This window comes from Ptychodera flava, chromosome 4 (assembly GCF_041260155.1).
Source record: "Ptychodera flava strain L36383 chromosome 4, AS_Pfla_20210202, whole genome shotgun sequence".
Taxonomy (NCBI): domain Eukaryota; kingdom Metazoa; phylum Hemichordata; class Enteropneusta; family Ptychoderidae; genus Ptychodera; species Ptychodera flava.
Window position 1 is genome coordinate 14,073,942 of NC_091931.1, and position 72,089 is coordinate 14,146,030.

A 72,089-nucleotide genomic window follows, 5' to 3' on the forward strand; every position below is an offset into this window, starting at 1 on the left:
GATTAGTGTGGACGGTAATGTTTTGTTTGTGTGAGGAAAGCTTATGGCGAGGCGAAACAAACATTTTTATTAACACAAACAATCGGATAAGAATGTAGGAACACAATTTAGAAACGAATAAAACACAAACTCGACACAAAAACATTTTGGATAGTTCGGTGGGGAGCCTCTTTCACATTCTTTACAGCAGTATGACGTCGTTCGTTTCAGCCATCTTGTTATGCAGTATGCTTGGCCATACACACCTTTTGAACTCGAGAGGGCGCATTAAGACGTCTTAAATATCAAAACAATGGCTTAATTTTGTGAGTATGGACACGAGCGGACCCAAACTATTAATCCCCTGTGTTTACAAATCACAAATAAAGTCGCTGAAACGTTTCAATTTTTGCCTGTATGAACGAAGTATTTGTATTTATGTTTGTACATACACAAACATACACATACACATACACACACACACACACACACATTCACAAATACATACATACATACATACATACATATACATACATACATACACACACATTCACAAATACATACATACATACATACATACATACATACATACATACATACATACATACATACATATATGAACTACGTAAAATATGTAAAATACATGAAATTCATGAAATGCCTATCTCTTAACCATTTCAGCATAGGTGCCCTCAAGGTAGTTTTGAAACAGAATACGCGCACAAAAGTGAACAAAAAATTGATATACCTCGACCTTATGTACTTTAATCCTTGAGCAAATACGCTTGACAAAAACATATATTTACGATACCTAAATCAGCACGCTGACTAAAGCAACCATCTTTCACAAAATGAAGAATTACAGAACGTAGAAAAAAGCCTTTGGATGAAGCGCATCTTTTTTCAATGGACTCCTTTTTCTGTCTACATCCTGTAATCTCTCGGCTTGAAGTATCAGAGATTATTTGCATTATCGATTGTACAAGGACAGTAAATCGGTATTTGCTTTATCGAGCAAGAACATCAACCCGACAAGACTATTCTCGCACAATATAAAGTCGTGACAACGGCGGAATAATCAGCAATCACTCCATTCAATGCCAAACATCTGTTTTGCTAAGAGGCCCATCAAGTAGTTATATAACATCCATCTTGTCGGTGTATTAAATCTTTACTTATCATGCCGCCCCTGTCTTCGCTTGTTACGCATGTAGAACAGTTGTATATGCATGTCATGTAGATAATAGGCGGAAAATCCAATCCGCGGGTGTGATTATGCGGCAACACTTTCCATGAAAATTGGCCGACAGTGACACGTATCGTCTCGGAATGATTAGCCGTGGTGACAACAAAAGAAGGAAAGAGAGAAAGAAAGAAAGAAAGCAAGACGTCCCAAATTCACTCCAGCAAATCGCTGTTCGAGGTCTTTTCGCTTGCTCTTCCGACCCCGATAACTTTGGCGCATAATATCCGAATGCAGTTGAGAGGTATTGTATATTTATCGCAAACACGTCGACCTTCTTACGCACGGTGTAACGAGCAGTATCTGTCTGAACATTCCCATATAAAAAATTTGCAAATTTAAACATCAACTTTTCAAAATATTTAATAGATTATATGATGTAAAGTACCAGCTGCATTTACTATCTGCAAAGGAGCACTAACTCACACAAATAGCACATCTTCTTGAGTAATATTCAGTCGTTCAGTTTATATATTACAGTAAAAAATAAGTCTAATTGATTCGTCTGACGTACAGATATTTGATTTTCCCAGTGCGTTTCTTTTTCAAAGCAGTCAAGAAAATACAACAAGTATGCAATATAAATACGCGCCCTATTGCTTTTATTCAGACGTTTATTTCTATTGTTCAAAATCACAACGATTACTTTTTGAAAGCACGTTCGTCCTCAGGCCAGGTGTGACACTTTCGAGGACGATATCTCGCAATCTGATTAAAATCAGATGTAGAGATGGCGACGTTTCCACATTTGGTTCTTCTTTGCTGTTCTCGCTGACTGATAGTTGTAGTGAGGCGACTATCAAACAATGTGAACGGCAACGAACAAGCAAAGGTGGGAACGTCGCCATATATACACTTGTTTCTGCCAATTGAGTGAGTCTGAATAGAGTGTTAGGCCAGTATACAAACCTGTGATGTTGTGTCATAGATTTATTCAAACTCACTCACTCACCCACTCACTCACTTCAACAGCTTCCGAGACAAACGTTTCTAACGGTTCTGTCCGGTACTTGCCAGTAATGAACTGAAAATGTCGTCACACCTGAACTTACCGTCTTTCGATCGTTGTTAAAATGAGAGGAAAATATTACTACAGGCTGATTGCACCTGCAAGGTATAACAGAAGGCTGTCATAGCTTGGTGGTGCGTTCATTGTTAACTTTATTAAAGTTAATCTGGTGATAATCTGGTGACAGCGTCCACAGATTAGTAATTTACCCTTGCTTACTCTGGCCACGGTCCCTCCACAAGAGGGACCGTGCGCTGGCGTATTAGGCAATCAAACGCATCAGATAATAGACGCAACACAGTGACAAAACTTCGCGTAAGATTGTCAAACACGTGACACGGCGAAGGAGAAAAAGAAATTGTTACAAAACCAGCGCTAACATAAGACCAAGACTCTAAAAATTGGCAGCAAATGATTTCCCGGGTCATAATTTCATGGTAGAAAATGTGAAAATTTTGGCTCGGGAGCCAGATTGGTTCAAGAGAGGTATTAAGGAAGCGATATACATAAGAACACATAAACCAACGCTGAATCGGGATGGCGGACGGTATCAACTTCCTCGAATCTGGGATAATATTTTAAGATCACGTATGCGCAGTGGTGCTAATCAACACCATTGATAAAGACGGCTGGATAGTTGTCGAAAGCTCTGGATAGAGAAATAATTTTCCCGTGCTGTACAAAGTAGTTAGCTACGAGAGTATAGTCAAAACGAATTAAAATTAACCATAGCAAGGCAAAACCCATGCTGAATCCAAGACACCCCTACCCTCGCCCCTAACCTTTGGGACGGACATTTCTGCAACCCCCTATGATGATGGCTGCAGTCAGGACTCGGGTAACATTTACATTTACAATATCGAAAGTCTGCAAACGTGTACAATAATGCAGCTCGTGCCAGCGAGCTGGTGTAAGGTTTAAAAATATTGATCAACTGACCACAGGACAGTGGTTCCTCCATAATTAATAACTTCCCAACTATTTATTAGCGAATGTGTTGACGGATAGTGTCAACACTAGTACTCGCTGAAATGATGTACACTTCATGTTTTTCTATTCAACATATTGTGTAATGAGAAACACCTTTGTAAGCCGGACATATTTCTCGGCTTATCGTGTCCAATCTGTGCGATTGATTAATCCAAAGAGCGTTTCTGGTACTATCCGCTCTCAGTGGAACAAACACAAGCGGATAAGAGTTAAATATTTGTTAGACTAATAGGATTGTAACTTACGTCCCCAGGGTATCTCTGTACCATACTTTTTGTACACTCATTGTGTATTTATACAAAGATTTCGACCCGTCTGCATGCAGAATACATGCCATACGACAGAAAAACAAGTTTTGATATCATGGCTGGTGGTCGCAAGAAAACAGTTGAGTGATATCAAATCAAAATATTTGCCAACTGACCTTGGTGAAAAGGACCGTGTCCTCGGAATACGGGAACGGTCTGCTATAGTTGAAGCCCGTGATAACGTGCACACATTGCAATCAACAAATGAAATGTTTAATCTTGTATTTTTAATGTGTGTAAAATAAATGATTTAGAAATCAATTCAAACGTTAAACAGGCTAGACAATAATATGATCGCCCTTAAGGTCGAAATCAATGATTTTAACATCAATACATATTTGATCGCATGAATTTGGGGATAGAGTCAGGACATGCTTTATTTTGAAGTTGAGATGTTGCTTATTGCTTCATGAAAACAGAATGTAGACGAAAATCGAATATCAAGCATTGGTCTGCTAACTCTTCCCTTCGTACGGTGGATCATTGCCTTCCCTACAAACTGTTCAAGATCGAGAGAAAAGTCTTTGGTATTCCGAGTCAGATCTTACCTGATAACATGTTGCAGTCGTACGCGAGGAGCTTTATTTAATGCTGAGAGGGGCTGTACAGGCTACTGGCCCATAGAACCATGCTTCTGGTTAAGATTACGACACTTATATTTTGTTTATCTCTGAACGGTCTCATCACTACTTCCTTTTAATGATTTCTTTTATGGTACGTGTGATAAATATAAGAACTCACACATTTGTTTTAGTTCTAGCCGAGTGACCTTTTATTTCAGTTCTCAAGACTCCTGCGAATCAAGCCTATTTCTCGTGTCCTGCTGAAATGACAACAACAGCCTGCAGCACACATATGATGATATCGGTGTCATCATCATCATCATCATCATTATCATCATCATCATCATCATCATCATCATCATCATCATCATCGTTCTCCAATTACCAGAAGTTACAGCATAGAGACATTTGAAACCTTTCAAGAACTTCATCGCCACAGCTTTCCATAGCAACCGTTTTCACCATCGACTGACCTACTTCACTGAAAAACTGTAAGTTGCATGCAACCATTTTAATAAAAGGGAAAATTACAGATTGATTTTCATGGCAAGCGCAGTAGACATATCATTAGCCTATGCTCATATTCTGCAATCATAACTATTTTAAGTTTTGTTCTGTACGGAGGTAACCCATTCCTCAAAGATATTTTACATTTTTTTACATTTACAAAAAGGGCTAACAAACCTTATATATCGGTCGCTAACTTCTTGTCGAATTTATATTGACGGAATGCTGGATGTCAAATTTGAAATTAAAACAACATAGGTTAATTATAACTTATTTTGGATATAAGGTTGACGAAAGCAGCATATGTTTGTATTATATTAAGAACATGCTATAGAGAACAAAAGTGACATGCTAATTTGCATAATACCACACTGACGCGGCATTTACAGAGTCGTTTTACAAGAACACCATATGCACGTCTAGATTGCCTGTATCAACGACGGAAGTCAACGTTAGAACTGTGTAATTTGTGATGTAAATTACAAGAACCCATTTGTTGCCAAAGACGGGTATTTTAAATGTATAATGTAGAGCAATGATTACGTAAAGAGAGTAACAGTAGAGTTGTAATTTAGAAAGGGCTTTCTAAATTCTCTCTTGTTCATACAGAGACTCGCAAAGTCAAGGGAGAAGCCGTATCTTTGGGCGCTGTCACCTCTAAGCTTGTCTGTCTATGAATAAATACTAGAAACTGACTGAACGTCTTGGGTGAAGTTCATAGTTTGAAAGACGATCCCGAGTACCTGTCAGCAAGCCAAAAGAGAAAGTCCAAAGGACAAGAAAACCTCAATAGCAAAAGGAGAGGTCCCCCTTTTCCACCAATCCTAAGTGTAACAAGTGGTGGAGAATTTTGATGAAGATTGGCCTCCGGGAACACCTTGGCACTAATCTAAATGTAACTTCCTACCAAGTAATAATCCAATGAGCATATTTTTGAAACTTTGGAAGCGTGCGTCTGAATTCCTTTTTTTCAGCCTAGCAGTCGATTTTGACGAAATTATCATATCAATGACGCACACATCTACACTATGGTGGTTATTCAATCATGCAAGCCAAAGCTATATTCACTTTACAGCGAACGTTTCGATTAAAATTACTCTGATAATGATATACCACCTCTTCTCGGATGCTATCGGATCAGAAAGACGCGGCCGCAAATGCTGAATTGTAGCCTAAAAGTCTAGGGGATCGTACCATCCTGGCAACAATTATTACAATGTCGTTCATGAATCCCAGTAACAAATCGTTTTAACTCAGTATAGTGTATGAGTTAAAACGATTTGTCATGAAATCAGATTGAATTACGTGGAAGCGACTCAAACACAGTACTTCAAATCAATTGATAAATTATCCATATATAGCCATGACAAGATAAAAAACATGAAGCTGCACACAAACTCACTGGCGATTGTCCTATTATATAAAATGTGCAACCGTATATTACATTGCAGGACTGTAGCCTAATATAGCCTAGAATACAACACAGAGATACAGGTACATGTAAGTTCAAGGAAAAGTAACATCAGCTGTCTTTTATGGAAGCTATACAAACATAAGAACAACGTTATGGAAGTAGTCACAATAGATTTTGAACACCGTAGAGTTTGAGTTTGATAAGGCACGATGTGTTCCCCGCTGATAAACATATACGTATACGCTGCATGGATGGACGGATGGACTCATGGATGGATTGGTGGATGGATTGGTGGAGTAATGAAAGTACATCTTATATATGTTACAGGTATATGTACGTAAAACAGTTCATCGTCCTGTAATAGGCTAGTATTTTGTATGTATTTTATTTATTAACGTGTCCTACGTGGGCTTAAAGTTTACATCTGCTCACATGTGTAGTATATATCTGTTAAAACTTGCCACATCCAGCCCCTTGGGCTTATAAGACACAGAAAACCAATTTCAACAAAAAATAAATAAATAGAAAAAGTAACAGTATTCTGAGTGAGAGGAGTTTATCTTTCTAAATTATACATTGTATCCTTTCTCATATTATAAGCCTCAAAGATATAGTTTGCCAACAAGTCGGGTGTTTTAAGCATCAGTAGTTCAACCTTATCAGTAATATGAAGAATATCAAATTCTGGATATAAAGCACACACTTTTCAAAATAATGCATCCCTTAGGGAATCATACAGACAGCAATCAAAACGAAAGTGTTTCTCTTCTTCAATTTCAGTCCCTGGACAAAAATTGCAGATTCTATCCTCCACTGGTAATTGCTGAACTCTGCCCGTTTCTACTTTTAAAGGTAAAATACCAGTTCTGAATTGTGCAAGAATTGAGCGATTCGGTCTTGACAATGGTTGCAGTAAATAATTTTCTCTTTCATATTTTTTCTTAAAAGTTACATATGTTCTTAACTTGGGTTTTCTACACACATCTGTACCACTTTCTTTCAAAAATATCTTTTAACTTACAAGAGGCATAGTTCAAATTAAAGTTTCAAGATTTAAAAACTTATTATGTAAATTAATATCTCTAAATACATTAGCTATATCATTAGACCAATTCTTGATTCTATCTCTTAGATTGTAATCCCATAGAAAAACAACTTTTGTGATTCTGTCATGTGACATATTAACAACTCTGTTCCAAAACCTTAGGATATTCAGTTTATGTCTCACATTCGGTGGAGTCCAACCCATATCACCATTTATAGCAAGTTTTGGTGCAAATTTATGGACCCCAAGAAAGTATCTTATTGCTCTATTTTGTAAAGAATCACATTTCATATTATCAACATAACCCCATATCCCAGAACAGTAATCCGCAATTGGTGTAACACAAGAATTAAATAAAGTGGTGAAAGTACCAAACCTAAAATCTATGTATTTGTGTATTCGTGAGATTACAGCCCCTAATGCCCTACTATCTGCATCGCTTAGTGTACCTACTGTGACATCGAAATTTAAAAATTCATCCAGTACAACCCCAAGGTATTTGTATCTAGGAACAATATCTAATGTTTTCTGCTGCTAGTTTTCTGCTATGTTATAAACATGCGTGAGTCAGTGCGCAATGATTTCTTAGTTTCGATCAGTGTGATCTGTATCGTATCTTCATTAGAGTGGCAATGTCTCTGTTGTCATAGACAAAATGCCGCAATCGCTCAAAAAAGCCTCAGGCCATAGTGACCAATAAACGAAGTCATTAGAGACATGCCGCTTCGATGGCGCCAAGACCTACTGCTATTTGTCAGTTTGTCTGAGAGATGCATGCCGTTAGCAAAATCATGCCTATAGTGTGACCTCAACAGCGAACGACCTTTCAAACGCAATGCGACACAGATACTGGTGTGTGACGACTTCAATTTGGTGACGTGGTCAGTACGAGAAAGTGACGCCTTTCTGTAAGCCTCAATTAGTCGACACGAGAGAGCCGAGTTAAAGAAATGTGACAAACAAGTTTCAATCCTACATTGACGTAAGTGAAATGTTACGCTAGCGAATTATCAGCTCCACATGCAGAGCACTGTGAAAGATAGTGAAGAAGCCAAAAGAGAAGATAGTAGTAGTAGTAGTTGTTGTTGTTGTTCGACCTCAGTTTTAGACACGATACATGAAACCATAGCGAAAATGAATTAATGGTCATGACCATTAATTCATATTCGCTATGGTTTCATTTAATTTGTCTAAAATCGGGGTCGAATATATGCATGGTCACCTATTCATTCAATTCTTTCAACATGTCAAACAATATAAGTAGTATCTCGTATCAAACAAAATTCATGAAAAAATGGGCGACTTTGTCCCTTTAAGCATTGCAAAATATGCTCTCAGGGTCTTGAAATGAGTTACAACCGTGCGTGTGGTCGGAGCCCTCCTTTATCGGATATGGGTAAGGCTGGCGAAGATTACGTCTCTCGCTAAAGGATTTATATATTCTTATCGTGTTTCTAAACCCTTGGTATGTCGACGTCCTGCTGCTTTTTCCTTTATACAAAACGTATATTGTCCTGAAAATAAATGGATACACGATTTACTGATGATTTCAGTGTCCAAAACTAGTTTTCTTTCTCTTCTTTAGTAACCATGATTTATGCCCTCGGTCAAATTTGTATTTCTTCCAGTTCATTAGAGAATAACTGTGTTTTCACGGCAAGCAATAGCATTGAACGGAATTCATTCAAGGAGAATAGTATATGGCTATTACGAAGATAATTAGATGCTGTTAATGCTCAAATTCCAATCGACAATTTCGATAAACAGCACTCACTGGTCAAATAACCCATCTATCAACTTTTTTACGTTTCATGGCTCAGTCAGTCGATAGAAGTAATTTACATTTAGACGCGAAGTTAAAGGAAAACTGTATGACGCGTTTTGCCACGGATTCATTGCCATACAAGACACGTCTTTACAGGAGTACAAATGACCATGTTTCAATCATAAGGAACAACGGTTGTTAAGCTGGAACGCCCAACTTAATACAATTGCTGATGGAATATTCCATAGATAATGCATAATGGACGAGGGGTGAATGAATATTCTATGCTTACACGCTTGCTAAAATCTACGAACGACCGACCGACCAGGTAATTATACGGCCAATAAACAGAAAATGTAGATTTTGTAAACACTGATATGACGTGAGGTTCTTGTATACTCTTTGAACTTTTTTGTCGTTTACTATGACGTCTTTGTGTAATTTGAAATTTACACAGTGCTTTCTGATTTTAAGGTAGAACGCGCCTTGGGGAAAGATATTTGGACTGTCAAACTTTTACAATTCTTTTCTGCTATACCATTTGTGGGGGTTCATTTTAAAGCTCTTGGTGTAAGATAACTTTTCACCGGCTTAGTTTTTCGAAATTCGAAAATTTTATTTTCTCCAGAGAGTAAACTCTGGGATGGCGGCCATTTTGAATTTTAGATATCGGTAAATCTTGGGTTATTTGTTTCTCTGGTTCCCAAAATTTGCACGGTGACCCCCGCTTTTTATTCTTGATTTTGAAAGAGAATGGTTAAAAGATTCCTTATGGAAAGTTTGAGCAAAAGTTCAAGTCTTTCATATTCGAGGCGCACACTACCTTAATTTAAGACAGACAGTCCCGTTTATTATAGCGCGAATAGAATGATATAATTGTGGATTTTTCACTATTCATTTCAACCCCAGGACGACGACAATTCTACGCCTCTTTTATATTACTTCCTTCCCATCCCAACCTACCTTAAAGAGATGGTTGTAGAATCCTTTGTCATTTCAGACAGTTTCTCTGACTCTGCATAATGTGTTGTGTGTGTTTTAGCAAAAGTGAATAACGAATTGAAGTTATGGCAGACCAAAATATTTGTCAGACATACTGTCGAGTATATTCTTGTATACAAATCATGCCTGTTCATTTTATCTTCTTCAAGTAGTACTGCAGGTCACGCATGAAAATTCAGTATAATTTATCTGATTGCTATTTACTATTCCAAACTAGGACTGTTTAAGTGAATACTTCTAAAGAATCAACACCCGTTTGCATATTACTATAGCAAAAGTTATCTATTTGAAAAGAACTACTGACGCATTTTTATCAAAATCTTCAGTCTGTCTGAGTAGTACACCTCATAAAGTAGCTCTTTCGATGCAGCAGCGAACTGTTGATTGATGGAAAGCGAATTTCATAATTCAACGTCTCCGTTCATATATTACAAAGAAACGAACTATTTCTCCCTCATTGAAAATATTACGAATCAGGACAGGATCAACACAACATTTTTTCCCCGCCATTTCTTAAAGCTGCCTATCGATAACACGATTGGAACTAATTTGGGATAATTGAATCTTCATATTTTTCAAATTTCTCAAAAGTGTTAGGTGCCCTATAGCTTAATGTTGCAATATTATAAATTATTAATAAAATCAACTGTATAACATAAAAAGAAAAGCAGATGAGCTTACATTTGCAGATTAAACCGACATTACTTCACTATCCAATTATCCCAAATTAGTTCCAATCGTGTTCGATGTGTTAGGCTAGTGCTGTAGAAAATGTAAGGACCTTTTATCATTTTTTTCTCTCATCCATTTTCAGAGATACCTGCATGCAAAATTTGTCATTAATTCCCTCAATGGATAATAACAGCTGCAATAATAGCCGAAAATTGATTTTTTCCCCCTTCGGCATGTAGTTGCATACGGTGTGAGGTCGTGGTTTGAAATAATATCAATGATATGGAAAATATCGTAAGAAGTGTTGATGGTATCCCACTTAATTCGAAGACCTAGATTTCGGATGCCGCGTATATTTTACTGTTGATTTCCTTCTTTCCAACAAACTTGCAAATTTGTGATTTTCCTCATACCGGGATACACAGTTATTGTGTTTTCAAATAATCAAAGAAACTAATGAGCTGATACCTGACTTTTCTACTGCATTCAATATGTATGATTTCACATTGCTTTATTGAAACTGCTTCGTAAACCTCCCTTGCTGTAAAAACCAGCAAGCTAGCGGTATGCCAAAGCCTCACCAATCCAACTCATTGCGGTCATTGGACACTTCGAGATGCCAATGGTTACTAACGTGCGTGTGGTGATTCATAAGTTTTGTGATTTGTCTTTTCTGTACACAAATATTTGTGCGTAGTTCGGCATGATACAATACTATTGTATCACTGCTTATTTTTTTCTAATGGAATCCTGCGTTTGACTCAAGCCGATATCAGCATCGATAAACATGCACTGAACTTATGAATTACAAAATATTATATTACTTACTAAGAAATATAATATTTTGTAAACTGGAAAGATAGAACGTGCTTTCCAGACTACTTACGTTCTTTAAATATAAGGCCGGTAATGAAAGTCGTGGCGTGATCTCTCGTCTAATCAGCACGACGAATAACCGACGCACTAACATCAAATATAGATTTTCGATCGGATTCGAACTGACATTGTACGGCACCCAGTCACCTAGCGGAGACATCACCGTAAAAGTAACCTGGAATCGTTGCCGTCGGCTCACTGAGGTACCATAAGGCCAAAAAAGCTCATACACATAACATATATCTCAGATAGATCTGAGATGCAGCGTGGTGTTGGGTTACCCACAAGAATTGTGTCTAGATAAGAATCCGATGGTGACTTCTTTGTCTTTCACGAAACGTACACATTAAGTGACAGTTTAAAGCCGACAGAAGAGTTAGCCGGCGACTGTCGCTCATTAACCGTTCGCTCTCTTAGACAGAGAAGTAGCTACTGTTTAGTGCGAGTTCACAGATCTAAGTCAATAAAGGCTTAGTAGAAAGGTTATCATCAGATATGACATTTGGCTAAACACCATCAAGAACAGTTACAGCCGCGGCAAAGACAGTGACACCAAACTGTGACGGCAGTAATGTCCCAATTTGCTTTATTTTGTGATTTTTAGACAATTGTCATTTTGGGTTCATTGACTTGTTAGGGGTGCTGTAAGGGTCATACTTGTAATTGAGATACTTGGTACCACAATATTTTCCACATCACCTAATGTTTACCGAGTTAGTGTCTATTGGATGATCTCTTCATTTAGAACTTACTATCTTCATTTTTATACAATCGTTGGGTAATTCTGACGGTTTTGGTCGTTATTCGGTCATTATCCAGTTATAATTAAAGTATTCAGACATTATTATATCGTTTTTCAGTTTTGATGACTTTATGTAGAAATTTAGTCATCACAATTTTGAAGTTATTGGCCGTGGTAGGTCTGCTAACATGTCGTTATTTGGTAATTGTTTTGCAGATAGTTGGTTATTTGCTCGTCATTATCTCTTTACCCGGTTATAATCCTGATATAAATTCGCTGTGGATGTCCTTATTTGAAACTTACGTCATCATTATTATATCCTTACTTGGTTGTGTAGTCATTATTTTGAAGTTATTTTGTCATTATTCGGTTATTTACGGTGATTCGTTGCTTTTATCTTATTATACAGTATCAGTGGCTTGGTTTGGGACGCATTTCATCATAATTATGCCATTATTTGGTAATTCAGCCATTTTTATGTGATTATATGGACCTTACTATGTGATTATTTGCTGACCTACTTATTTGGTCGACTTAATTCAAACCAATAAATCATTGTAAAAAATGGCAACCTAGCTAGCTGAAGCGATTCAACAGTAACTATTAAGTCTCTACGGCTGCGTTCAAAAAAGATGGTGAGGGGGCTGGAGGAATCGCGATTGAAATCTTATTTTTTTCAGATCCCCCCCCTCAATACCCTCAAAAATTTCAAGTCCCCCTCAATACCCTCAAAAATTTTCAAGTCCCCCCCCAAAAAAAAATTACCATATAGCCGCATATTTATCAGGAATGCACTCAGAGTAAAAGTAAACATGTAATGTGTCGTTCTGCATGCAGATGTTCAACACTACCTCTTATCAGCAGGTTGTAGAGCCATATACCTAGGGCAAGTTCTTAAATTGATTCATTTTAAATGCATCAGTGGACTTTTTGGATTTCTCAGTCTAAGCCGACTTGAGTTTATCCAACTCTGGCCAGGTTAATGGCACCAGCTGAAAAGCACACAAAATGACAATCATGAGAGAGTATGAAAATTGTGTATTCCTGGCTACGTTTAACCAAATTGTGAAAAAAATGAGCACAGTGACCTACCGAATTTTGTTTTCAAAAGTACAAGACATATACAACTTAGATGCCACTTATAAATGTTTTACAAAATTGACAATACTGGAAGGTTAAAATATTCCATGAAATTAATGTTTTAATCTCAGAAATTTTGGGTGTAATAATGGCAAATTTGATAAAAAATAAATGATTCCATTTAGTCACACATTATTCCATTTAAATTAGAGTCTTTACTGTTCAAAGTTTTACTTTTGTGTTATTGGTACAATGAGATGTGAAAATTTCATTCACTGCATGAACTTGAAATGAATGGTTTTATATATTGATTTTAAGTGAATTTAGAAAAACTGACTTTTCATCGTACATTTGTATAAGATCAAGTATGGTGACCCCATCTTTTTTCTCTAATATTTGATTGTTCTCATTTGCCAGAATTCAAAAATCCATGGTAACTGTTAGTCCCCTAGTCTTCTATGTGTTGCTCTCTGGCTGGATCTTGTGTAAAAGTAGATGTATGTTTCACTTCACTGTCAATTGAGTGTTCTATGACCGAAACTTTTGTTAAACTACATCAGAGTCAGAGCTACATGTATCACCGTCACTGCCAGTATGTAGTAGCAGGGCAGTAGTTGTATTAACTTTTTATTTTGACAATATTTTTGTTCAGTTTATACAATTGCGTTCTTGTTCTACTCCCTACAGCATGTTGAGCTGTCCAATATTCAGCTTGCAAACACAGTCTACGTGTACCGTGCATTTGTATCATTCAATTATCACCAATATTTAGACAAGCGGGTTTTGTTGACAAACTGAATATTGCGTTTTTCAGCAGCATGCTGTAGAGAGACACCAAGAAACTGTGTTTGATACATCGCATAGAAATATTGAAAAAATTATCAACAGTTGCAGCTCCTGCCCCATTACAAGGCCAACTTGTTTTACGAAAATTTAATGGCATTCATACATTTTTAGATTTTTTCGAGATTAAAGACATAAAATGTGACAAAACGGTTCTAGATTTTGTTTAATTATTACTAACATTAGAACCATTGGACGACATCAAAATGTTGGGAGTCAAAATATTTTCAGGTCCCCCCTATAGGCAGAGCAAAACTTTCAAGTCCCCCCTCGACTACCCCAAAAATTTTCGAATCCCTCCCCTGAATTCCTCCAGCCCCCCCCCCTTCACCATTATTTTTGAGCGCGGCCTAAGTGGTAGACTATCTACCCTCCAACCGTCGCCTAAACAACTTCTACGACAAAGACCGACTCTCCACTCTGTGAGTCTGCTCTGCACGTGCACGGCATGGTCGTTCCCCGGTATATGCTTAGACACTCACAAGTTAGGAGTGTTTTGAACATCTAAACGGTAACATAGGAGCGGCCATATCTTGTACTCGAAGAGCAGACTGAACCCACAAGAGGAATTCGAAGTGACTGTATCACGATGTGGTATATCTACTGCGGCTTCACTTTAGGAAAATGAGGCACAGAGTGATCTCTGCCTATTGGTGATAATCTATCGGAACTAAGATGTGCAGCCTTTTCATTTACTTGTACTTTTCCTGTCGATGATTTACTGCAAAAAAAGTTTTAGGAAACAGGCAACACTTGTGTGATTTCCATTGACAATTATTTTCGCCATCCTATATTATTACTTACATTTTGTGTTAGATAGTTCCATTTTGCGTTACAGTAACACTCTACATTCGGATTCCTGTAATCGCGAGGAACCAGCTAAAACAAATCGAGGGTCAGGTGGAAAGCAACCTGGAAATGGCACAACAAATGCATCAAACGTGAAAACCGTAAACACATTTATCGCAGTAACAACTGCCTTCACAAGTGTCATTGACTGGAGTGTGAATATTCTATTACGAGGCTACAGGTACAAGATCTACATCATACTTTGTTGCATCAAACAGTTTCAGGAACTTTGTCATCTGCAGTGAAATGACGTCCTCGTTTAGGAGAGCCACTTAGTTCTGGTCTAGAATTTTTTTGTCGTTCACATTCGAATCGGTCACAATGCAAGTCCTATACCATACAGTGTAAGTCCTATAACTCCCAAGAAGAAAAGAAATATAATGAGAGCATTTTTCGAGATCTGGTTATGTAACGTAGCCCATCGTCTCCGTTTTCTAGATTTCGCTTATACAAGTTAAAATGGAAAGTGTTGACAAAGAGTTATCGTATCACCGGTAAAATATACAACCCATCGGCTCTCTTTCGCCTAATAACTTCTCGTGATGGGAACTCGGGCGTGGTGTCCGATTGTCGACAAAATCCACAACTTTCAGGCTTGATGTTTAATGTGAATAAAGAAATTTGTCATTGTTCTTCGAATGACGTTACATTTTGTGCCTTCTAATTCGCTTTTCTGTAGATTATTTGGTTAAATAATCTTTATTTACCCAATTCAACGAGGTGTAGGAGCCTGTAAGTTTTCCACTTGATCGCCAGGTTCGACGACTGCATTTCGCCGTACGACGTATCACTGTACTCAGCTGAACAGACGATGAATTGCATTGTATACTGCACCAATGCTTGTGCATAATCGGGATAGATTAAGTCGAGCCTCTGCACCCTGTAAGGTTATCAGGAATAGCTAACGCTTGTACAACTCGAAACTTCTTGGGATATACCTTCAATTGCTAATGTTTATCTCATCTTTGTCATCGTCATTTTCTGCGGAAACGACGTACATAAATACAGTGAGAACACTCAGTCAAGTGTGCACGGTCTCAATCGCCATAGATTGGACTGTCTGTGTTTGACAATGTTAATGATGTTGCAGAAGAGGGGTAATACGGATTTTCCTCCACTGGCAGTCTCTTCTAAGTCACACTGGTAGCAATGCGACCTAGCTCGTGTGCAGAGAGAGAGAGAGAGAGAGAGAGAGAGAGAGAGAGAGAGAGAGAGAGAGAGATTATACCAACACACACATGCGCCCGTTTTTATAACTGTGGAGTAAAGACTTTGAGTGATCAGAGCAGAGAGCGCTATAACAATCAGATCGCATTATTTGCCTGTGCCGATGTTAGTACAAAACCTCTGAAGATCGATGGTACGTTTCTTCGCAGCGCCAGGGATCGTAAATTAATCCTTTCTAATTAAAGTCAGACGACAAGGTTCAGGAATGGAGCATAGCGAGTTTTATTGAGGATCACAAATCCAGAGCACGGTCGGTACATATCTGACTCACATATCATGGATTGGTTGTGTTTGAGATCAGATGGTGTAATCTCAAAATTCGCCAGTCGAAGTGAACGGAGCATTTGTCTTCTCTGTTTCTCTGCTAAACTGAAAAAAATATTATGTGAATACTCTATGAGTGCAAGCACGCATCATCATCACGTCCTATCTTGTGCCTGAGAGTGCAATACTCCTCCACACTGCAAGATCGACATCACTATCATTTTTGCCACTTTTATGCACTCAAGGGCCGATCGCCAACATCAGTTTTCAGAGAAGGTGAAGGACAACGGGGTGAATGACATCTCGGCCTTAACTTGTGCAAAGTCCAAAACTTTCAAAAATGGCAAAGTCCTTTTTAAAGTTTCAACGAAAGCTGAGAAAGTTAACAAAATGCTATTTCTTACAAAAAATGAGTGACAAACGTGGCCCTTCATTTGAAATATGCTCCACGACCTTGCAAAGCATTTACGCATCTATGTGTGACACTCTTCCAGCAAAATGTAAATCTTTGATCCAGTCTTTACAGTGTGGATTGTTGTCATCGAGCTGTATTTACACACTGAATCTTTATGCACTTTACAGGTAGATAGGTAGAGAGACAGACAGAGAGACATGACAGAGAGACAGACAGAGATACATGCATACATACATACATACATACATACATACATACATACATACATACATATATACATACATACATACATACATACATACATACATACATACATACATACATACATACATACATACAACGTTATACACACACATATATATATATATATAGTTGGTGCGTCTTGACCTGCTTTGTTCTATATATATATATATATATATATATATATATATATATATATATACACACACGCTGTCTTCATGATGTTTTGAATTAGATATTGCACAATGTTAATGGTTAAATATCCCGTATGTTTAGAAAAGAAGCGAATTACATAAACCACGTGAATGTTCCCTTGGAAGGTCTTCTACAGAGAGGTTTAAACGTCCAAGACTAGAGGGAAGAAGTAACACACAAAACTGGTACATCTTCTATGACTTTGAAGTAACTGCCCTTTGAGGCATCTTTAAGCACAAATGCAAAATATACATCACACTTTCCCTCAGAGAAGATCGGTTTGCAGGTGTAGCTTGTCCATTGGGAGGAGTAAACCGTTTCAACCTACACGCCAGCGATGGTCTATATGCAAAGACAAATTGCTTTGAGATGCGTGTACTCACAAAGTGCGATCGTCACCACAGGCCATCACTGGGGATGTTTAGAGTCTCAAGGGCCTTTCTGGACACAAATGTAACATTCTGGAGCTGGCTTAAGTGAGAATTCATCGGACACAAACCTTCAGAACTAAAGTGTTTTTTTTTTATATTTCTGGGGGACCATTAGCTACATACTATATCTTTAACCCTATCGAACCCCCCCCCCCCCCAGGCTAGAATGCTTAATGTAAAAGGTCGCCTGGACACATCAAGCGTGTCATTCAGTTACAAGTTGGCAGGTGTATAGCTCTTGAAACTGTTTTTATAGTGGTTTTATATTGCTATCATTTATTATAAGTATATTTAGAAAAAAAAAAGGACGGTATACGTTCGATTTTATTGAAATTTTCTCGATTCGGAAGCTGCTGAATTTCTGGAATGTATCTTCAAAACATGTATTTATGTTCAATCCATGTAATTGTTTGTCATTAAAAACTATGGGTAGGCGTCGAACAGTGAACACAATCAAAACATTGCAAACTGCAAACATTTAGCAAGATGTACTCACTGAAGGAAGAGAACATCGCGATTGTTTGCACTCTCGCGATTTTTCCTCAAGACATGTCCATTCTCCTTAGAAGCCTGGAGAAAGTTGACTTATCTACCAAGACATTTCTTACAGAAGTCACCGTCTTCTGGTGTGAGGTAAAATAAATTTACAATCCCTGAGAGCCTGGCGGCGTGACAGATAATCTGCAAGCGGTTGTCGTAATTCTACGTTGACCCCCGAACGACGGAGCTTGTTTTTCACTCAACGATAGGGGCATTGTCCGGTGATGCTGTACTTTAATACAAAGAGTGGATGTACGCTATGACGAACAATGCACTTACGTTAGTATGTTCCTCGAAAGTGAAGGACTTTGCCGAAACTTTCCGCAATAAAACTTTCAACCATTCTCTGTCAAGATGAAGAATCAGGGATCGCCTAGCAAATATTGGTACCAGAGAAACATATTACCTTAAATGAATTAATCCAGACTTGAAATTTCAGAACGGCCGCCGCCGCCCCTGTGTTAACTCTATGGCAAAATAAGCCGACAGAAATTTGAGTTCCTCCATGAGCTTCAAAATGAGCTCCACAAGTGGTAGACCAAAGAAGTATCGTAAAAGTTTGAGAGTCCGAATATTTGTCTCCGAGGCGCATTCTGCTTTAATCCTTTGGTTCCAATAAGTTTTGATTTCTGAAATTTGTTTCTACGGCGATTGTGATACAGCGAATAGCGTGTCGTGATTGCCGATGAAATTTACGAAATCCGCTCAACTTCACAAATTCACGTGATCAAATTCTACACGACGCCTCTATAGACGATCAAATTAAAACGTAAGCTCGCGTAATCGTGTATACATACAGCCTATAAGGAATTGCGTTACATGTCACAACATGAAAACACTTGTGCGCTTCTGCGCCGTACTTTGTACCAACAAATTATAAAAAAGCTCCATTAGCATTGGTTCTTAGCAAGGTTTCAATTACCTTTGATCTGTCTGTTAAATATTGTTCCTTATTCTACTCCTTGAAACATGTCGAAAGAATACCTTGTTGTTCATGTCGTCACAACAGCTTGTAATTGTGTAATTATAATAAATTCTATTGTTGGCTACTGAATTTCAGACCTATTAAAAGTCGACTTGGTCAGCATTGATATCGCATCTTGTACACGCTTCGTGTGTTGGCTTGACTAATACTTTGTGTCTCAAAGTTCTCCAGGGAGAGAGCAGGAAAATGAAATAGTATCATAGAATAAAAATTATATAAATATTATATGTTGAATATCATGTTTCACCCTGGCGATGAACATTAAACAAAAAATAATAATGATGATGATGGGAAATACGAAGAGGGTGATGAAGATGTACAGTGATGATAACACCAACATAATCAAATAACATAATTCTATGAGAATGCGGTAATTGCAATTAAATTTGTTAAATTAAATGTTGTCTTCCTTCCGGCGTTGGTAAGAAGGAAGTAACTGTACAAATTTGAGTTTAAGACTGTCTGAAGTCGCTCGTGCCTTCTTTGCCTGAAACACATACGTATCCGCAGTGGCAAGTGGCGTGGAATGTGCACGAATGCCTTTCCCGATAACCGAGATCCGAAGGCTCTAGGGTCGGTTCGAAACGTGCGAGCTTCACGGACTAGCAAAGGCCTCAACGTCACCAGCGGCTGTCAACTATGTATTAAACTGTCGACAGCCGTTTGTGCCGTTACAGAGCAAAATATCACTTTAAGTTTCATCGCTGTTACATACGCAAAAGAACAATTTACGTCATCCTTTTGTTTTCAGTTTGCACGCTACTATACCTAAACGTTACCGATACCGACTGTCAGCGGGCTTTGCAAACCTTTCCGCTGCACCCTTTTAGCAGAGTAAATTTTAGCATGGAGGTAATAGTCCGTCTATTACCTCAATGATTGTAGGAAACAAATAGGATACGTAATCCGGGTATGCCAGGAGATATCTAACTATCTTTCACCGGGTATATTTCCCCAGTTCGATTATTCCGAATGAGAAGCACGATCAAACAGGTGTTTTTTCTCTATAATCTGATTGACTTTCCCTTGAAATACCCTCTCCTCGAAGCAAACTTGCAAGTGCACCAAGTTTATGATTTACAGTTTGCGTGACAACAAGTCCACGCAACATCGGAATGAGGAATGGATAAACCTATATGTTCCAAAAACCAAAAGGAGGTACAATCCATTTTGTCTTTGATAATTTCACATTTCCACAACTCATAAGCATGTTTTCATCGACAAACTTTCACAGTAAAAAAATCGCAGTGTTCGCCCATGATGCACCTTAATTTCAAAGACCGAGTTGATACATGCAGTGACCAGTGTTTAAAAGAGTTGGCATTGGATGGACATACATATATACATGTGTACAAAACATACAGACATACAGACAGCACCGACTCACCATATAAGCTCTCGTTGGTATTTCTACACATACCAAATATGAGCTAAAATGACTGCTGGTCTAAACTGCATAAGTATATGGGCTGAACGATTCCTGGACCAGTAAACTAAAAACATTCCTTCAAGTGTGGAAGAGATTTGGGTACTTTTACGATGACAAGACAGCAGATATCGAAGGTAGAAATTGATATATGGCAGATGTGATAGGTGACCATTAACTACAGATCAAACTGCCGTCGTATAGGCAATGCACATGTGGTCAGAACTGTAAAATTCGAGAACTGCAGCTATTGTTTCCACACTCTGACTCCAAAGTAGTATTCTTTGGGACATTGTGTGTATTTAAACATAGAGAGTAGAGTACTAGTAGCTCTCTACTGTCTATGATTTAAATAACATGTTGTTGGATTGTATGCAAATACATCTGTAGAATTTCAATTATGGTGATTCATTTTATCGGTTGATGGAGATCTTAACAAACAAATCAGAAGTACATTTACATCCACTACCAGGTAAAAATGAAAGCAGATTTCAGACAGATTATTTCTCACAAAAACGACTTTATTTCAGTCAGATTATCATTTGTTGTACTCAAATTGCCAATAAACAACAGTTTTATTTGATAAAGAACATCAAGTTGTACCATTTCATCGAAGTTCCATCAAGCAGTATCCTATGAAAATCACTGGCTGTTTGGCTGCATCAAGCTAGATGGCTTTGATGAACACATGAGCCAATCAGTGGCACATGTTACAAAAGATTGCACCACAACATCTTGATCATCAACACACACCATGCAAATTTAATTTGCATATAAAATAAATTTGAGTCCAAAAAAAATTGCTCACGCTAAAACAAGTCAAGCATCTGATTTTTAGATGATTGCATTATCTCTTTCAGTCAACACTCCAAAAAGCCTCATACACTCAATCTATGATCCGGGAAAAAAATACAAATACGAGTACATACTTTTCAAGATAGTATATACTAATTCATTATAGTGATTGGGAAGAAAAGGAAGACGATTTTGAAACTGAAATGGTGTGTCAGGCCGCAAACCAATACGCAAGTTTATACAAGGTAAAATAAGTGACATTTAATTCCAAAATAATCGTTCTTGTTTCAGCAATGGTAAAATTACAGAGTTGGCTCTGGGCAAACCTTTCTTCCCAATGATTGATATTTAAAATACATAATTTGCCAAGAACTAAAGTGAATGTTTTGATAGCTGGACTGACATTGAAATGGGGTTTCTGGGTATAAACTCACAGCAAATATAATGGTTTAAATTTACAACCTAAATTGAAAAGAAGTTCTTGGGACTGAATACCATGTGTTTGCCACTAAACATTGATGAATGTTATTGATGTATTACACTGAAAACATAAAGTGTGAACTCCTCATTCAGAGAAACAAAAACACCCAACCAATGCTATTTGTCTATAACACACATACATACTGATCTCTTTTTGGTAACAGAATTATTTAATCATTTCAGTTTAATAGACCTGCCTCTGGTTATTGTGTGAGATCCTCAAAGTTGAAAGGGGAAAGCTATGACACTACCTCAGGCAGGGTGATAATACTCAGTCACTGAACTTAGTTGAATTTCCGCAATGCTTTTTACATATCAGTGACTGAGAAGCTTGACTGAATTAGTTTGAAGGCATCCAGCACTTTGATAGCCGGTAAAGATTACAAGCCCTACAAAGCTTATTGTGTGATGTTACGATTTCTCTTTACATTACCATTGAAATTCACAATGTTTATCCATAAACAAAATGATGAAGAAAAAGAAAAAGATATTTGCATCATAGCAGAGAGAAAAGTACAGTAGTTATTTTGCATATTAGGTTATGTGTTACTTAGTGCTTCTTATTCCCTTTAATTATTATAGTACAAACCTATTGTTAACAGTGTCTAGCAGACATGGAAAGCAAAGAGATGTAGGGGATGGCAATCTAACTCCTGAGACTTAAAGTAGAATGATTATAGAATAAAACAGGCAATTACTGGTCAGCAATGTCAACACTGAAACGACTATGATGGACTGTTCATTCCTTCCTCCTGAGCACTTTCACCATCTGCTGTCTTCTGGGCAGGACTGAAAATATTCTCGCAACTTTGATCCGATCACAAAATGGCAAAAAAGGTTTTGGAGTTTGGTATCTGGGGTATATCTCTCTTCCAGTCACCAGAGAAATCAGCTTTCATGAATATTGAATAACTTGGCGACTTCATTCAGGTCTTCATGCTCTTTGCCCTCTTTCAGTATCTGCATCATCGAAACAACAAAAAGAGTAGTGTCAGTAGAGATAATCATTCATGGAAAAAAGTTAGACATGTAAGTGGAAAGGTTGTATCTATACCAGACAAAAAGGCATTTGATGTCTTTGTTGCTAATTAAAACATTACACCTTTCATAGATCTTTGAAATGTACATCACATCTTTTATACATTGCATGTTTGCACCATTTTTGAATGTGTAAACGCATAAACAGGGAACATTGCTATCAAATATTCCTTGAGTTTGTCATCACTCATTGAGATTAAAGAGGATATAAGGGAGATCTAAAATGAATTTCAACATTTGACCACAGAATTTTTCCAAAACTACAAATCCATTAGCTTTTCCCTGACAGATGAACAATATAAGGGCTGTCTCCTTTACCATAAGTGACATTTTAGGAACCAGAATAAATTGAAAATCAAGGTATCATGAACTGTGATAACAAAATCACAATGCATGCACAAGCCAGTGAAAGGCAAGGCAAAAACCGGTATTTAGATTATTCAAAGTTACTGTCACGTGATCCCTGCACAACAATATTTACAAAATGCAAATTAAAGGAGTGGCAAATATCTAGCCTTCAGAAAACACACTGTGCTGTGGTTGTGAGCACATTTGTAAGCAGCAAATTCATTGTTTGGAAGGGCCTAATAACTATCCTGGATAATGCCCTGTGAAAGTGATGCTGCAAACTGTTAATAAGACTCAGATAGTCAGATACAATTACTACCACCCTTGATGACAGCAGATGTTTAGAGGCACAAATTCCCTGTGCACATGAATTTCTAAGGGATGGAGTTTCTCATTCCTCGATTCATGACATTTAAACAGCTGGCAAAGAGGACCTTTGAGATCACTAATGATTCCTTTAATCCATGGAAAGCTGTGAAGATTTTGTGATGATTACGATGTGTGAATGTCATGTTTTAGTTGCCATTTTCTGAGAGTTGTATATTTCTTTTCATATTCACTCGAAGAAACTTCTAACTATACTTTTACAATGAAGAACAAACACTGTGGCCTTGTTTCAAATTTTGCAGACGGAGTTGATTCCTCTTTTACTGCCTAGCTGATAATTGCACCTGACAGTGTAATATGATACAGTCTTTCCTCATAAAATGTTATTGAAAAATTGTTGGACACATCGACTTTAGTGTTGTACCACATTGATTTTACTGTTGTTCTTATCAGTCTTTCGATACACCAAATGCAATTGGTTGTAATCATTACACAACATTGTTAGAGGTACATGTACACCAGTGAAGATGGAAAAAAATCATCAGTATAAACATGTTTTGTTCAACATTTGATGTGGATAAATGTGGACTATGTTTTTCAAAGGGGAATGATAGAAATGAAGAAAGTCATTGATGGCAATGGTGTTTTCTGCAATAAAAAGCTAATTACTGTGATTTACGCCAGTACTAAGAGGACATCAGAAAAAACATACGGACAAAGTCCCTGAAGCTACTATAGACATGGATACAAAATTAAGTATTTCCTGACTGTATGAAATTATCTTACTAAGGTCATCCTAGGGACCTGTAAACCAAATATTAAAGCTGTCTGACCAGCGGTTTTGAAAAACAAGCGACCCAACAGTTGACAGAGCTCTGCTGTGTTATGTAGAGAATAACTTTTTGTGACACATGTATTGATGAAGAAGGTGGATATCTTTGATAGCTCATTTCAGGATGGCCTGACCAAAAATGGCAAAATTAGCTGCAAAAATACAAAATTGATGATTTCATCATAATTTCAATATATTACATTAAGATAAAGCCTAGGAACCTGTATAACAAATATCAAAGCTATCAGATGAGTAACTTTTGAGAAACAAATATTTTGACCAAAAATGGCAAAAATTGACCAAAAAATACAAAAATTGAAGATTTCATCAAATTTCAATATATCACACTAAGACAACCCCTAGGGACCTGTATACCAAATATCAAAGGTATCAGACAAGTAGTTTTTGAGAAACACATTTTTTGACCAAAAATGGCAAAAATTGCACCAAAAATACAAAATTGTAGATTTCGTCATATATTCAATATATCATATGTAGGAACCTGTATACCAAATATCAAAGCTGTCAGACGAGCGGTTTTGATGAAATAAAGTTTTGACCAAAAATGACAAAAAAATTCCTTAAAAATACAGATTTGCATATTTCATCACAATTTGAACAAATCTAAGTTGGGTTATCCCTAGGGACCTGTATACCAAATAACAAAGCTTTCTGACCAGCGGTTATGAAGAAGATTTTTTACCAAAAACGCCTTTTTTGGCGCTAATTTGCATATTTTCAACAATATCAAAAAATAAAAAAAGGAGTTTCTCATAATCATATTTTTCATCTACACAACAAATATCAAATCAGTAAGTACTGTGGTTCTAAAGATATTTGAGTGGACGGACACCTCACAAACGGACATACATACATACATACATACATACATACATACATACATACATACATACATACATACATACATACATACAGACTGACGACAGACGCCGGACAGATACCCATCCCATTAGCTTCTATAGACTACATAGTAGCTAATAATAACAAACACATAACGTCTAAGATGGTAGTTCTGAAACTCATGGGGGAGTTTCTGTCTTACATGAGAAGTATACAGATATTTCCAAACTGACTTGAGACATTCCTTCTTAGCCAATCGGGGTGTGGGATTCTATTGTTCTTCACAGGTATCAATTATGTTTAAATGTGTTACTGACCAGCCAATAATTGCAAAATTTCAAAAGTCTGAAAAATCTGTCCCCGTAGTGCATTCTGCCTTTTAGCATGAAATCAATCACCTGCCTTTTAGCATGAAATCAATCACCTGTCTTATCATCTTCAATCATTGATTTGCACATTTGGAGGGATTACGGGGGAGGACAAGTGCACTATCATAACTCTGCAGTGCTACAGATGTTCTTGAAGTAAACATGGCTGACACACTTCTTTCATCATAGACACATACATGTACGTGTACATATGTAAATTTGACCTAGTGACTCTAATTGCAAAATTCTTCATACATACCTGTCTTGCAATTGGCATCTTGTTGAAGACGTTCCACAGTACCATTCCCACTATCACTTTGTCCTTCATGTAAAAGATGACACCCTTGCCAAAGTCTTCCCCTACCTCCGGTGCCTTTGGCACTGGCGGTGTCTCCTCACTTGGTTCTGGTGCAGGTGTCGCCTCTGCCACTGCCTCTGTCACAGGCTCTGCAACAGCATCTGACACTGCCTCTGCAGCGGGTGCTTCTGTTGTTTCTGGGATTGATTCTGCAGGGGAGGCTTCTGGAACGGGTTCAGTGGTGGCTGCTTCGTGAACTGGTTCAGCAGGCACTGTTTCTGGAGGTGATTGCACAGCCACTTCCTGAGCGGTTTCCGGGGCTGCTTCTGCCACAGATTCTGGAGTTGATGCAGTCTGGTCCACAACAGCCTACAGAAGCAATATAGATTTGTCTCTATTTAAAACCATTATATCACACAATTGAAATGCATGCTTTCTCTCTCTCTCTCTCTCTCTCTCTCTCTCTCTCTCTCTCTCTCTCTCTCTCACACACACACACACACACACACACACACACACATACACACAATTTAAATGGTCTCTCTCTCTATGTGATGGCTACAACCCACTTACTAAAAAGTGAACAATTGAAAATTAAATAACTGCATTGCAAATTGGTCCCATTCACATCTTTTTCTACATGTACATATCCAACTAGCCAGTTGCACACTGTGAGGTTTCACCAAATCTTGATGGCAAGGGGGTTTAGGAAAACACACTGGCTCTTTCTGGTGGATTTTTCACATTGGAGAAAATAATACACCTTTATTAACATGAATCATTAACTCAAATGGTGTTTATGCATAATGTGATTATGAAAGATAAGTGTATGGTCAGAGTGCGCAGTTTAGTTAGGAAGCCATTAGCAATGGACTGTTCTATCTTAGAGGGAGGGTGTCCAAAAGGCAAAAAAATTGCAGAGCAAAAATAACTGACAAAAGAGTTTTTTAGCCATAATGATTTTTGAAGGTCAGCCTAAATAAGAGTGTAAATTCGGTGAAAAACAACACACGTTTCTGCAAAACATCTCCACAAAAGTAATTTGCCAAATTTTGATTTTAAAGACATTTTAATGTAAACCACCAGAGAGGCCCTTACAAAGATCTAATTGCAACTGCCTATCATACATGTTTATATGGATCCATAAAATGTATAAGTGCTCTCTTTCTCTCTTCTACCTGTGGGCATAATTGGATATGTGTTTTTTCCAAATGCTATCCCAGCCATGATTCAAAATCCAAAATTAGGACTCACTCATCAATGTAGAACAAAAACTGACAAAGTCATACTCAAGGAGAGTGAAGTGGCCCCTAACAGCTGATACGCCATGGGGAACACTTAGACACTAAAATTTTCACAATACTTTTTTGGTCTTCTGCTTCTTTGGACTCAGTGAGTTAATCAAATTTACACTCGCTTGTTTTTCCATTAACCCTGTGAGTGCTGTAATTTTTCCCGCCAAAATTTTACTGCGACATTTTACCAATTTTTATAAATCTGTCTACATTTGTCTTGATAATTTTGGACCAAATGGACATCACATTTCATTGTCTGCAATTTTTTGTCAAAATTTTGGAAAAAATCTCAAAAAATTGACAAAGCTTTATTTTATAAAGGTGACAAAAATTTGACTTTAGCGCTCAAGGGTTTAAGAGAAAATTTAATTTTTCCATGCGGAGTTAATACAGGGTGTAGGGCCATTGTAAATTTGAAATATTGGTAACCTGTTTCTATTATTCCAAACTTTGCACTGTGATCTCTGATTTTTATTCTTGATCGTACAAGACAATTTAAAGTGTTCTCTAAGTTTGAGCCGGGATTTCGACAACTTTTGGTTTTTAAGGCCCATACTGAAAACTAGGTCGTTTGTGCAGCCTACATACATGAACAGGTTGACAGGAGTCACGTTTTGCGAGAATTTAAACAGGTATGTTGGATGAGTGTCTGCAGTTTCTTGCTGCAAGAAAGATACCTGTATAGGGCTGCTAGAATTTAATCACACAAACAAAGATACCGTAGAAGAGTGGCTATGATATCGCATTTGCATGCAATCACCGTCAAAATGAGTTGGCAATTTTCCCCATGGAAAAATTTAAAGCTGTTCTTCAAGGTTATCTTGAGATGCTTACAGAGAAAGATTTCCATTTGCAAAGATGACATGTATGTCACAGCGGCACAGAGATGGAAAATCATTGTACAATGCGCATGACGTACACTATTTTTGATATGAGACACGCTCCTATTTTCTCAATGACTCTAGCCCGATGGCACTATACTGAATAATTTGTTTTGTAAGAAATCACCATCATGGTGACCATTTTCCTAATCAAAAAATTCAAGCTCATCTTCAGTGAGATGTTTTTTTCTGAAAAACGAAAAATGTCGCTAGCCAGAGGACTTACACTCTCTGTTTCTGATCTGAGACTCTCTCCCGTTTCCTCGACGACGGCTTTCGGTGTGTCCTTTGCAGTTGCCTTGGCAAATACACCGGTGGTTGGCAGACTAGAGTCGATGATGCCGATGGCTTCGTAACCCACTTCTGGTCCAAGATCACTCCTGTAAGTAGAAAAAAGAGAAGCACACACATAATCAGGTGTCCATTGCTGAACATAACAAGTGGAACATTAACTGGTAATTTGTATTATCAACTCAACAAAATCCTCACAGCACAATGTGCAACAGGGACAGACATTAAAGCTCTCAAAGTTTGTCGATACTTTTCAGGTCTACTACTTTTAGGGGCTAATTTTAAAGCTTTTTTGTGTGTGAAAACGGAAATTTTCACAGTCTTAGTTTTTCAAAAAATCAAAACTTTATTTTTTCCTGTTGAGTTAACACAGGATGGCAGTCATTTTGAATTTCAAATCTTAGTGAATGTTGGTTTATTTGTTTCTCTAGTACCAAACTTTGCGTTGTGACCCCTGATTTTTATTCTTGATTCGGCATGAGAATGGTCGAAACTTTCATTAAAGAAAGTTTGAGCAAAAGTATAAGTCTTTCACTTTCAAGGGGCATACTAGTTTTATCCATGAACAGTTATCTTTAATAATTTCATTTTCACTGTACAACAAATAGTAATTGAGCATATTTCTGATATTGGGACTGTGTGCATTTCAAGAAAGCAAAAGTGCTTATTTCTTAAAAATGTGACCTTTTTTTAGCCACTCACATCCTTTCATTTGTTGTCAGACTCAAGGCAGGGAGCATGCCTTGTTTCTATGACATCAGACTGGGGTTATTGAGGATATAAAAGTCTCAGATCAGATATAGAGAAAGTACATCATCTTGGACATCACACAATGATTTTCTTTCTCTTTGCCACAGTGACATACATATCCAATCTTAGGGAATGGAAACCTTTCATTTCTCAGAAAGCATCTCATGATCACCTTGAAATTTTTCCATGTGGAAATTGTCGGCTGGCTTTGACAATGATGGAATACAAGTAATATCACAGCCGGTCTTTTAAGGTATCTTTAATTGTGTGACGAAACTCTAGCAGCCCTATACTGGTATCTTTCTTGCTGCGGGGAATTGCATTTACTGTGACTTATCATCTCGCACGTCTTGTAAGTTAAAAATATCACAGGTAAGGAGAGGGCTCTTTCATTTATACAGCGCCCTCAGTGAATGAACAGAGAACTGGCATTTGCAGGTGCATTGATATACAAAAGTTAGAACAAGGATTTCAAAGGAAACCCCCAGGTTACAAAAATTACTTAAAAGGACAGTAGCTAGTAACTGTTCATGGTTACTTTACTTTTTTGGGGATTTTGTTTTTCAATTAGAGATTCTTGTTCTACTCCCCAAAGTGTGTTGAGACATGCAGCGTTAAGCTTGTTAACCAAATCTGTACACGTTGTTGACAAGTGAATTCTGGTCCCAACTAGAATTCAAATGTGAACAATGTTGAGGCAGTTTACAGTGTAGACGTGTTGACAAGCTGGTGTTTCAACATGCTAAAGGAACAGAAGAACTTGCAATTGACATACATGTAGTGAAAAAAACCATCAAAAGTTACAGCTTGTGGCTCTTTAGCAGCAACTTGACGCTACGAAGAGCTTTGGTAGTTGTCATTTTTTAAATTTCTTTTTTATAGGAAATATTGTGAAACTGTTACATATTTGTATGTTCATCACCTACTAAGTTACATTGCATACCTTCTGGCTTCTAAGGTCAACCACTTTTATGTATGGTATAGTTATTGTCTAAAAGGAAAACACTTATGCTCTCGATTCAGCAAAAGGTCTACATGTATGCCACAGTTACCAAAGATGTGAATATTTATTTGTCTAGTAATAGGAAGTCACCAACTCATCCCCGAAGGAGCATGTAACGAAGATTTTATAGTTAGCAGTAACTTGTCATTTGCTGTTGTTTACCGTATTTTTCTTATAGCAACAATATAAGTTTGACTACAAGGGTGCTTATCATGTAACCATTACCTCCACCTGTTAACAACCTGCTGATGAGCTCTGTTCAAATTTTCAAAACACTGTTCAAAATTTGTACCTACCAGAACATGGATTGGTGCCAATATGGCTTGCCAGCACCAGTCATGTTTTCACCTGCCAGTCTTCCGCTGACAACAGCGTGGTCATGATGCTCCACCCGGCGACGACCCAGTCTGATGTCATAGAAACAAGACGCATCCCCTGCCTTGTGTCAGACAGCAAATGAAAGTGCGTCAATGATAATAAAGTCACTTTTTGCGTAACAAATCTTAGGTTTCTAAGGTACTTATGCATTGCATGACACTGTGAGCAGGTACTTTCAGCATTGTAATTATAGAAATGTTCTTTGACAAGCGTGGGCTAGTGTGTCTGACTTTTTCCATGAGTTGCGTTACAAGATGACAATAATTATAATTTCAGCAAAATCAAAATATTTATGACAAAAGCACTGTAGACAGAGCAGTCATTTCAGGCTATGAATAAAATTCATGCCATCAACTGAAAAAAATGTTCAATTTCACAAACAACACAAAGGAAGCTGGACAAAGAAAAACTTCACAAATCACAATCAGAATGAATTTTAAATCACATATTCTATTGTTCACTCACCACCCAGATGTTAGACCTGGCTTCAAGTTCAGAGTTGACCCGGAAACCACCGTGGACATCGTCAATTTCCAGACCAGCACTCTTTGCAAGCTCTGTGTTCGGCTCGAGGCCAACTGCCACGATCACATGATCAACTTTGACCTAGCAAAAGAAAGTCATTCTTTTGAAGATTCTTTTCAGAAAGCAAGTCTGTTATCTTGTTCTATCATTTTGGAATTACCATCACTGGACAAAAAAAAAAAATCACACAGAGTAACATACAGTGAACTTCTGTTCACAAAGGATCAACCTAAGGGATCATTTCAGTAGAGCTTATGGAATCATAATGAATTAATTTTTTGCTTTGCACAATGACATTGTGACCTTGTTGTCGATGAATAGCTCTATCACATAACAGCACAACAAAGTCACTGACTTTTATAGCTCTTTTCAACAAAGCGTGGAACAACACAACTTATTTGAATGTGACTGAAAGTTTGCTCATACTTACTTGCTCATGGTAATTTTAAACCATTCTCTTTTAAAATTATGAAGAAAAATTTGGGGGTCACCATAAAAATTTCCGTACTTGAGAATTACCTAAAATTTACCAACATTTGAAATGAAAGATAACCACTATTCCTGTGCTAACTCTATTGAGGAAAATTACATTTTCTTTTTTCACAAAAATAAACATGTGAAAAGTTTATTTACGCAAGAGCTTCAAATTGAACCTACACAAGCAGTGCACCAGAAAGGTGTCGTGAAAATTGAGAGTCCACATATCTGTCCTAAATGTGAATTATACATATTCTGTTTGAGTAGTGAAGGGTGCTAATTTCATCAAATCTCATAGTATAAAATATTTAGAAAAGTCCCTTTTTTTCTTTTCTGAATGCAGTCCCTCCATCATGGTGATGGAGGGACTATGATAAATGGTTATGGAGTCACTTTGGTACAAATGATGCTGAAAGGAACACAGAGACCTCTCTGTCAAGGCTAAGATGAAAAATCTACTTTCTAATTCTAGTCTTTGAAATTTACATTGAATGGAACTTCACATTTTTAATGACTGACTGCTGATACATGTAGTTCAAGATTTTGACTCACCTGTTCTCCATTGTGCATACTTATCACCACTTTGCCATCATCAAGGTTAGCTGATTTGACCCTTGCTTGGGTCATGACCTCAACTCCCTCTGGTGGTGAAAAAAAACCGGAGTAAACAGGATCAAAAATGACATCAATCATTACAAACTCAAGCTTGTGGCAACACATTCACAAAACATAGCTATACAATATAAGTCAAAGTCATGGGTGCAACTCATACCAAACCATCTTTCTTGTCAATTTGAATAACAGCCTCTTTATGTCCGAGCATTTTCAAAGTAATAAGTCCATCTTGAATTTTGATAACACTCACCTCCTTTGACTTTCTCCGTGGTCCAGTTACTCAGATATTCAGGAAGTACCCTGGCCATGTTACCTTTCTCTGGATACACCTGGTATACTTTCAAACCAGTGTCCCTGCCTGGGAAAGAGACAACAAGTAAAACGTCATATTGCAAATAATTTTTCATTCCTTTGACTGGATATTTACTGGTCTACACTCTGATGCATCTCAGGCTGTCATCAGAAACAGCAGTTGCAGGTGCAGTTGCCACATGTATTTTATAATGTGCAGTGTCAACATGCAGGATTGTTAAATACAGGCGAAATCTATTTCAATTCTTAAACTGCTGTACAGCCAATTGGTTCAGAAGAACAAAAACTGACAAAGTGACGGATAAAGCATTGCTCACCATGTATCTGTCCAAACTATAAGATCCATGGTAGCACAGACATTTTTGCTAGAATTGGCACTGTTAAAGGTATACAGTCAACTGTAATCTAAATATGCCCATATATTATCAAAGGGGCGTTCCTCGGTATTCAAATTGCCCATGTGAGGACGCTGTTTTTAAAAAGCGGCCACCCACTTAAAATCTGTGATTGGTTAGATTTTCTCTTTCCATGGCAACTGTGGCAAAGTTGGAACAGGTGACAGTATACCTTTAATGGTGCATGTAATCTTTTGAATATTGCTGGTAGATTATCAACTTTCACAAAGCTAAAGTACATTTCATTTCCCAGAATTTTCATGGTATCCATACATTCTGAATTTGCACATGTTTTTATGAGCAAATTTTCAAAACAAGAGCAACGATTTGATTAAACACTCTAGTCTATTAAATATTGCATAACAGCCGGTCCATATTCAAGTCATGATAGTGAAAATTATGTAGTGTTTTCAAATGGAACATGGAGGATTTGAACAAGTGGTAGTCTTTCCACATATAATTTGGCAGTTGAACAATAATCGAACTGATTTGACCTGATCCTAAGCAAATCAGAGGACTGGAGGGTTTTTATTATGCTTAGCGTACAGTAACTTTCGAAAGGCACATTTTTAAGATCATCACTGGGTGAGAAACATGTAGACTTGCAAAAGACAAATGGTAATATTATAAATTTCATGGGAGATGACTCCAGACAGACCTATCTACAGGCGACATCGAGATCAGGAATCTGACATTAGTGATGTTATCAGAATACCACTCAGCCACTAACTTTCAATGAATTATAGAGTATCTTCGATGGATCTGCATAGCGTAACTGTATTCTGTGGTTGGAGGGCACTGACCTTACTTCTTGAAATCAAGGCATTTCATGGGAAATGAAGGCAACTGACGAAGGAAATTCTGAAGACTGCATCTCCCAAAGTGTGTGAGTCATGAAGCACAAAGCGATCAAATCTCATAATTTAGGAGTATGATGAATCAACTGGAAACTAATTACATTTGCCTTTGATTGCACTTCCGAAATTACCGAGCCTTTGCAGTATATCTATCGATAAATTAGCATTCATGCTGACTCGGAGATTACCTCGTTTTCCAAGGGCGCATGCTAATTCGCTGCCCAGGAAGCCTCCGCCGACAATGGCAATCGATTCAATATTCTGGGTGATGCTGTCAAGGCTCTGGAAATCTTTGATCTGTGAAAGAAGGATGAGAATGTCATTTTCATGCACACTGAGAAGCTGACAGATGACTGTGGTAGTGCGCCCTCTATCTCCAAAGATGTCTGAACTATGTGACTCAATTCAGGAATTTCGCTTCAGATAGAATGCTGTATATTTTGCTAGATTTCAAATCACTATGAATGGTTTATTTGAAAAATTCCACACACTGAACCGTTGAGGGCTCATGAATGCCAATGGTCACTTAACTTGCCCACACTACAAATTCCTAAAATGAGCAAATGTAGATTGTTTAAGTGAAATTTAGGTCAGCCTTTGTGTCTTATCTTTTTCTTGCCATCATAGTGTTACTTAACGTTCTTGTTTGGATTATCTGTCGAGTTGGCCTTGGTAGAATGTCCGTCAAGAAACAAGGTCTAGATGTCCAATGGCTAAGTTGACCGTATTTTAAATATTTACAGCCTTGACAACATTCAACCGTGCAGAAATCCAGCATTGATTCACAAGTAATGTGGAGCCTAGAGGAAATAAAAATTCTACAGCAAATACGTCGGTTTCGAGTTACCATAAGGCCAAACGGTAATTTAAGGATTTTAAGCTTTCGCCACTAGGGCGCTCTTCCTTTGACCGGAAGTGAGGGCTACTTTCTGGACTCCGGTCTGCGTACATTGCGATAACACAGACTCCGTATCCAAAACGTAAGTTTAGTCTACTTTCATCTGCTCTGTAGTCACCGTAAGCATTTGACTATGCCAAACTTTTACTGCAAAGCCGGATGACTATGCCAAACTTTTACTGCAAAGCCGGAAAACTCGACAAATACCCATGGATGAATAGCATGACCTTCCACCGTTTCCCCGATGTTAAGAAAGAGAAACACCTGAGATCAAAGTGGATAAGGAGTGTGTACATATGCCTGAGAAAAAGTATGTCAGGAATCCAAATGACTATATTTCCTATATATAGGGATTATGCACCATGTCATCTTCGACGTTCGATTTTACTGTGAAAAGTAGCAAGTTCATCTATAATGTAATCGTCGATCGTTCCCTATCATTCTCAAAATTCATACCTGGTACTTAATTTGCTTCAAAATCTCTCGTTTCGTATGATTTTCTGCCAAATTCGACGGACACATTGCCAAAATATAAGCGTGAGAGACATTTAATATTCGACCTTATTCGAGGGCGATGATTATTATAATACTAAATGAAACGGTAACAGTCTCGATGTCAGCATCTTGCCAATACATGTAAAACGGGAACTTGCCTCGCTACTCGAAGCGCAAGATCATTAAAATGCATTAAAATAAATTTTCACAAACACAAACTAAGGAAAGAATCTACACTGCGACTGATGAGAAACCACACTCGGGTTTCGAAACGCAAGCATCAAAGGGCCACTCTATCAACTTTGTCACACCATAGGCCCGGCTGCGTCTCGCCATAAGCTTTCCCCACACGAACAAAATATTACCGTACACACAAATCCAAACTTCCCTACAAATATCCGAAACGAAACAAACATTTTTATTAACACAAACAATCGGATAAGAATGTAGGAACACATATTCAAAACGAATCAAACACAAACTCGACACAAAAAAAAACCATTTTGGATAGTATGGTGGGGAGCCTCTTTCACATGTTTTACATTAGTTTCTAATCCAAGGTCAATGGATTTCTCAGCAAGCTCTACCAACTCAGCCTTTTTAGCTTTGGAAAGGGGAATCTTCCTTGCTTTTAAAAATTCTCGTAGCTCTTTCATGTTCATTTTGCGGACGTCTTCACGCGTGATGTTGCGACTTCCCTCCATGACTAAACTTTTAGCCCTCACTTTTGCAAAATCTCGAGCGCCCCCATGCGACCGATGTTAAAAATTCGTGCGTTTTCTGACAACTCGAAACCGACATATTGCCTGAGCGTTGGCAGAATACTTGAGCTCCATTCTTTTTGGTGAAGTGACGAATTGTTAAATATTTAGACTGAAAATGCAAAGACCTGAAGGAAGCATGGGGAGACAATCTGGAAACCTACATGGACATGCTTTGAATGGCATTGTAGAATTAACCATGTGACCCTCACGGGCCAATGGCTGTAACTTTTGATGAATTTTTTCAATTAGATACAGTGTTTCCAGCTTGTCAACCAGCCTGTGCATGTGCAACCTGCATTGTTTTTGTTGACAAGTGAATTCTGGTCCAGACTAGAATTCAACTGTAAACAATAACAGTACACTCTACATGATAAGACACAGTGTTGACAAGCTAAATAGCAGGTGTTTTGACAAGCTTTGGGGAGTAGCATGAGAACTTGCAACTGACATGCGAAACAAAAAGTGAAAAAATTATCAAAAGTTGCAGCTACATTGTACCGGCCCTCTAACATCAAGCCTTATAGTAACATCAGATTGAAAGAAACCTGATCTATAGAGTTGAAAGTGTGCTATCTTATCAACTCAAGGATTTCTCACAACTCACGAAGGATTTTATAATCCAAAGAACACGGATGAATAGCATAAATTCACATTTTGTGAAAACTACAAAGATCACACCGGTAACAGCATGCATAGGAGTCTTCCACTATTGTGACATAAGTGGTCAAAATGAATTCAATCAATTTGAAATATTGGTCACCCTGGGTAAATGTACTACATGTTGGTTATGTGAAATCTTAAATTTGCTATATCTTTGAATCATAATTTCAGACTTACTCCACGAAATAGCGTCGTCTTCTTTTTCACTTCTTCATCAGCTTTCTCAAAGGCACGTAGATTTCTCGGCGCTCCACCTGAAAATGGGGTGTAAGTGATCTTACTTCAATTTTGATAAACAAGTCAAATTCTACGACTACAAAAACTACTGGTTTGAAATATTACATCCTGATGCCAGACATCCTCCAACCTGATGTAAAAGGGAATAGCAAAATGTTCTGCCAGTCTGACTGCGGGTTTAACTGAGGTTTGGGAAACTTTTTTATTGCAAAGTACTTGATAATTTCAGCCTGACGGCTTGCCACTAAAAGGACATCACAGGGTAACAATTTGGCAAGTAGGCAAATATTTAACCCAGTACACCCCCATTTTCCCTCATGGAGATGTCCAACTTTTCTATAGAAAACCTGCAGGATTGGGACAAACCATAATGGTGACAGAGGTAAACCTTGTATCTTACAGTAAATGGCAGAAGACACATTTTGGAAATGTTACTTTCCAAAATTAAATCAAAGCATGAATGTACATATACATTATAAAACTAATCTACATATACATTATAAAACTATGAGACAAATGTTTACAATTTGTCCTTATTGAGGTGTCATTGTCAGTGATGATCAATTTGCTTCCCAGTAAACTTTGACATCCTCACTCCTTTTTAAAGTTGATCACAGCCACTGATGACAATGGGAATGGCTCAGACCATTACAGCGAGGGAGGATTGACAGCAAAAACCTGAATGGCTGCTGTGTGACAGGATACACTGCAACAAAATTGGTGCCAAGATTCAGTGATATTACTTACCTGTGGCAATCAGACATTTATCATAATATATCTCCCAGCCATTGTCTAAATATGCTTTCTTCTCCATTGGATTCACGGAAACTACCTGAAAGGTAGAATATGAAAATCCTCATTATGAATCAAAACTTCACTAATACAAGGAAAGTATCTCGATAAAAGTCATACTTTAAACTGACCTTGCATAATGGACTCCCATCTCAAACTGCAGCAAACACTCCATTGTGTCACCGTATTGACATATACTCATAAATATGATAATACTATTTTTCTGTTAACAAGTAAGAAATCCTCTGGATATCCACAAAGGGTATTTTTAATTTTGACCTAAAGCAATCCTAACTTTTCACATCATAACACCGATTGAAAGTTCATAATCTAGGTTTCAATGTTTCTGGAGATTTCTAAGTACCATGTGCTTGTCAGTTTACTGGTATCCTAACAACGGTTTCTTTCGACAAAGAATACGAAAAAAAAAGTTTTGTATTTTGTGAATGACAAATGTCACTGACAATAAAAGAACTATAACTCCCGCAAGTCAACTTTTTCACTGTAAATGACCTGAAGGTGAGTGCTACACTTGTAGATATTGAAGATCTGAATGTCAGACAGAGTTTTCAATGTGAAACGGACAGTGTGGCATCTCCTACTCAGTAGTGAAAGTAACTTCTTTTCGATTTTGGTGAACATTTGAAGCGGCATTTAAGTTTTCTACAAAGATGATACGCTGTGATGTATCAAACTTTAAAAAAATGAAAAATTTGTGATTTACAAAATATTGTGAGAAGTTACAGCTTTCTCGGTTCACTCTGTATTTCTCTGTGGCTCACCTAGTCCCTGCAAGCACCATGGTGGTTGCAAATAATTCACGCTCTTACCTTTCTGCCGGTAGCCACGGCAACACCACCCTTCTCTTTGTACGGTAGTTCTTTAGGTTGGCAATAAAATGCAGGTGGTTCAAAGTATATGCTGTGGTTGGAATAATCAATAAGTCAAAATGAAATTACCATGATGCTCTTTTTCAGGTTTCAATGTCATTACAATCACATGATATGATATGAAAAACTTATCCAAGAAGGGCTTAATATATTCGATGAACATCTTGTCTTCTTGTCAAAGATGAAGACAAACTCCTTGTGGTCGAACTACTTGATTAGTAAAAACTGGGACAAAAATTCCCAAGAGTCAGACTCAGACCCTTAGACTGGGAACCTAGAGAGGCACAAAATTAGAATGTGTTTTTCCTGATAGGACATGTTGTCCATTACTCTCAAGAAGCATTTTCCCTGGATTGATAGATAGCAATGCTCTGATCAATCTGGTTCTGACTTGAAATGTCACAGTTTCCTTTTTGAAATTCACACATATAAACAAGCCCACACAAAAACACAGTAATACAGTAATTACCTTCTCTCCCTGCCATTCCACTGTTTAAACTTGAGTTGCTTGATGGCTTCTCTGTCTTCACTGAACCACAGTTCTTTAGACAATGGAGGTCTCATGTACGGTAGGTTTTCCTCCTCTGTGACTATGAGTATCTGAAATGTGAGTCAAAACGATTTGAAACACTGCTGACAATGCTGTAAATGATTCCGTATGTGTGGTTGGGTCCACCGTTTTTTTATAAAACAGACATGTTGACGGTGAAACTACCCTGGTAGAAATTAGCCAAGTCACCTGCCACGTCTATGCGTAATGAAACAATGAAACTGATGATTATAGATTTACACTATAGATACAGAGCTCTCACGCCTGCCTTCCAAGCTAGTTCACACAGATGTAATTGCTTCATGTTGAAAAAATATTCAAAATGTACACGTGTGAAAACTAAAAAACCATGTCCTTTCAAGATTTTAATGGTGATTCAAACAGAATGCAAGAACATGTGTGCATTAAACTGCACATCACATGCTGTGACAATCAAATACAACATCTGTGTCGTCTGCAGTTATTTCCTGACTAACTTACTGAAGGGAAATCTTCTCTACCAGGTAATTTGTTAAATGCTTGTGAATGACAAATTATGGAATACAGTGTTAAGCTAACCACAAATACTGAAGGCATTGTACACAGTGCATGGCTCGAAATTAGCGGTAGTCCCGCGTCCACTGACTACCAACTTTTCTCTGGGGCTACCAAAATTCATAAAATGGTAGCCCACACGGACTACCAAAGCTTGGGACCTGAAATTCAGTCAGTACTTGGCATGACCATGTCCGGCCTGTCACTTTGGGACCAGCTAGATGCAGTCAAACCCAGCTAGACATAGAAAGGCCAGACTATGACTTTGTAATGCAAATAACGAAGACGATCGTGCGGTGGAACTTTACAAAACAGTTTCTATGTCTGAACTGCTGTACTTGAATGATAGGCACAGGAAATGATAGACAATGAAAATGTATTTTCGTAACGGTCGCATTTTCATCATAATGTATCAATCCCAATTACATAGAAATTATGCCTGGTCCCTACAGAAAGCCCATGGTCTATTTTTAGCCCTGCTACAGTATGTCTCAGTGCTGAGAAGGTCGTGTCGTTGTCATGACGACTATCAAAATTTGCATAACGTCCATTATACCTGTTTCCTAAGGTATTAAAGGTGTGCAATATTCACATCAAATGACTAGAAAATTCACTTCATGGGCAGAATCTTGGAAAATAGCGTTTTCTTGTCTGGTTAACGAAACAAGATATCCATGAACCAAAAATGCATGGGCTACCAGCCTTTGTCACTGGGCTACCAACTTCAGAAAATGGTAGCCCAAGTGGACTACCAGGAAAAAATGTTAATTTCGAGCCCTGACAGTGCATGGTTAGGTACAAAGGGATGAGTATGTACTCGGACTCTATGCTCCTCTTTCAACAGGTTGCCCTGCAATCCTTGAGTTGCAGCATTTTACAAATCCCTGCATCATAAATGTGTACGTAAAGGCTGCACAATTGTAACATTTTCATATCGAACATTTCCTACATTAACCTGTCTAGAGTCACCTCTTATCAGTCCTTACAGAAAGCTTCGTTTCTTGTGAACTGGTAGAGCATAATGATCTGGGGAACTCTTTACAGTCCTTCCAAAATATAACCTTGAACTTTAAGGTGGTATACTGTCTACCTCACCTTGAATTTCAATATAGAGTATACCTCACCTGTGCTTTGGAATCTTTTGACCTGATGGACCTGTACGCTGCAAACGATGCTGTACCTCCTCCAATCAATAAATACGGCACGTGACCCGGCAGATCAGGAAGCGAGTCGTAGTCTGGGTACTTGTACGGTGGTGGTACTGGGTAGAAACAAAGAATGGATACAAATTAAAACTGCTCTGTGGTTAAATTGACTACCAAACAGCCTTGCACTGCTTTAAAAGGGATTTATTGGACTACATTGTACATTTGGTAAACACTTGTTCTACGGAATATGTATTTTGACCATCAAAAGCCTATGCTGTACGACAAAAGATCCATCACTACTAGTCCCATGCTGTTAAACCACTGATAACATTATCTTCAACCTATGGGCACTGAAACTCGTTTCATAGATAAGATAATTTTCACTATGACTTGGTACATAGAAATATTGTTCATCATAGTATATGGGAAAACATGAAAGAGTGCTTTATGGCTAGTAAATTAAGCATCGACTTATGTAGGAACCAGACACCAGTTTTGATATTTTATGGATTACATGTTGCATTACTTGTTAAGGTCAGTTTTGTGTGCATGGTTTGTATGCTTGTCACTTGGTGTGAACATCTTGGGAGACTACAAATGAGAAACTTTCTAGTGCAACATCCTTCCAACTGTATATGTAATTCTGTGTCTTTAGAAATCAAATCTTCGCCAATTAACTCACCCCATCCTTCATCTTCAGGCTTCAGTTTTGACAGGGCAGGGGCACTCTCCGCTGTCTCTTCAGTGGTTGCCTGGGGTGGAGGGACTTCACTGACGGTTGGAGGTGTCGGAGTAACCTCCTCTGTCTTTTGTAGTTTCTGACTATCCTGTCCGTGATTTGTGTATACCTGGATACAACGGGCATCAAAAATAAAATTGGGGAATTCTGGAAAGCAGGGAGAATTTTCCTTCTGAAATTTGGAGAGCTAAGGTTTTCCTTTCTTCAGTTGATAGCATCAAATAATTTAGAAAAGATCAATCTACCAGAGGTTTTTTCAACTTAGCTGTCAACAACAGCTATATGTTAATGTACGGAATTAATCATGGAAAAGTTACAAGATCTAAGGTGCAAAAATTGTTGGCGTTTCGTGCAACAAATAAGGATACCACAGAGACTTTACTGTAAACAGTGGCAAACAGTGGAATAGTCATACGTTGGACATTAGATCTAGTAACTCATCAAGTAGTTGTAAGACTTCTTACCTTAAAGCTTATTGGGAATAATTTAAATGTTTTGAGGTTTTGTTTTCTTGTCTATTTGATTTTGTTGTTTAGTGTGTGCATTAATTCACTTGTGCACTGGTTTACTTCACCTTTTATTTCTGTGCATTGTATTTTGCTGGCTTTGATTGTCATGTTTCATGTAGTTCTGCTTTGTGTCAGTTTGTAGGTTCAATTGAGGGCCCTGTGGAAGATAAGCATCCTTACCAAAGCTTACCAGGCTACCCTCATTAAACAAGGTTTAAAAAAATACACTATAATGTACCTTAGCAAAATTGAGGTGATACAAGCAAGTTTTCCATTCAGCGAGATTTATTTTGAACAGACATATTCACGCCTGGGTTTTTCATTTTGGACAAGAGAACACACAAAGACAGGTTAACCCAACTCAGGAAGCTGGCAAATACTCACATAATAGGCACCTCCAGCAAGCAGAGATGCCGCTCCAATAGCAATGACTATATTCTGACCAGTCTTGTCCGCACCTTGCGTTGACATCTGCCTGCACAGAAACTGTGGACATCTTTGCTTCCCATGAACTTGATGAAGAAACCCTGGTATAGGGAATGATTTTGAAGTTCATAAATTGCCCATTTCAATAATTTGAATGGCGCCTGTGATTGTTTGTGTAACAAATACACGTACACAAACATGAAAACACTTTCAAGGATGTTGTGATAGTATCTGCAGCAAAGCATGGAGGTGGAGGCAGGATCACTGTCATGTGATCACAAATTAATTATCATACATTTTATATTACTGTATTTACTGTCTGGAACTTCTCTCAGTTTTTATACACTGGCTGTTCACAAAACTGCTGTGAATTTCTTTGCCTGCACTATGAATTGTTCAAAATATTTATATTATGAGTAAATATGCAGATTGTATACACTGAACAATTAGTAGTTTGCAAGTCTGTGATGCAATCAAGGAGTATGCTACATCATCGTTTTCAGTTGTTCCTTCTGATACTTTTCATAGTTATGTTCCAAAAACTTGTAGAAACCATACAAAACAAGCGGCTGACAGTTCCATCTGTGAAAATCGATGGCTGTGACAAACATGTCTAAACAGAAAGGGTTGGCAAAAACTGAATTATCATATTAATTACTATAGTAATTTTTTGGGTTTTGCACATTTCATGGACGTTGTTCTCAGAGCAACGATGCTCAGCCGCTACAAACGCTTTACTAAACGGTACATATTCTGCACAGTATCGGAGAATTGCCAAAGATACAGCCTTATTACAGGACTGATTATCGGAAAACATGGGCAAAGTTCAAGGGACAGTCGTTGACTAGGGCCATAGACTTTAATGACACATCGAGTAAGTCTTTTGCAATGGTCTTACATATGATATGTCACCCTACTGGTGAAATTAGATAAAACGAAAGGAATACGTGCGTTACTAGCTTGGGCATCGACGGAGGCCTGACACCGCCAGGTCACGTGTATAATCCAGCGTTCCACGTTTGTTGATGCCAGACGCAATGGTGATGGTCAGTTGATAAACACTAAATGCATACCATAATCATTTATCTTCTGCTGTGTTCTTGCATAGAAGACCCTCTGAAGAGATCTCACGTTCCTTAGAATCGCACTTGTTGAGCGATACATATCGCACAGCCGCTGCACCTTTCCACCTGAAGAAGTCAGTACGGCAAAGGTGAAAGGTTATAATAGACCCTCTAGCATAGTTTTCATGACTACACCAGCTAATTTTAACCTCTAACGATGAAGGCACGCTCAGAATTGTTTTGACTTATGAAATTACATCATACAAAATTATACATGGAAGAGATACAAAACTCTGACCTGAAAAATACGATAAAGTATAGGTGAAATATCATAGTTGAAAATTACTTGCGCAGCTAGAGGGCTTTATCACTTTGCATCATGGGAACCAATTTCTTCGCTGCCAGAAAACTACGCATTTTCTCTTGAGACAGCATGTCAATGAACACTGTGAACAAGCACGTAAAAGAAAGCTAAAGAATGAAAGGCAGGGCAAAAGAAAAACAAAATCTGCGTAAAATCCCAAAATGTTTAATAAACAATTTCGTGACGGCAGGCTGGAAAACGTGTAGGCCTAGGCCCTAAAGCACAGTCCCGCATGCAGTGGACCATGGACGTTAAACAGATAGTCTTTTTGCATCCGCGAGTGGAAGGACAATGGTATAAGTTAAAATTTGCGAAAATATGTGCATTCAGAGCAAATTCAGAAAAAAAATTAATTTTCAAATTTTTGAACATGAAAACACGGCATGTGAACATCTTGACTATCAACTCGTCACAATATATAAGCTTATCAGGCCTAATGCCATCCAACACTGTGCTATCGCGTTGTTAGGAAAGCAAAGCTCCTGTGAACTCGGATTTCAAGTGGTTGGAATCAATATGCAAGTTTGATAGCTTGGGAAGTAAGCATTGTTGGGTATACCAATAGACTACGTTGCATAGTGTTGTGTTTGAAAAGTTGAAAAAATACCCACATTTCTGAGAGAAATTATCATGGTAGGAAATTATCAAACGTCTGATTGTGTTAGGCCTAACCTTCGGTGATTTAATTGTGATGCAGAAGTGTCCGATATCCGGCTGTGCAAAGACAGGACAAAGATAGTCATTAGTTTGAAAAGTGCCATGATATTACAGTGGGGAACGAGTACATTTTAAAATGAGTATGCTTAGTGCATGTTATGTATGCTTAATGGGATTCAGAGTTTCCCTCATGGAGTGATTTTCCGATTGATGGGATCCGGAGTGCTTTAAATTTCTTTTTAATTTAACCGGCATATTCTTACAACAAGAATCAAGCTTTTTCAAGCCATCGACCTCGGCAGATTTTGAACACAAAGTAATGGTTTTATTACGATGGCGAACCAAATGAAGCAGAAGAGCATGTCGAAGCCAAGAAGTTTTACCCTGCTTCATTTAAGTTTACCAACAGATTGAAGGATCTGATCGAAGTTAAACTGAATTTGAGAATAGTACAGATGGTAGTGTATACGAGCACAACTCCTTCACGCGGATCCGAAAGATCAGTCGTACGAGGGCGCTACTACAATCGCAGCCGCTTGACATTTTTGAGCACAGGACTAAAAGAAATCTACTTGCTGTTCTAATGATGAAAATCAATCCCATCCGTCTTTCTTGGAAACATAAACATGATTTTATTCTCACAAGTGTCAAATTCAGGGATAAATCAAGCAATATATTAAGGTAGAGTGCGCCTCAGGGACAGATATTCGGACTCTCAAACTTTTACAATTCTTTTCTGATCTACCAGGTGTAAGAAAACTTTTCACCGTCTTAGTTTTCCGAAAATCGAAAATTTTATTTTTCTACATAGAGTTGACACAGGGATGGCGGCTATTACCTTTGAATTTCAAATATCGGTAAATCTTGGTAATTGGTTTCTCTAGTACAAAAATTTGCACGGTGACCCCCGATTTTATTCTGGATTTTGAACTTGAAAGAGAATGGTTGAAATAATTATTTAGGAAAGTTTGAGCAAAAGTTAAGAATTCACTTTCGAGGCGCATACTACCTTAAGTTAACTGGCGGCTATTACCTTTGACTTTGAAATGAATCTGCATGGTCCACTTCTTGCAGGGAAATCATAAGGCCTGAATAACAATCGTTTTGCTCGGATTATATATTGTCAAAATTAAGTAAATCTATGGTGGGCAAATCATGTAAAAATCGGCCTTCCCATGTTACAATCAGCATCATTACTTTTGCAAAAATTCTCGCGTGGTTTGAAACTGGAAGAAGGTAGCATTCAGGGCAGGGGAGGAGATTGCATGCATTGCTAACTCCTGTAACAAATGTCAGCTTTTTGGGGGGAAAAGACCCTTAAGTTCCTAAGATATCTTGCCCTGACCGTCTTTCAGAGATAGGAAGTCTTCTAGGAGGTACAATAGGATTTTTCTTCCATGAAACTTGTACGCGCGATGACTAAGGAAAGTGAGTAAACTTCCATATTTCAGTATGGATTAAAGTATCGATTGCCATTGCGTTGATATTTACGATAAAGTGCACACTATCTATTGTATTCAGCATTCAGACCGATAGTGTTCGTCACTGTAACTGGTATTGATCTTAAAGAACCAGTAACTGTAACTTTTGATGATTTTTTCACTATTTTGGGGGTTTTTTTGTGTGTCAAGTGCAAGTTCTTGTCTAGCCCCCTCCAAATGTTGAAAAACATAATATTTAGCTTGTCAACGCAGTCTTTATATGTTGAATGCACTGCTATTATTAACATTTGAATTCTAGTCCGGACCAGAATCCACTTGTCAACAATAACAATAGTGCGCACATGCAGAGTCTGAGTTGACAAGCTGATCCTACGTCACGGTCACGTAATTAAACATTTATTGCGATTTTGTATTCGAAAAAGTTGCATTTTTATTTTCTAAAAAGTTGCCCTTCCTCTCAGACCACCGTACTGTTGTAAAATCTTGAATCGCCGAGTTCTCATTCTATGTATAGTTTAACAGCAACGAAATCTTGGATCGCATGTTCTTTAGCGTATTAAGAATAAACGCAATACATCAGACAAACGGAAAGAATGTTTAAAATCGATAAAGTCGATATTTATTGCAGATCTAAAATAAAGAAAATGACATTAAGGAACAGTTTCTTTAATATTTATTTTTGTAGATTTTAAATTCCTTATTTTTTTGTTCGTTATTGTTTTCTGAAGTATTTATTTTTGTTTCTTCTTTTGTTCGTTTTTTACTTTTGATATTTTGTTTCTTCATTACGCAAGAAGTGGTTCGGAAGAACAGAGTGAATGAATTGTTGACGAATACACGGATATTAATAAGACTACGATTATGCGTAATATCCCAAAATGTACATGTCAAATGTGCATGTTGCACAAAACGAAATTGACAGAAGTGCCTATAGAAGACAGACTTAAACTTCCATAAAAGGTGCTTAACCAGCCAAAACAATTTTTAACTTTTTATCCGACAAACAATTATCAATACCTGAAATCAGTTAACTGTTCTTCAACATTATGATTAGTCATTTAAACTGAAAATCACGTCACGAATGCTGAAAGTTTACCGTTGAGTTCTAGCCTTTAGCCTTAGCGTGGAGAGCCTTGTTATCAGTAGCTATCCGAAAGTACGCCACCAACGGTAAAACATCAACACTGTTGTGTACATTGACCTGAGTATTGATACAGGAACTTTTCCTGTCCTACCCTCCCTCAGCAATTGTCCGTTGGCAAATTCGAACCAATTGTAAAATTACTTTGAAAGAAAATAAAACACAAAAATTGATAAATTTACACTGACATTAAAATTATTACAAGAAAGAGTCAACGAAGATTAATCACTGATGAGACGGTCCTACATCTCAAGTCCACTGAAAATCCCTCTGTGTTAGGATTCGCCACGTTTAGAGTAAGTCACTGACACGTACGTAGTTGTATCAGACGTTCTGCTGTCTGCAGTGTGTTCTCTCTCTGCAATTATAATAATTGCTTTACTTTTTTGGAGGCCACAGAGGCATCATATTGTTCCACAGAATCTGGAAATTAAAAAAAATGAAAAAAGTATAAGTACCATGATAAACAGGTGAGCAAGTTTACGAAACCAGGGTTCTATCTACATACACGAACAACTCTTATCAGTAGCCTAGGTATCTACTGCCACGACGCCCCTTCTTACAACTCTGTCGTGACAAAAAAGTCTGTTATTTTAATATTCGAAGATCACGTGGTCCTGTTTTATGAGAGCCGTTTCCTACAAGTTTCGGAAGGCAGTTAATGTTTTTATCTGTAAAGTCGCTTCAGAGATGTTTCCGTCAGAAAGAGCACATAATCGAGTTTTCTAACAATTTCGTCGTCCAAACATCGCACTTTCAACTACCATTGTCTCTTTCAATAAATTTATTATGAACTACGCATACAATAGGCGTGTTGTGTTCAACAGGCTGGCGAACACTGCATGAATTCCATTTATGTAAATGACCAAGATAGCAAGAGATAATATAATGGATCTACACTGATACTTACATAACCCCATGACCCAGCGCCAAGGGAGACGCCAACCAGCAGCTGTAGAGTGCCATAGTGTATTCCTCCGTTCAGCGGTTCCACCACAGGTACGTGGGGAGTGTTTTCAACAGCTAGCGCTAGAGGGCGACCTTGACTCACCCGACGGACACCTGTAACGGTAGCAAAATAGAACGGCGCGGCGCATTAGTTCTGGGAAGTAATTTTATAAGCTGTAACACATTTCTGGCCAAGTTTCTATTAATTTTCTTGGTCCTTCGTTTGTTATCCTTGGAATTTTTGATACACACAATTCTAAACCAATTTTAAACCTGAAGAAAGATTACTGAGGATGGGGAACCAGTAATGTAAAGTTGCCATTCTTCGTGATATTGAATGATTTGTGTCAATAAAATATTTTGTGAGTTGAAATGTGATTTGCCCAATAAAGGTTCCAAAATCAAGTAGCTCATATTTACATATCTAGAGATTGGACTCTTGAACCGAACTCCCACGTAGCGCAGCTTGTGTTTTGACATGAGAAAAACACTGATACTTGAGCTGAAAACCCCTTCTCTTTCACTTGTTATTCAAAGGTCGACATGAATTTTACACTAATTGATCGAGGGTAACAGAAGTTGTTCTCCCCTTCTTTCAGTTTTTGGCCAATGCACATGTCAGCTTTGCAGAACAATGGTCATATTGCAACGAGAGGCAGCATTTGACATCCTTCAAGTGGGAGCCTATGTTTCTTCCTGTGACTGTGGGATAATAAAGGCACCCCGGCCTGCAACTGAGTTTGCTCAATGTAGGATTGTTTACGCAACTTTCTATTTTATGACTTGGGTAAGTTCGCGCCTCGCAATTGAGAGAGAACTTTAAGCCATTCCATTTCAAAATATTGAATTAAAAATCAGGGGTCAACGTTCAAAATGTGGTACCTGTGAAACAAATAACCAATGTTTACCGACATTTGAAATTCAAAATGACCGCCACCACTGTGTTAACTCTATCGGGGTATATGCCTATAACATTTTCGCTTTTCACAAAACTAAGTCAGTGAAAACTATAATTAATCCGAGAGCTTCAAAATACCCCCCCCCCTCCACAAGAGGTAGAACAAAACAGTAATGTAAAAGTTGGTGAGTCCGACTAATTTTCCCCTGAGGCGCATTCTACCTTTAAACTTATATTTCTGGTAAAGGTTCATAATTCCATCGAACACTTTGGCATTTCTGTTGAATCCGTTTACACTGGTATCCAGTGCTGCATCCCCCATGAAGCACAAAGTATGACTAACGTGAGGAAAATGGGGATATTTGAGCATACAGCCTCTTCTCATACACTTGTTTTCGACAGATCGACACGAATTTTACACCAAGTGATCGAAGTAGAGCATGCAGCACGTTGTTCTCTTTTTTCTCTCTTTGGTTGATGCACATGTTCAGTTCGTCGAACAATGGTCAAACAACACGAAAAAACAGCGTCTGCGACACTGCAGAGGTGAAACCTAAGCCTCTCAGGTTTCTGTACGGCCACAACGACTCGACGTAATTGGACGAAGCAAGCTGCTTAACGAAGTCATCCTTGAGGGATGTCCAAGGGCTGAAGTCTACCGTAACAATTGACAGACTTTCGGTATTGGAGGGAGTGGGTGTTTGTATGTTTGTAATCCGCTCCGCTTCACTTTTGACCAGTCTAGTTACAACGATTTGACTGAAAGTTTATCAAAAAAGGGCATTCTCTCAGCGCAGACTGCTACCCTTAAGATAGACCCCTTTTAATGTCATGGCGCCAAAGAAATGACTGGTTGATAGCAAGAGAAAATCCAAAGTGCCACCCATGCATGTAAACCAAGCACAAAAAAGTGTTCACGGCATACGCCGAAGAGGTTAATACGGGTGCAGGGGGCCTGTGGCGCGGATACCCTTTCAGCTCCCAGGACAATGCGACTTAGGAGGAATGTCAAATCTCGTCTTCAATACAAGGACCCTCTGTCTACGGGTTAACGTACCTCTTTCAATGCAATGAGTAAAAAGAGTGCAAAGGGAAAGAGCCCTTAATTCAAATGAGAGAGTTTAAACTTTGGGAGATGATCCACATATTGAAATTAAAATATTGATTGGATTTTTATCTCTTTATTGTATCTCATTATCTATTAGATCCAAAAGTTTCATATGGCACACACGCGGAGGAAAAGTCACTGTACGTCACAGGGCGCCGACATCGATATGCCTCAGCTGTGTGTTTATTGAAAAATGTTGAACCAATCATGACATGTAGATTCAGTCACGTGAGGTCATACAAGGACACTGGCAGCTCTCAATGAATTCTCGGTCACTCAGGTTCAATGTGCTTTTGTAAAATGCAGAACAACCGTTTAAGCGGCGAGACGTCGCAAAGCAGTAAATATTTACGACGGTGTTTATGCGTCATTCTAACCAAACAATGGGTATCACTTCCAATGTGCGGTTTGGGGAAAACAATAAAATTGGACGAGTCAAAACGCACGTACCATCTTATTGTTGATTTGGCTTTTCACAAGGACGATTTGACACCTAACTGTCATCACAATAATTCTCATCCGACTGTCAGCAATTTAAGGCGATGAGAAAACCGTCTGATCCGATGCCCCTACGCGCGAACGTGAAAACATTTTGAAAACACATGCGATAGCCATACAACAGTTGCAAAGTTCTCGAATTATTCGCACTGCAACACAGTAATTACATGGTGGTCTTATTCAACTCAGTATCCTACGCCACTTGAACTGCGCAGAACCAGTATCATCCGATGAGTGACGTCGCGTGGTGTGGTCATGACTAGGTGATTGATTGATTGATTGATTGATTTTTTCATGATGTGTACGTTCTTTTGTTTGTTTGTTTGTTTGTTTGTTTGTTTAACTTTATTTTATTCCCTCAGTGATAGGCTTGTTGATCCACTTATTCAATTGCTCTCACAGTAAAGCTGAATGTATCTCTCAAAATCCCGAAGACTCTATCAAAAAGTTCAAAATTATGGCGCTGTGATGTCAATGCTCTCTCGGTATCAATGAGCAAAATCTGATGAGCAACAGGATCGAGTATGTTTCCCATTTAGTATGTACATAGGTTGTCCATCCCCGTACGGAATTCCAGTCCGTATCTCATGAATACGATCTTGCAAAACAAACAACATATTAGCTGATATTTCAAATGGACGCACTTTAAAACACTTTGTGTGAAATCTCTTTGTCTTTTCTCCTCATCAAAACAGACCAACAGATATTTCACCTTGCCCTGGATGACGGTTCTGACGTGTTCGGTGAACGCCCTCGGTGTTAACAACAATAGGTAGGAATATTGAATCATTCACATTAATTGTGACTCTACAGTTCACCAGGGCAGATTTCCGCCGGATGACCTAAGTCGGACCTTATCTCAGCTGTGTTTAAAATTACTGTATACTGTGTGCGTGCAGTGCCACATCTGGGAAAGGCTTGTGGATTAACAAGCTATTTCAATTGTTTGTCACTATTGGGTGCACAGCATCGCGTTTAAAGTATTTTATCTCGTCCAGGGCTCAGGCGCCTATCATTGACTCTGGTGCATCTGTGGTTGATGAAAGACCTCAACTTCATGATTCGGAACTTTGCAAACAAGAATATCTTGAACTTGGCACTTTTCTTTATTTTCTGCTGAGCCAAAACATCGCAACAATGAGACAAACAACACATACATTTATGGCTTGATGTGCGCACGCATTTCAGTCATGTCATCGATATGCTTGTAGACTGATGGCACAAACGGCGCTCTCTGAATATATTTTTTGTTTATTTTGTGTTTTTCATCCATCTTTATTCGTTCTTTCTAACTAACTTCCCCCTTCTCCTCATCTATCACTAAAATAGAAAGGAAATAAAAGAAAACTCCCTATTTTACTAATTATTGTAAAAATTACTGTAATAGCTGAAAAAAGAAAATGCTTGGACGAGTATATTTGCGATGTTAGTATGTTTGAGAAAGGACTTTTTAGTTTTTTCTCTGAAATATTTTTTATGATTTCCAAACATTTGATTTAGCGAGGAAGAATGCCTTTTTTCGACAAAATTGGTTCAAACGGGTTGTGTTTATCGCTGTAGGATTATAGATTGAAAATCGAAAGTGGCATTGAACTCTCAATAGTGCACGTGATTCGATTCGATCAATTTATGTATTTGGTGCGCCCACGCTTGTTGAAGTATCAAATTTCCTCGCGTTATTGAAATTAAGTGAATAATCTCAAAGCCAGTGAAAACCACTTTGACCTGCATAATTTGACGGTGTGTTCCGTTTGCGAGATGGCATCCTGGACTTTCATTCCATTGGCTTTGAAGGCTAAAATAACACGCAAAGGGGAAAATCGTCCCCTACCCCACCCTATTGCTTTAAAGGAAACGGATTTTTCCAAAACAACCACAGCATCATCTGTGATGGGATTTGCTTTTACGATGGAACAAAGGGAGTTCTATGCGGCTCGGAGATAAAAAGAAACGTATGGGAGCCACAGGTTAGCTCCAACACAAACAAACACCTCGCTCTGGTCATCATATTTGCTTATGCCGCACCACTCCGTCTATCAATAGCACTTGCACAGGTTATTTTATCCAGGAGATCAGTTGACAATGTTCATGCGATTTCAACTTATACTGTAAGTAATTTATCGTGGACGCGCCCTCATTCCACGCTCAGTTTCTAACCGGATCAACCGAAAATTTCTTCCTTGTTCGCTTATTACATTTGTAACTATGCTGTATCGCTGGAACCGCCTGTATTTCGCGCGCCTTGACTCAAATATGCCTACAGCTTTACGGGTGAAAAAACAACATTTTGGGGGGTTCTGTCAGCATATCAAAAGGTTTGTTTTGGAAAAAATGGGAAAGCTGCTAGGAGTCACGTGATCCACAAGGTTTCTTTATCATCGCAACTGTATGGTTTGGTCAATTAATTTTTTTTAAATAGATCAAAAAGTAAAATAACTGGCAATATGCAATCATATACTCACATGTTCTTGTCACTGGATTTCTTAAAAGAAAAGAAACCATGATGTCTTGAATTCTCGGTTCAGAAAACAACGACGACCACTTGTCCAGAGGTTCCTCGGCTTTCGGAGTTCAGCCCGCGTTCTGAGAGAAAAACATCCAAGCGTCTATATCTAACTGTGGCTGGCGATCACGTGACATGGTGACGTCATGCTCTCAGTCCTGGGTAGTATTGTGGCATTTCAGGCTCATTCCCTATTCCAAACATTGTTATTCGACCGACGCTGTGACCCCCTTTTGAGTCGGGGGGACAGGAAACGCTCAGTGTATACTTAGCCATAAACAGCCCCCATGAGTGTTTTGAGGGGTCACAGATACAATTTTCAACATAGCTGAGAGAAACGTGCATAACGAATAATTTGTTTAGTTAAGTTTTTAAAGCGTCGCACCGTTTGGGTGAACGTTATGGAGAGTTGACCTTGGATGATCATACTGAGCCTGCAACGTGTTGACTTATACTGCTTTATGCTTAGAAAGAATTCGTTTAGTCAGCTCAAATTATGTTTGCCTGCGTCGCAAAAGTGACTGGTCATATGTAATGATGAGCCACTCTGACTTCATCATCCCATGAGTTACCGTCTCTGCTATTCAGTATTAGGTCTATACACTGGCGAGCTGAGCCAGACAACGGCTTTGGGAATGCGTGTGTTGCGTGCGGTCTGACCACATTCACATATCGATATGGATTGACCAGCTGACCTGCCGGATCAAAAAGGGATGTCTTTTGCAGAGTTAACAGACACAATCACTTCAATTAAGTTAAATTCATCATTGCAAATATGACCACTGGGCAACAGGGTCGTATTTTCTCAAAGTGCTTTTTTCCATCGCGCTGCCTATGATACCAGCAACAGCCGTTGCGGCGTACCTTGACGTGTTCAGCGCGAATACTTGTAAAGTGTGTATATTTTGGTGCCGGGGAAATTATTCACAAAACGGACTCTAACTCTGTGTAAAAGGCCTTGCCACGTCGAAAAAAAAGTTAATTCAATTGTTCGCTTGACCTGATATCCCATTACAAGGGCAGTTCTGATGTCAATCGCCAATCAGAGTTTAGGTGTACTGCTGACATGCGCACATCGCAAAGTTTATTCTTAAAATAAACGATGTGAGGTATCAAAAAGCGACCTCAGCTTTCCGAGAGATTTCGATTCATTCATTCATTCATTCATTCATTCATCCATCCATTCATTCATTCAATCATTCAATCACTTAACCGTAATTGTAAGTTAATTTTGTAGCGCTACATTTTCGGAAGTTGAAATACGGTTTACCAGGCCTGCAGGCTCACTCAGTGTTTTATTTTCGTTGAGACGCCATCGCGTTTCAATGATTTCTTATTCAAACTGAAGTCAACGGACTGAAGTCAAAATTTACTGGAAAGACGACCAGAATTCCTCAACCAAGCAATCATCAACACGGTCGAACAAGATCTCTCCATCACAATAGGCGCGTAATTGATACGCTCTCGGTCAAAAAGCTACTGGGTCACGCACGTATTCACCATCATACAGACGTCCAGGGTAAATGATACAGCTGTGTTAGTCAACCAAAAGTCACAGTTTTTTGTTGTGTGACACACTTAAACCTAATACGTGCATTCTTGAACTACTTACGGCGAGATGTCGTATCGACCAATGTTTTGTCCGCGATTTTGTTGACCGAATCACTTCGATTCCGAATGTGACGCCGCGAGCGACTGGGAGAAAAACATGTTTACATAATTATTCGGACCCTAGTATCTTTTCATGACATGTCCATACGTGCCTGGACAGTGGGACGGACGATACAGAAACGGAGTTCAAGTTAAGAGAAAAAGGAAGATCTCAAAATTTAACCATACTTTGATTTATGGCATCATTTTGAGAATTCAAAATTGAAATATGGCGCCCACCGTCTGGTATGTGTTATCGACGGTGAATTGCTGGTTAAGAGATTCCTCAATCTTGATTATTTGAAATGTCCATACCTGTTCTACCTCTACACAAACGCAGAAATTATGGCTAATTTGTCGCCAAAGATGTGCATTACATGCATAATAGCCGCGGGCTCAATCACAATACAGGGCACTTGAATTTGCATAGGAAGCATGACAAGTATGTTTTTTCCAGCTTTAATTTTTCGCATCACTCACAAAAAATTGAGGCTCTAGAGGACCGAGTATTTTTGTTTTTTTTCATTACCTTCACTGATTCATATGCCCAACATGTCCATGACGTCACTACCGTTCATACGCATCTGGTAAAGACCTTGCATTGTGCGTGAGGACGAAGCCCCGACCGTAAGTACCTCTATATGAACCTTTTTTTCAGACAACTGTTTTGTTTATTAACTTTCCCGGCGAGTCCTTCGATTCTGGACCCGCTTTCTGTCAAGGTGGAAATTATTGTGATTGTGCGCTGAGGTGGAAAGGCGTCCCCTGTTAAAAAGATTTCTAACTGTCGAATCTAGCATTAAAATCCCTTGAGGATCACAGTAAAAGAAGGTCGGGACAATTACTGTACTTTTGGGGTCTGAAGACTACCTGTTTTCTATAATTCATCCAACACGTGCCAAAAGAGCGTGAAAGAGACCGGCTTCTCCAACCAGACGACAATTGATTTAGATCAAATGTCAGAGGGTCATGTTTTGCCGCAAAACGAAAAAATGGAAGGTTTTCTATAAGCACCCTTAAATGTGTGAACCGAGTCTGGGGGCACTATAGTCATCCTTAGTAAATGGCATCATCAAATAACCTGAAAACTGGTTATGTCATTTGTGTAAAATACCAGACAACACAAGTATCGATATAATTTTGGTGAAGAGTCCACATACGAGCTAGACTCTTCTTCTAATGCCGAAGGATAATTTTATGAACGCAAACATGACTCTACCTTGATCTGGACCAAGAAAACCCTTCAACAGAGGTAGAGGGATTTTTCAGCTCGATCGTTGACTGAAAACTCTGTCTTTGTTCGTTATTATTTTCTGAAGAAGTCACTATTGTTTCTTTTTTTGTTTTTTGTTTTTTTCACTTTAGATATTCTTCATTACATGAGAAGTTTTGGGCAGATAAGGCAGAATAGAGTAAATGAATTGTTGATAGATACACGGACACTATTGAGACTGTACGGTGTATAAATTATGATAACTTTTGTTTATTATGCGTAACATCCCAAAATGTACATTTCAAATGTGTATGTAGCACAAAATGAAATTGACAAAAGTGCCTCTGGTAATAATTTTTTCCAAGTTTAAGAAATTATAAACTTATTGTAAGTTTAAAACAATTATGTGACTTTGACCACAACAGAGCAATGACCAAGGAGAAGGCCCCTCTTGGATACACCTTGAATACATTGACAATTTGAAGAAGGAGATTTATTTAAACTTCAACGAAAGGTACCGTACGAGTCAAAATAGTTATTCTTCTATCCGAAAAAAATGACAAATACCTTAAATCAATTACGTTTTCTTCAACATGACCAGTCATATAAACTGAAAATGACGTGACGTATGCTGAAAAATGTTATCGTTGAATTCTGGCTTACATACGTTACATGCGGCGTAACAGATCAACCGCCTACGGTCTTTAGCGTGGCGAGCCTAGTTTCCAGCAGTTCATGCGAAAGTACGCCCTCGAAGAAAGACATCAAAACTGCTTGGTATATTGACCTGAGTATTGGTACTGACAAGTGTCCTGTCCAATCCTCCCTCAGCAATTGTCCGTTGGCAAATTCAAACCAATTGTAAAATTACATTAACAGGAAATAAAACCAAAAAATTGATAAATTTACACTGACATCAAAATTATTTCAAGAAAGAGTCAACGAAGATGAATCACTGATGTGACGGTCCTACATCTCAAGTCCACTTAAAATCCCTCTGTGTTAGGATTCACCACGTTTTGAGTAAGTCACTGACACGTACTTGTATCAGACGTTCTGTCGTCTACAATGTGTTCTAATTGCTTTACTTTTTTGGAGGCCACAGAGGCATCATGTTGTTCCACAGAATCTGGAAATTCAAAAAAAGAAAGTAAGCAACATGTCGAGAGGTGACCAAGTGTCCTAAACCAGAGCTCTGTTTACTACACACATAAAATTCTAACAGCTGTTGATTCTACAGCCTCTGTATCTACAGTTACGACGCTCCTTCCTACACCCCTGTCGAGGCATTAAGATTTGTATTTTTTTGTTCGAAGATTGTGTTCATAGCTACCTTGTTGTTTTATCCGTTGTGATCCATCAAGCAAAAGAGGTGAACGCTTCATTCTCATAAATAATCGTCTATGGTAATACTTATGCAGAACGTAGCACAGACACTTTTATGGATTTTTAAGTACATTCCTGTGAATCGAGGGTTTCTCTTATAGTTTAGGCAGACTTTGCAATAATTAGTGTTCTACTGATCGAAGTTGTAAATATTCAATCAATCTATACGAACCGTTTCCTACAAGTTTCTGAAGACAACTAATGCTTTTTATCTTAACAGTAGCTTCCAAGATGTTTCCGTCAGAAACAACATATAATCGAGTTATCTAGCAATTGCTCTATGCAATCATTGCACCTTTATCAAGCAACATTTATTATGAGCTACAGGTAAGCTTACAGAGGTGTATTGTGTTACACAGGCTGGCGAACACTGCATAAATTCATTTTAGGTAAATGACCCAGACAGCGAGAGATAATCTAATGGATCTAGACTGATACTTACATAACCCCATGACCCAGCGCCAAGGGAGACGCCAACCAGCAGCTGTAGAGTGCCATAGTGTATCCCTCCGTTCAGCGGTTCCACCACAGGTACGTGCGGAGTGTTTTCAACAGCTAGCGCTAGAGGTCGACCTTGACTCACCCGACGTACACCTGCAAAGGTAGCGAAATAGAACAGTGTGTAAAATCTGGAAACTAATTTTAATAGTTGCAACATATATTTTGCCCTGTTTCTATTAATTTTCTTGAGGCTTCGCTTGGTATCCTTGTATATTTCACACACCACACAATCCTAAACCAATGTAGAACCTGACGAAAGATTTCTAATCGTAAAGGATCTGGGGAACCCGTAATGTAAAGTTGCCATTCTTCCTGATATTGAATAATTGATGTCAATGTAATATTTTATGATTGAAATATAATCTGTCCCATGGAAATTCCATGATCAAGTAGTACACGTTTACTTCTCTAGAGTTTGGACTCTTGAACCCTACTCCTAAGTACCGCACGGATATTTGAGCTGAAAATCCTCTTCTCTTTCACTTGTTATTCAAAAGTCGACATGAATTTCAACTAATTAATCGAGGTAACAGAAGTTGTTCTTCCCTTCTTTCTGTTTTTGGTAATGCACATGTCGGCTGGCAGATGACTAGACTACAACGAAAGGCAGCGTTTGACACCCTACAAGCGTCTGTTGGCTTTCGGATAAAAGCACCCTGAAACTATTATCGATGTTGGTTTGTTTATGCAACTTTCTCTCTAGTGACTTTAGGCAGTTCGCACCTCGAAATTGGTAGAAGTAAACTGTTGCTCAAACTTTCAAGAATAAGAAAACTTTAAGCCATCCTCTTTCAAATTTGATTAAAAATCAGGGGTCACCGTGCAAAGTTTGGTACTCGTGAAACAAATTACCCAAAATTTACCCATTTACGACGTTTGAAATTCAAAATGGCTGCCACCCCGATGATATTTTACGCTGTAGGGGAAAATAACATTTTGCTTTCCACAAACCTAAGTTGCTGAAACCTTTATTTACTCCGTGAGCTTCAAAATGAGCCCCCCAAAAAAGTGGCAGACTAAAACAGTATTGTAAAAGTTTGCGAATTCGAATGTTTCTCCCCTGAGGCGCATTCCGCCTTTTAACTTATCTTTCTGGTAAAGGTTCATAATTCCATCGAACACTTTGGCATTTCTGTTGAATCCATTTACACTGGTACCCTGTGCTGCATCCCCATGAAGCACAAAGTATGCCCAACTTGAGGGAAATGTGGATATTTGAGCATACAGCCTCTTCTCATACATTTGTTTTCTACAGGTCGACACGAATTTTACACCAAGCGATCGAAGTACAGCATATTGTTCTCTTTTTTCTCTCTTTGGTTGATGCACATGTTCAGCTCGTCGAACAATTGTCAAACAACACAAAAAAACAAGGTCTGCGACACTGCAGAGGTGAAACCAAAGCCTTTCAGATTTCTGTACGGTCCATTCCACAACGACTCGACATAATTTGACGAAGCAAGCTGCTTAACGAAGTCATCCTTGGATGTCCTGGGCCGAAGTTAATCGTGGAAAGACTTTCTTTCTCGGGGAGGGGTTTTTGTTTGTTTGTTATCCGCTCCCCTTCACCCTTGACAAGTTGCTACGACTAGTTTATCCGAAAACATATTCCCATAACTCAAGACTGCTACCCATAAGAAAGACCCCTTTTAAAGTCATGGTGCCAAAGAAATGACTGGTTCATTAAAGCAAGAGAAAAGACAAGCCCGGGGCAAAACTGTCATCCAGGCATGTAAACCAAGCACAAAAAGTATTCATGGCATACTTAATACGGATGCAGGGGCCCATGGCGCGGTAACCCTTTCAGATCCCAGGACAATGCGACTAGGCATCAATGTCAAATCTAGTTTTTACCCCAAGGATCATCTGTCTACGGGTTAATGTACCTCTTTCAGTGCAGTGAGTAAAAAGAGTTACAAGGGAAAAAGCCCTGAATTCAAATGAGAGAGTTTCGGATTCGGATTAGGAAGATGATCCAGATACTGAAATTAAAATATTGATTGAGGACTTAAAATGGGTTTATCATTATCCTCCAGTTTTTGTATTTATTCAGTTATTTGCGAAGCCGGAATATGACTACATTGCTCAGAAAAATTTCGACTCTAAAATCCAAATTGTGAGGGGATGAAATTAGTCCGAACTACGGCGACAAAAATCCCATTCAGACTGCACTGATAGTAACTTGAAATACTGCGTTAAGGTTCCAAGACAAGAAATGTGACCTTTTTAATCTAACAATTCTCTAACGGTTAATAAACTCAGAACCCCCATAAAGTATACATTTTCTGAAAGCCTACATATATGGAAACATTTTGGTAACCACAGTGTCACCATTGTTTACATAACTATCACGTGACAAGATAATTTGCATAACCTTTCAAAAGTCGGTTTTCCCTATGTTTTGTCTCAATACTTCAAAATATTGACTCAAACTTGCTGGAATGCAAGCTGTCACAATGCCCTTTCAAAGCTTGTCTCAGATTTTTTATATCTTGCTTAGTTTTTTTGGAGCACAATTTTAAATTAATCAACTATGGTAAAATTCACTGCTCTGGAAGTTTTTCTGGCATAAAAAATGTTTTAGAAGGTTTAAAAAAATTCTGAGACATACTTTTGAAGACCTGTAGGATAGCTTGCACTCACATGAATTTCAACCACATATCTCAAAGCATTGAAACAAAACATAGGGAAAACCGCTTTTTGAAAGGTTATGCAAATTACCTGTCACATGATAGTTATGTAAACAATGGTGACACTATGGTAACCAAAATGTTGCCCTATATCTAGGCTTTCCGAAAATATACAATTTAGGGGGTTCTGAGCTTATTAAACACTAGAGAATTGTTTGTTTAAAATGGTCAATTTCTTGTCTTGGAACCTTAAGGTTACAAAAGGTGTCTGCGTATTATTCAGACTCAGGCCAAGAAATCATATAAATTTCGATGGATCCAAAAGTTTCATATGACACACGGGGACGAAAGACGGTCCCTGGGCGTCTCAGGGCGTCGACATCGATATTCCTCAGCTATGTGTATTGAAAAACGATAAACCAATCATAACATGTAGGTTCAGTCACGTGAGTTCATACAGGGACACTGGCAGCCCTCAATGAATTCTCGGTTACCCAGCTTTTGTAAAATACAGAACGACCGTTTAAGCGGCGAGACGTTGACTGTCGCAAACAGTATATATTTACGATGGTGTTTATGCGTCATTCTACCAAAACAATGGGTATCACTTCCAATGTGCGATTTGGGGAACACAATAAAACAGTTGGGCGAGTCAAAACGCACGTACCAACTTATTGTTGATTCGACTGTCGACAAGGACGATTTGACACCAAACTGTCGTCAAAATAATTCGCACCTGTTAGCAATTTAAGACGATGAGAAAACCGTCTGATCCCATGTCCCTGCGCGCGAACGTGAAAGATTTTCAAAGAGCATTTTGAAAGCAATCCCACGAACTTGAAGCAACACAGCAGTCGCAAAGTTCTCGAATTATTCGCATTGCAACACACAGTAAGTACATGGTGGTCTTATTTAACGACGATACTTGAACTGCGCAGAACCAGTATCATCCGATGAGTGACTCCTCGTGATGTGGCCATCCTGACTAGATGATGGAATTATTTATTTATTTATTTATTTATTTATTTATTTATTATTTATTCATAATGTGTATGCTTGTATGTATGTATGTATGTATGTATGTTTGTTTGTTTGTTTGTTTGTTTGTTTGTTTGTTTGTTTGTTTGTTTGTTTGTTAAACCATTTATTTTATTTCTTTAGTGATTGGCTTGTTTGTCCACTTATCTACTCATTCAATTGCTCTCACAGCAAGGTTATGCCCCCCTAAATGACTCGTTCAAAAAGTGCAAAATTATTGTGTATTGTCAACGCTCGCTCTGTGTCAATAAGCAGATGAGCGACAGGATCGAGTATGTTTTCCATTTAGTATTTATACAGGTTACCAAACTCCATACGGAATTCCAGTCCATATCTCATGAATACGAGTTTGCAAAATAAACAACAAATTATTAGCTAGTATTTCAAAATGAACGCTCTTTAAATGTCTTTTTTGTGAATCTCTTTGTCTTTTGTCGCCGTCAAAACATACCGACAGATATTTCACCTTGCCCTGGATGACGGTTCTGACATGTTCGGTGAACGCCCTCGGTGTTAACAACAATAGACAGAAATATTGAATCATTCACATTAATTGTGACTCTACAGTTCACCAGGGCAGATTTCCGCAGGATGACCTCAGTCGAACCTTGTCTCGGCTTTGTTTACAATTACTGTATATTGTGTACGTGCGTTGTGCTGCATCTGGGAAAGGCTTGTGGATTAACAGGCTATTTCATTTTTGGGTGCACAGCATCGCGTTTAAAATGTGGGGTTTTTTTTCTCGTCCAGGGCTCGCCGCCTGTCATTGACTGTGGCGCATCTGGGGTTTTAAGAAAGTCCATGACTCCATGATGCGGAACTCTGCAAACAAGATTGCCTTGTACCTGGCACTTTTCTTTATTTTCTGCCAAGCCAAAACGTCGCAAAACGGATTCAACAAACCATCAAGACAATACATACATACATCTATTAGCCAGATGTGCGCACGCATTTCTGTCATGTCATCGATATGCTTGCAGGTTGATGGGTAAAAACGGCGCTCTCTGAATCGCTTTTGTAGTTGGTTTTTTGTCCCACTCATTTTCATTCGTTTTCTCTAATACTACTTCCCTTCTCCTTATCTCTCAATAAAATAAAAAGAAAAGAAAGAAAGTTCCCTATTTAAAGCATTTTATGCAAACCACACTACAGAATGTTATTATCAACATTTACTGTAATAGCTGAACAAAGAAAATGCTTAAGCGACTATGTTTGCAATTTTAGTATGTTTGAGAAAGCACTTTTTATGCTATATTTTTCTTATGGTTTTGGTACATTTGACTTAGCGAGGAAGAATTAAATACATTTTCTCCGACAAAAAAATTGGGTCAAACGGGCTGTGTTTATTATCCTTGGAAAAATCGAAAATGCCATTGAACTCTCAATAGTGCAGGTGATTCGATTTGATTAATTGATGTATTTGGTGCGCTCACGCTAGGTGGAGTATCAAATTTCTTCGTGTTATTCAAATTAAGTGAATATTCTCAAAGCCAGTGAAAACCACTTTGACCGGCATAATTTGACCATACATGCTGCGTTTGTTTCCCCCTTTGTGAGATGTCATCCAGGACTTTCATTCCATTGGCTTTGAAGAGCAGAACAACGTGCCTAAAGGAAAATTCTCCCTCACCACACCCAATTTCTTTCATAAAAACCAAACTAATCCGCAGATTTTTTCAAAAACAGTCACAACATCATCCGTGATGGGACTTACTTTTTCGATTGAACAAAGGGAGTTTTATGTGGCTTGGAGATAAAAAGAAACGTATAGAGCCATCCGGTCGTGCACAGGTTGGCTCCAACAAACACTTCGTCTATCAATAGCACTTGCAGAAGTTATTTCATTTTTTGTCTAAGAGATTAGTTGACAACTTTCCTCTGACGCGTTGATTTCGATTAACACTGTAAGTCATTTATCGTGGACGCACCCTCGATCCACGGTAACTTTCTGACCGCATCGACTGAGAATTTCTTTCTTCCTCGCTAACTGTTCCATTTGTCGCTATGCTGTATCGCTGGAACCCGTAAGTATGTCGCACGCCTTGACTCAAATATACGTACAGCTTTACGGCTAAAATAACACAACATTTTTTGGTTCTCTCAGCATTTCAAAAAGTTTGTTTTGAAAAAAAAGGAAAGATGCTAGCAGTCACGTGATCCTCAAGGATTGTTTATCATCGCAGCTGTATGGTTTGGTCAATTATTTATTTTTATATAGATCAAAAAGAAAAAAACAGGCAAAATGCAATCATATACTCACATGTTCTTGTCACTGGACTTCTCAAAAGAAAAGACAGCATGATTTCTTGAATTCTGGGTTGTAAAAAACAACGACGACCACTTGTCTGGAGGTTCCTCGGCTTTCGGAGTTCAGTTAGCGTTCTGAGAGAAAAACATCCAAGCGCCTATATATAACTGTGGCTTACAATCACGTGACATGGTGACGTCATGCTCCCAGTCCTGGGTATTATTGTGGCATTTGATGCTCGTTCCCGATTCCAAACATTGTTATTGGACCGACGCGGTGCGGTGACCCCTTTTGAAAAGGGGAGAGAGGAAACGCCCTTCAGTGTATACTTAGCCATGAACAGCCCCCCCCCCCCGAATTGAGTATTTTTGGGTTAGAAATACAATTTTCAACATATCTGAGAGACACGCGCAAAACGAATAATTTGTTCAGTTAGGTTTTCAGAGAGAGTCGCACCAATCGGACGAAAGTTATTGAGAGTTGACCTTGGATTATCATACTGAGCCTGCAACGTGTTGACTTGTACTGCTTTATGCTCAGAAAGAATTGAAATATATTAGTCAGCGTAAACTCTCTTTGCCTGTGTCGCAAAAGTGACCGGTCATATAATTGTAATGATGAGCAATCCTGACTTCATATCCCATGAGATATTCTCTCTGCTATCCAGCATAAGGTCTATATACACTGGCGAGCTGAGATAGACTCTAACAACAACAGCGGTGGGAAGGCGTGTGTTGCGTGTGGTATGGCCACATTCACATCGATATGGATTGACCAGCTGACCTGCCGGATCAAAAAGAGATGTCTTTTGCAGGGTAACAGACACAATCACTTCAATTAAGTTAAATTCATTATTGCAAATATGACAGCTGGGCAACAGGGTCGTAATTTTTCAAAATATTTGTTTTCCATCGCGCTGCCTAAAAATATCAGCAACATCCTTTGCGGCGTACCTTGACACTCTTTAGGGGGAATACGTGTAAATTGTGTATATTTTTGGTGCCGAGGAAATTTTAAACCAAAACGGGCTCCGTTAGAGAAGCGTTTGCCTCAATCTGTGTAAAAGGCCTTGCCACGTCGAAAATAAAGTTCATTCAATTGTTCGTTTGACCTGATATCCCTGCCAAGGGCAGCTCTGATGTCAATCGCCAATCAGAGTTTAGGTGTACTGCTGACATGCGCACATCGCAAAGTTCGTGAAATAAACAGCATTCACTGTCAAAAGGGGCATATCTCAGCTTGCCTAAAGAATTCATTCATTCATTGATTCGTTTATTCATTCATTCATTCAAGCAAGCACTTACTAACTTCCTCTGTGGTAATTGTAAATGTCTTTTTGTTGTGCTACATTTTCGGGAAAAAATAATTCATTGAACATCTTGAAATACGGTTTACCAGGCCCGCAGGCTTACCATTTTACTTTCGTTAAGACGTCATCACGTTTAAATTATTTCTTATTCAAACTAAAGTAAACGGGCTGAAGTCAAAATTTACTGGAAAGGTGACCAGAATTCCTCAACCAAGCAATCATCAACACGGTCGAACAAGATCTCTCCATCACAATAGACGCGTAATTGATACGGTCTCGGTCAAAAAGCTACTGGGTCACGCACGTATTCACCATCATACAGACGTCCGGGGTAAATGATACAGCTGTGTTAGTCAACGGAAAGTCACAATTTTTTGTTACGTGCAATCTAACCCCATTTGCAACGAGACATCGTACCGTACAATGTTTTGTCCACGATTTTGCTGACGGAATCACCCTGATTCCGAATATGACGCCGCGGATGGTGGAGAGAAAAACATGTTTACATAATTATTTGGGAGGACCCGTACGTGCCTGAGCAGAGAGACGAACGATACGAAAAACGAACCTCAAGTTCAGAGAAAAAGAAAGATCTCCAAAATTCAACCATACTTTGCCGTCACGCCACAACCTCTATGGCATCATTTTGAGAATTCAAGATTGAAATACGGCGCCCATCGTCTGGTTTGAATTATGCATCTTGAAAACATTTGCTTTTACCCTGCAGTAAATAAAGGTAATAAGCGATCATTTGCAATTTCAAATGACGGTGAATTGCTGGTTAAGAGATTCCTCAATCTCGATTATTTGAAATGTCCATACCTGTTCTACCTCTACACAAACGCATGCGCAAAAATTATAGCTAATTTGTCGCCAAAAATGCGTCTCAGAGACTGTGGATGCTCATTACATACACTCCAGCCGCAAACTCAATTACAATGCCGGGCAATTGAACTTTTAACAAGAAGCACGACAAAGATATCCTTTTTCATGTTTTCGTATCACTCACAAAAAATTGAGGGTCTAGACTCCAGAGGACAGTGCCTAAGTTATTTTTGTTATGTTTCATTACCTTCACTGATTCATATGCCTAACACGCCCATGACGTCACTTCCGCTTATACGCATCAGGTTAAAAGACCTTGCATTGTGCGTGAGGACAATGCCCCGACCGTCTGTACCTCTAAATGAACTTTTTTCAGGCAGATTTTTTGTTTACGAACTTTCCCTGATTATTGTCGTGGCGAGTCCTTCGATTCTGGACTCGCTTTCTGTCAAGGTGGAAATTATTGTGATTGTGCGCTGAGGTGGAAAGGCGTCCCCCTTTTAAAAAAAAATTAACTGTCGAATCCAGCATTAAAATCCCTTGAGGATCACAGTAAAAAAAGGTCGGGACAATTAAAAACGTCTGGAACTGCACTTTTGGGCATGTGAAGACTACCTGTTTTCTATAAATCATCAAACACGTGCCAAAAGAGAGTGAAGGAGATCGACTTCTGTAACCAGACGACGAAATAGATCCAATGTCAGAGGGTCACAGTTTGCAGCAAAGAAAAGAAATGGAAGGCTTTCCAGAAGTACATTTGAATGTGTGAATCGAGTCTGGGGTCACTAAGGTCCTCCTTAGTAAATGACATCAAATGATCCGACAACAAGATAGTTTGTTTGTTGAAAACGGCAAGAGTACGCAAATATCGACATTTTTTGTGAAGAGTCCAAATACGAGCCAGAAACTTCTTTCAACGCCGCGCCAGGCCTGAGAATAATTTCATGTACGAACGCCGATATGGCGCCACCTCGATCTAGACGAAAAAATTCGCTCGATGAGGTAGAGGGACTATCCTGCTCGTTGACTGACAACTCCGTCCACCAAGTAACCATGGAAATTCTCCACAGTGCAACAAAATGTGTGGTAACTGCCACGATGTTCTTAAGGACCAGTGAGTTTGCTTTGCAGGCTGTTCATCTTGGACAAAAGTTTGATGCCCCATATATTAATCAATCGGAGTTCTTAATCGCTCCGTAAAAGCAAGCTGAAAGCTCTGCGGATGTAAACAAATTGAGAGGAATGGAAACACATCTAGATGCAGCGAAGCGTCGATAGAACCTAGCAATTTTGAATGCACTTTATTTAACCGCAGCATGTAGAGACGAACAAGGTTTACTGGAGAACCTTCGAGGCTAATGATGAGATGTGACCGCGGTCACTACGCGAACCAAGGGCAAGGCCCTGTGAGCAACTGTACAATACATGTGTATTCGATAGTGCAAGAGACTAGCTACATAAAGTGCCCCCTTCTCACAGACGTGGCTACAGGGTTACATATCTTTTCTCTCATCAGTACCAGCAGTGTTGCACAAATTTGATCCCCAGCGTCTCAGATAATTTGCTGCAGCTCAGGAATATTTTCCTCGGCGCGAGTTTGTAGATATCACTGGCATTTTTCGAAGTCCCGCCCTCGCAGTGTAAAAGAACGATATCTCCATTTACTATCCATAAAGTTGTAGTTTTGTCACGTAATTGCAGGGGATATTGTTTAATGTGATGTTATCGACTTGCAGATGTTTAAGAGAATTGGAAATAATGACGCCATAAAGAATGTTATGTTCGCTCTTTTGAAAAATCGCAGTAGCAGATACCGAACGCTTTCAGAATCGTAAGAGAATATAAACACTCTGCTCTGATTCGTAACAAGTGGCGTTTACGTGAGGTTTTTGCCTTAAATGTCTTGTCGAGACACTCGTAATATTAATCTGTGCAAGACAGACCTTGGTTAATCACGTTCGTGACCCCAAGGTTTTTCCTAGAAAGTTGAACGATGGCTCACTATGGCTTTTAAAAATAAATTGCATAGTCAGTAATCATCATCTAATTTTTTATCTAATATGGAATATTAAACTTGTTACACAGTAATATCAAAGTAAGCCTTATTTCCACCTTGATACCAAACTTACAGATAAACAGCAGTGAAGGAACAGTCGTTTTGAGAATAATCGATTCACTGAACTCTTTGAAAGGGCAACAGCCACTGGAACAGATGTATCGTCGATACGATCGCTGCAGGTTAACAACTTATCGGCGTCACAGCCCTGTCAACGTGCATTGCATTCTGTATCCTCCATGCATGCGTGCAGCTGTGCCTACAAGAGCTCTGCTAATTTCTCCTCATCAAGACCCGGTCTCCGCATCGAGAAACTATTCTCAGACCGAGTAATGTCTGAGCCTGGAAGTATTTTACTGTGGCATGATGCTATGCTATATGGTTCATCGTCAAAAGGACACGTCTTCGTTTAAATGAAATAAGCTCTCCGATAACGAGGGGAAAACATTTTATGTGTGATGGATTTCAAGCCGCGAGTGTTTCGTAACCGAATATGTTATTATTGAAACATCAAGCGAAACATCACGCCTCTATCATGATTCTTATGCATGCAGTTGCCAAGCAAACTTAGATCAGTAATGCCATTCCGTTCATGTTATGCTTATGTCTCTGAAAATAAAAGTTTGCTTCCGAATCGGTGAAAATATTCTTTGCACTGTTTCTCTATCCCTGTAGAAGAGACGTCTTGATTGATTGATCGAACGATAGATTGAATGAACGAACATTTGATTGTGATATTGACTGATTGATTGATCGAGCGAGCAAGCGAGCGATCGGATGGTTGGTTGGTTAGTTGTTTGGTTGGTTGGTAGGGGTTGGTTGGTTGAATGAGTTATGATGCATTTTGTTAGTTGTTTGGTTGGTTGGTTGGTTGATTGGTTGGTTGGTTGGGGTTTGGTCGGTTAGTTGGAAGATTGAATGACTCATAGCAGTTGAATGAATAATGGATGATATATAGTTTAGCGGAGTAATGAACCGATGGATTGATGGATGGTAAGATGGATGGACTTGTGTTTGATTGTTTGTTGTTTTATTTCATAGTTGGATAGGTCGGACTGACTGAGTGAGGGAGCTCTTAATGACTTGAGTGAGTGAGTTGTAATTGGGTGATTGATATATCGATTGAAACATTCGTAATTTGATTGATTGGCTGATTAATTGAATTGTCTGGATGTGATATAAGGATTATAGGTATACTGTAATTATTATGATCTTTTGGTGATTTGATTGATAGGCTGAATCATTGAGAGACTAACAGACAACGATACTTCGCGAGCGTTAATTCTGTGAAAAATGTCTGCTCGGCCTTTTGCTTAACGTGGAGCAATAGAGACTTAGGCCGGTGCTTGGTAGACTTTAAAACGTGGCTATGACAGACTTACCATTTTAATAAAGTTTAGGGCAGTAATATTTTGCATGCAACTAAAAAACTGAAGCGTCAGCATTTTCATCATCATTTGGTTTGTGTAATGACAGTAAACATTCGAGGCCATTGCATTTTGCTTCTTTTGAGCTGACTAGTGTAAATGCAATGTTTCGTGACAGTAATAGCAGAAATTGAATTTATGGCGACTGTCAATTTAACGGTCGTAAACTGCATGGCATATCTTGCTACCCTGTCCGGACTTCACGTTATGGGTTTCCCTCGGGCCGTGTTGTAATAGTGTTACAACTCAAGTAATTTCCTAGACTTATTTCTCCTCTTGAATAAAGTACTGGAAAAATCTGAGAAGGCATCCATTATGGAGGGGAATTCAACAAATTACAGCTAGACAATCACTAGGAATGGCGCGAAGTAACTCGAGTTCATCTGATGATATCACTTTGCATCATGGGCAAATCATTACGGATATATTAGAAAACCAATCTTGCTAACGCTGATTAGTCGCGCTGAGGTAATTTAGTTAATGAAGCGTTGGGGATATTCCTTGTGAAATCATCATTTTTATGATTAAAATTTGAAATAATATATGTGATATCATCAGAGTGTTCATGTAACCATCCACAATGCCGCCACCAAACTGTGACCTGTCATAACCTTCAATTTATTCAGTCATATCTGTACACTTTTTTAGAACGCCATATGTTATTAAGCTCACTATGTTGTCAAAGCGGTCTTCTAGCATTGACTGTATTGTTGTCGACCGTAATAGAATAGAGTAGTTATTGAGCAAATCGAAACAGGAATATAGTCGGACAAACGAACAAACAGCAGCAAACATAAACATATTAAGGTTATTGTATCCAACTTCAATAACATGGAATGTTATGACGGCCATTGGGAACAATGACCTCGGGTGACCATACCTTATCGTTGGACGATGTTGTCACGGTAACAGCTGATGATGAACGATGTATACGCTTAGTCTAAAAGATTGGCGTCTCTGCTAGACGATATCGAGATTTGGTATATCTTCCATTTTATTCAGTATTTTGTTAAAAATGTTAACTTATTTTTTGCTGTGTGACCTTGAAATACGAGCTCGTCATTGTAACCCACCGTGTCATCTCAATTTACAAACACTTAGAACAATGGCTGTAACCCTGGCCGCAAAAGACTGTGATGATCTAACCAAATGACCGTCACATTTGAGAAGGCTGAAAGGTTTGTATTTGGGCGTGGTGCACGAACAAATATCATACGACCCAGTATAGCGCCACCGTAGGGTGGATATTACCTTTAAAAAGTCGACACGGAAATGCTGCTTTTAAACCCTAGCCGTTCACGGTCAATATTGATTTTCGCTTGCTATCATCTCCCAAAGAAGCTCCAAAATTGAAACCACCATTCGGTCAACGTGACGACATGAGGCTTAACTCTAGTTAGAGTTTCGTCAAAACGTCAGTTAACGGAGCCTCGCCGTGCCACTTTTCGGGCCAGAGTAAAAAAATGAGGAAATAAACCGTGATATATTTGTTGAAATACACACTTAATATTGCATCATGTAAACGTGCATCATTTTTCTGTATACACTACAGAAACACAGTAATTTGATACATACTTATGATTATTTCATGGACATGACGAATACAATACGTTTTCATGACAATAATAAAAGCGCTATGTAGGTAGGTGTGTATATACGATACTTCAGTTTCACGAAGCATTTCTCTGAAAGCTTCATTATTTAATTGTTGAATGTATTTTACAGTGTTTATGTCCGGTTTGTTAAGGTAGAATGCGCCTCGGGGACAGATATTCAGACTCTCAAACTTTTACAATTCTGATATACCACTTGTGGGGTTCATTTTAAAGCTCTTGGTGTAAGAAAAACTTTCACCGTCTTATTTTTTCGAAATTCGAAAATTTTATTTTTCTCCATAGAGTTAACTTAGGGATGGCGGCCATTTTGAATTTGAAATATCTGTAAATCTTCGGTAATTTGTTTCTCTAGTACCAAAATTTGCACGGTGAACCAGAATTTTCATTCTTGATTTGGAAAGAGAGTGGTTCAAAGATTCGTTAAGGAAAGTTTTGAGCAAAAGTTTAAGTCTTTCACTTTCGAGGCGCATACTACCTTAAATGCTGTTCCGTATACAGTTTGTCCCTACTGAAATCCCATTATCATGTTCAACCTGTGAACACAGTCACTGTTTGTCCGATGTTAATGTTTACAACCGAATTTAATTTTACTCCGGACTTTAATTAAATTGGCCAACAAGTACATGGAATATCGTATACAATTCATTTGGGTTTGCAAGACTGATATGATACGTTGTATTTCAATATACTTAAGAATTCTGGGAAGAATTATGAGAAAATTTCTTTGCACTTCTACAAATATAATGAAAATATCATAAAACGTTAAAGCTATTGCCCCTAAATTTCCAGAGGGCAGCTAGGTCGCCTCGCGGAGATACCTGCTTCACAGAGACGATATATAAAATATATCGCGACCATTATAAGAACATGAACGTTTTGAAATGTTTAGGACCGACAAATTTTCTGTTTTCATTTTTTTTTTTTTTTTGACAAGAAAATCATTGTGTGTCGACATAAAACACGCACATGCGCACATGTGCATCTAAGAGCTTCAAAAGTATCACGCCTATTAAACTCAATTCATGGATACAGTATATATAACGTTAATATCAGCCTAGAATTTAAGGATGATAGTTGAAATGTCATTTTTATCTGACCCTCTTACTCTTTATTGGTTGCCATTAAAGTCCCGTCTATATCTGTACGTGTGTATGATAGACTAATTGTACATATAATTCGCCACATTAAA

At 38.5% G+C, this 72,089-nt stretch overlaps 1 protein-coding gene across 1 annotated transcript; it reads right to left on the minus strand.

Moving 5' to 3' along the window:
• Nucleotides 1-21,110: 21,110 nt before the first annotated feature.
• On the minus strand, nucleotides 21,111-43,610 carry LOC139130956 (apoptosis-inducing factor 1, mitochondrial-like). Its single transcript, XM_070696812.1, has 16 exons — nucleotides 43,452-43,610; nucleotides 42,337-42,479; nucleotides 41,387-41,552; nucleotides 40,681-40,817; nucleotides 38,942-39,072; nucleotides 38,413-38,503; nucleotides 37,538-37,622; nucleotides 36,731-36,807; nucleotides 33,925-34,033; nucleotides 32,423-32,530; nucleotides 32,110-32,198; nucleotides 31,021-31,161; nucleotides 30,474-30,616; nucleotides 28,360-28,513; nucleotides 25,919-26,326; nucleotides 21,111-22,845 (listed from the first exon to the last, which is right to left on the minus strand). Exons 1-16 carry the CDS (start codon nucleotides 43,540-43,542, stop codon nucleotides 22,774-22,776), a joined length of 2,145 nt encoding a protein of 714 aa, XP_070552913.1. The 5' UTR covers nucleotides 43,543-43,610; the 3' UTR covers nucleotides 21,111-22,773.
• Between the last annotated feature and the right edge of the window lie 28,479 nt (nucleotides 43,611-72,089).

What these genes read in the sequence shown, in the direction of transcription:
- LOC139130956 (XM_070696812.1), bottom strand. Translation starts at nt 43,542, where the DNA reads ATGTATCGCTCAACAAGTGCGATTCTAAGGAACGTGAGATCTCTTCAG. An exon ending in CACGGAGAAAGTCAAAGGAG is followed by an intron (nt 32,199 to 32,422) that starts GTGAGTGTTATC and finishes TTTCACCACCAG; the next exon opens with AGGGAGTTGAGGTCATGACC. An exon ending in AGATGCCAATTGCAAGACAG is followed by an intron (nt 22,846 to 25,918) that starts GTATGTATGAAG and finishes TCGATGATGCAG; the next exon opens with ATACTGAAAGAGGGCAAAGA.